Source organism: Dipodomys merriami, unplaced genomic scaffold (assembly GCF_024711535.1).
Source record: "Dipodomys merriami isolate MVZ:Mamm:240054 unplaced genomic scaffold, mDipMer1.0.p SCAF_3, whole genome shotgun sequence".
Lineage (NCBI taxonomy): Eukaryota > Metazoa > Chordata > Mammalia > Rodentia > Heteromyidae > Dipodomys > Dipodomys merriami.
In genome coordinates, this window is record NW_027204492.1 from 18,214,401 (window position 1) to 18,286,489 (window position 72,089).

Genomic DNA, 72,089 nt, shown 5'->3' on the forward strand with positions numbered 1-72,089 from the left:
GTTGCTCAAGGCTAATAGTCTGTCGCTTGAGCCACAGCTACACTTCCAGCTTTTTGGAGATAAGAGGTTCACAGACTTTTCTGCCCAGGCTGGATTTGAACCATGATCCTCAGATCTCAGCCTCCTGAGTAGCTACGATTATAGGCTTGAATCACTAGTGTCCACCTATTCCTTTTACTTTTAAAGTCATATGTGTCCAGATGTTTCTTGCTTTTCATTACCATTCCAATGGTAATCCTCAGTAGAGTGTCTGGCGTTTCCCCCCATTTATTCTGCCCTCTTTTCATTTATTTTATAGGCTTTCCAATTAAGCTGCATTCCTTTCCTTACCTCTGCTGCTCCTTCATTCCTCCTTCATCATTTATCATACTTTAACATTTCTACTTTCTTTGTTCAGTGATAGACCTTCTCATTTGATTCTATTTTGTTCCACATTACTGTTCTACCCTTTCCGATTATTCTACATCACCAACTCCCCTTAATCCCATATAGTTTAGACTCCTCATTTCTCCACTGCTCCAGGCTCCATATCTATATTTCACCTCAACTGTCTTGCTCACATTTCTATACACCCTGTCCTCCCTAATTCATTTTCCATTCTGCTTTCCCCACCTTATCCCTCTTTATCTCACTACATCCTCATCACTTTTATCTTGATTCTTTCTTCCTCCTTATCCAAATCATGCCTCCACTTTATCCTATATCACCCTCTCTTTCTTCCATCCCACTCCTCCCCTTTTATGCTATACTATCCCTAGCTTCTTTTTGAGGACCACTTTGATGTTTGATCTCCTGTCACCCCTGCCTGTTTTTTTGTTGTTGGTGGTGGTGGTGGTGGTGGTGGTCATCAGGCTTGAACTTAGGGCCTGGGCTCTGTCCCTGAGTTCTTTTGTTCAGGGGTAGTGCTCTACGACTTTGATCCACAGCAGTGCTTTTGGTTTTCTGGTGGTTAATTAGAGATAAGATTGTCAGGGACTTCCCTTCCAGGGATGGCTTTGAACCATGATCCTTAGATCTCAGGCTCCTGAGTAGCTAGGATTACAGGTGTGAGCCAACAGCTCACAGTCATCTCCTAATCTTTATTCCACCTTACTCTTCCACTTTGTTCTGTGCTAACCTCTCCTTTTCATCACCCCCATCCCCTTCATGCCACATCATCTCCTCTTTATTATGTATCATTTTATTGGTGCTCACCCCATCCCCTTTATTCCATCTCATTCCTCTCCTTCTTCCAGGCCATCCCCTCATCTTTATCTCATGTCCTTTCTCGCCTTTAGCTCCTGTACCTCCCTCTTCTTTGTCCTTTGTCTATACCTCTTTATTACTTAGTATCCCTTTCCTATATGACCCCTCCTCTTTATCTCTTTTCTGTATTCCACATGACCCACCTCTTATCCCCTGTCACCTTCTCCTTTATGCCATGTCACCCTTTCCTCTTTGTGTCATGTCTTCCTTCTTCTTTATTCCACGTGACCCTCTCTTTAAACTCATGTCACCTTTCCCTTTATCCCATATCACCCATTTCTCTTTATTCCGTCATCCCTCTTGTTTATCCCATATCACCCCTCCCCCATATGCCATGGAACGCCTTCTCTTCATTCCATATGACCCTCCTTTTTCCCATGTCACCTCCCCCTCTTATGCTATGTCACCCTTTCCTCTTTCTGCCATGTCATCCCTCTTCTTTATCTCATGTCACCCCCTCCTTATTCCAAGTGACCCTTGCTTTAATCTCATGTTACCTCCCTTATCCCATGTCACTTCTCCCCTTTATGTCATATCACCCCCTTTATTCCACATGACCTTCTCTTCAATCCCATGTCACCTGTCTTGTTTATTCTGCATCACCTCTCCCCCATATGCCAGGTTATCCCTCCTCTTGATTCCCCACAGCCCTTCTTTTATCCCATGTCACCCCTCCCCTTTATCCCATGTTAATGTTACCCTTCCTCTTTATTCCCCTTCTTTATTCCACCTGATCCTCCTTTTATATCTTTTCACTCCCTCCTTTATATGTCACCTTTTCCTCTTTATCTCCTGTTATCCCTCTTCCTTATCCCATCCCATATCATGTGTGTTATGCCATGTCATCCCTCCTCTTTATTTCACATGACCCTCCCCTAGTCTCATGTCACCTCCCTCCTTTATGCCATGTCACTCTTTCCTCTCTATCTCATATGATCCCTCTTCTTTATTCCATCTCCCCCTTCCTCATTTCTCCTCTCCACATCATCAGTCCCTTCTTCATCTCAAGTCAACCCTCTTCTTTATCCGTTGTCACTCCTCTTTATTCCACATGACCCTCCCTTTATCCCATGTCTCCCCCTCTTCTTTATACCACCCTTTCCTCTTCATCCCATGCCATCATTCTTCTTTATTCCATGGCATCCTCCTTCTTTATCCCATATCACCCCTCTTCTTTATCCCATGGTATCCCCCTCTTTATTCCACATAACCCTTTCTTTATGTCACCCCTCCCTTTTATCCATGTTACTCTCTCCCCCTTTATCCCATGTCACCAATCCCTTTATACTATGTCACCCTCTCCCCTTTATTCCATCTCTCCCCTCCCTCTTATTTAATTCCCTTCTCCTATTTCCCTTTAGATCTCCAGTCAGAGCTTCCCAGCTCACCTCCAAAGTATAAAAGGGGAACATAATACACAGTAAGCCATGAGTATGCTGCTATCACGATACAGATGTTTATTAATGATTAAATGCCAGAGAAGTTTTAACTATCACAAATCTTCGAGCTCTTCGGTTGTTACCCATTGTATGATCAATTTCTATCCCTCAATACAGTACATTCTTCATTTTATGTACCTTAGCAGTTGTTACCCATCAATATCAGCTATAATTTGGATGTCATACATAACCCATATCTGTGTGTTACCAGAGCATGTCAAGCAAATTTGTACCGCCCTGCATAGAGGAACTACAGAGACGATAGATAAGAACATTTGTAATCAGATGATTTATCTACTTGGAACTATGTGTTTGTACCTAACTAGCTGTTTTGCTGACAACCAGGTGTGAACTCCAGCTGTCTTTAAAACAGATCCAGGTACTAAAGTCTAATTTGTCCTCTAACTTTTGATTCCAGAAAGGATAGTCAGGCTTACACTTGAGGTTTCCCAGTTGGCGTGACCTGAGCAAAACTGCGCAGAATTTTGGGAGTGGCTGTTGGACGAGCCCTCGGTCTAAATAATTTGGAAAAGGGGGAAAAAAAATCCTGAGGTGGCAGAGTTGCTGCGGGGACACGGCTATGAGTTGGTGTGACATGGTTTAGCATTAATTGTCAGCAGTCAGTAGGCTGACCTAACGTTCTAGCATGCCTCTTGAGGGCCTTTCCAGTTGAGCTCTTGAAGGAGGGTAGGAAAGTGAGGAAAAACATGCAATCCCCTTTGGGGGAGGGAAAGCACCTCGAGATTTGTGAGCTTCTCTGGGACGGGTGTTTACCACAAATGGAACATCAATTAAAGGAAGGGCTGTTGTTAGGGAAAGCCAGGATCAGGGGTAAAAGAGAAGGCAAGGTAGCACCAGGGAGCCTGGGCATGACACAGAAACATCTCTGCTTTTACCAGCTGAAGAGACCAAGCATTCCCAGTGAAGGGGCTGGCAGTGTATTTGGAATTCTCATCCTGACCCGAGCCATCAGGTGGAACTCCTTCTTTCCCACAGATCTTTATCCTCAGGGTTCTCCTTAATGTTTCCTGTGACATCCCAGGTCTACCCCCACCCTTTTCCCCTGTCCGGCACCTTATAGAGGAAAAACATCTAAGGAAAGAAGTAGCCGATGCCAGTTTTGGCCTCCTTCTCCCGGGGCACACGGAGCAATGGGCGGTCTTGCTCCGGAATGGGAGGGTTACCCGCTCCTTCCTCATCGTCATGGGAACGGGCAGTGCCGGGAGGCACAGCGGGCTCCTCAGAGGAACCTGGAAAATAGTAATAATGTTAACTTCTTATGTTTCTACATGTCACACTTCGCATAGCACCAAGGCACTAAGACTTAGATTTGAGTTTCAAATACAGTATGAGACAAAAAAAAAAGTAAGAAAAGAATGATTATCTCCATTTGCTATATAAGAAAATAGCAGCCCGACAATAAGGACACAGATCTTTAAATCTAGGACCACTGTAGCAGGTAGAGAAAGAACTGGGTTAGGGAACAGAAAGAGTGAGGTAGCACCCCATGCTCAAAGAAAATGGACAACACCACCCAGAATATTGGGAATATGATGACCTCCTAACAACCACCACCACCCCACAAGTACCCTAACTAGTTTTACCAAGAAAATGAGTAACAAAGTTGGAGCAGGAAGCTTACAACACTTCATGGAGGGGAGAAAACAGATATCACCCTTCAATGACTTTGAGGAGGACTTGTACTTTATAATGTGGTCAGCCTGAGATTTGTTCTTAAGGAGAGTGATGTCTTCAGGATGTGCAATATCTACATCTTCTTTCTGGGGCCTGGATGCCTTTTGATTCTGAACTTGCTTAGGATCAAGATCATCAGGCACTGGAACTTCTGCCACATTCAGGACTTCTTCAAGATGGACAGCCAGCTCTTGCACAGGGTCTGGAATTGTACTGAGAATGGAGACCTCTTCAGTCTCTGGAGCCACCGTGCCGACTTCATCTTCTTCGTAAGCATCAGCTTGGTATTTGTGAGATTCTGCAAGTTCATTGTGAATTGGAGAATTCTCAGTATCAGGCACCACACTGAGAACTGCATCTTTCTCAGGATTTAAACTTTCTTCAGAGGCTTCGTTGTCAGTGACATCAGAAGCAGAATCTTCTTCATGTTCTGGTATTTCTTCCTCATCAAAGGATTCTTCATTGTTTTGGGATTCACCCACCTCTGATGGCTCTTCCTGACCTGTAACTTCATCAAAATCAGACAGTGCTTCGGGACTTGTGATCACATGAAGAGCTGGGACCTCTTCAGGGTTGGGGTCTTCTTCAGAGGCCACACTTCCAAAGACTTCTGGAGATTCTTCATGATTTGGGATTTCTTCAGCATCTGAAGTTTCTTCACCATTTGGAATGCCAGCAAAAACTGGCAACTCATCAAGACTGGGATCATCCTCAGAGTGTGCGAGTCCATTTATCTCTGGGGATTCTTCATGATTTGGGATTGCATGTCCTGGTGGGGCTTCTTCAGGACTTGGGACCACATGAAGAGCTGGGACTGCTTCAAAATCAAGGTCATCTTCAGAGTCTAAAACTCCATTGACTTCTGGAGATGGTTCAGGCACTGGAATCTCTTCATGATTTGGGACCTCACCAGCAGCTAGGATCTCATCAATACTGGGATTTTCTTCAGAATCCTGGGGTTCATCATTATCAGAGGCATCTATATTGTCTGGAATTTCATTAATACTGGGGGCTTCTTCATTACCTGGTATTTCATCAGCATCCGAAGCATCTTCGTTGTTAGGGACAACATCAAGATAGGGAACTTCTGCCAGGTCAAAATTTTGGTAATCTTCAAAATCTGGTTCATCCTCGAAGTCAGGGTTCAGGTTTTCTCCAGCATTCACAGCTTCCGGTGAATCTGGTGCTTCTTCAGGGCCTGAAACCATATAAAAATAAGACATTGAGTCAAATTTTGGGCTGTCAAATGAGATCTGCAATTACATAATCAGGTTCTGGAATATTCTCAAGGGAAGGAAGATTGTCAAAATTCAGGGGGTTATCATTAGCATCATAGTCATCAAGCTCTGATATGCCCTCAGAATGTGGACCTTGAATATCAAAGTTATTTAAGGAACTCATAACCTTGAAGTTTCCCACACGACTTCCTTTACTGAGATGTTCAAATACCAGTTCTTCATTGGCTATCTCTCTCTCTCTCTCAGAGGACTTATCTTCTTCAAGGGGCTCATCTTCAGCAAAGACCTGATCCTCTGGAAAGATATGACTTTCAGCAAGGGCCTGATTCTCAGTAGGGAACTTACCTTCATCAAAAGGCATGCTTTGGGCAAGAATAGCAGCCTCAGCTTCAGCAGAGTTTTCCACTGGATCAGAAACCAAAGCATCCTCTTCCATCTTTATGCGTGCACTCCTGAATAGGAAAGTGTTTGAAAAGGTACATCAGTTCATACCTGGAATTATTAACATCAACCCTCATAAGAGAATGTACTTTGGACTATGCATAAATAAATAGAAAAATACGCACTGGATCTTCCTCAAATTCCTGCGTCTGATAAAGTCCAGGGCTTCGGGACTGGACTTCCCCATGCGCTTCTCAACCTGCTTTTGAATATGAGGTGGCACCTGAGGGTAAAATTAACATTTTTTTTATTTCACAGAGCCCTTTCATTTATACTCATCTGTGTTAAGTGACCGCTAATCAAAGAAGAATTTCTGGAGTGGGGAAATTAGAAGCTACTTGTTCGGGTTACCTTTGTGCAACTCTCCCTTACCTTATGAACAAAAGAAGAGTGTAAAACAAATGTACCCAAAAGTCCCACTTGCCTGGAACAAGACATCCCAGTTATCAATCATGGCACGGACCACATTGACAGAAGCAACATAGTGGTCAATTCCCAGCTTTGTTTTCCTCGCTTCTCTCTTGCCAAACTTGCCCTTCTTCAGAAGAGCAGATCCAAACACCAAGGCCAAGTTGTTAGAAGTCATGCGGTTGCCTGGAACCTAGATAAAAGAAGACAGAAAGTAATCAACCTTGAGATAATATTGAAAGTTGTACAATAGATGTGTGTCTTTTACTTCTGCATTTTTCTTTATCCTACCCATCCCATATACTGGCTTATATTCTCCCTCACAGGTCCCCTACTGAAGTTTTCACTATTATTTCCCATGTATTTTTTTTTTTTTACCAAGCTTCCATCAAGGCCAATGGAATCCTCGCAATTTTCAGTGATTTTATGCAAGGCCTTCAGCAGACACTCCAGAGTGTCACTGTTGCAAGGTGGCATCAAGTAAACCAACAGCTGCAAGGCAGAAAGCTGATCCTCTGGTTTCAGAGCTAGAGAAGGAAAATAAGAATGGCTCAGAGGGGTAGTGGCTTCACGTTAAGGAAACAAGTTCCTGCTTCAAAACTCTTATTAGCTATGGAAAAGGTACCTAAGCAATTTATCTTTGCTTGCTTCTAGAACATTTGACTTTAGGAGACTTGGAAGCAAGAAGAACCCCCACCCCCACCACTATCCGAAGTGTACATAACTGAAGCTGGAATTTCTAATCCATAAAATTAAAGGAACATCAATATAAAAAGTAATCCAGAGAATGTTTTTATTAAAACTTTTATGGTAATTATGAAATGATAAAAATGATTATTTTCAACTGGAGAGATGTTTTATCTTTACCATTTTTCTTTTGGGGGGGTTGGACTGTCTGTGTTTTTACCGGGGGTATCTTAGATCTTGCAACCTGAGCTGTCAATAGACCCTCTAGATATCTATGCCATTTCCTCTCAATGTGCAAGAAGATTGTGCAGAAGACTCACTTGCTGTCAGAAGAAAAGACATGTGCAGATCATCTGGCAGCAAGGAGTCCTTCATGTCACATAAAAAACCCTTCAACAGGGCAGCCACATCATGTACATTTTGATTGTCGTCCAGTACTATGTCCATACCTTGTTCAAATTCCTCACGGAGCTAAAAGAAAGAAGAGAAGATGTGAGCTGTTTGCCCTTCCCACCATGAAATCTCCATTTTGGTCATTCCTTCAATAAGGCCTAGGCTTGAGAAGAGGTAGCTGGCAAGATGGTTTGCCTGGGGAGCTTAAAAGAAGACCTTGCTTCCCCTATACACACCGCTCATAACATTACCTTGAGGTTTACAGGGAAGGACCCACCTCTGTCTGTTTTTTGGTTACTCAAGGAACATGTACAGATAGTCAGTTTACCTCCAGCACTCGCTGCAAGGAATGTTCAGCAGTGAAAATCCCTAATGTCTTTGAACCTGAAAGAAAAGACCAGAGGATCCTATGCATTTCTGAGGCATTTTCCTAGGGCATTTCCCCTGTACCCTAAGGAGATGCATCCGTAACTCCATTGGTATCCGAGGACTGTTAACCAAACCTTTCATCCCTACCACCTTTCTCTTATCTTGCAACATCCTCTCCTTTCCTTTAATTTAACCAGTTGTGGCTCCCTTACCATGTTCCTCAATGAATTTGCAGCAAGCCTCAACCACCTGTGGGATTTGCTTCGCAATAGGATTGAGGCCCATCTTCTCTTTGCATGCCAGAAGTCGCTGGCCAATGGGAAATGAAGCCTTGGAGAGCTGTAGGGTCTGCAGCAGCAAGGCCCCATCCTCCAGCTCAGCCAGGCTCTCCAAACATACCGCACCCTGTGGAGAAGTCCAAAGGGTTTTACACAGAGGAGAGGAAGGTCCCTTGGAATCTAATGAGCATAAGACGACACTAAGAAGCCCATCATTCCAACATGTCTTGGTCCCCTCCCCTCCCCCGCCCCATGAGGACACATGCCGACACCATCCCTGTCGCCTGACATTATTGCACATCTTCAGAAAGACTCCCTCACTGACCCCTAGAAGGTTTTAACTCACTCGGCGCCCACGGCGGGTGAACTCCGGGGGCAAGGTGGGCGTATTCCGTCTGCGACGGAAGAAGCGCCTGATGCGTCCAAATAATCTTTGCATCACGTTTCCCCGACGACGACGACGAGGGCCTGCAGGCGCGCTGGTGGTCTCTTCATTCTGCGCCATGGCTGTCAATTCCAGCAGCTTGCGGCGGGTAAGCTCATTCACCAGCACCTCTTCCAGGCGAATGCCAAAGGTTTTCAGAGCTACCGATGAGAAGCCAAAGAAAAGAGAACCGTCAAAACCCCGCGGCGCTAGAATCAGAAAGAAATTGGAGGGGCTATCGCACTCCCTCTAAACAGCCACCCGCAGTCACGTCACCCCTCCAGACCCACAGCGCCCCTCCTATGGGGAGCAAGTCCCAAAGACCCTCTGCAGTGATTAGGCAAAGGATTCAGCTCTACTCCACTACCCCGACGGGGCTCAAGATCCCCTGCCTTAAGTTCTGCCAGAAGCGATGAGAGAGGTGTCTTCACTCCTATCTGTCTGGGATGGGTCCCCCAGGAAGGCTCAGGCACGTCTGAGAGGACCGCCCCCACTGCGCTTTTAGCTAACTGCGCCACTTCCTGCTAACACCCCCTGAGGGGTTTCTGGGAGAGAGGGGAGTGACTTCAGGGGCCTTGGGCACCGCCCAATCTCCACTAACCAGGAGCATCCTACGCAATGGGGGGGGGGGGGGAGGAAGGGGGGTGTCAGCATTCTAGTCCTTTCCTTAAAAAAAAGAATCCAGCAAAACAGCCCCTTACCCCTTTCTTGTCCTCTCAAAATCAGAAGCAACTTCTCCAAGGTTTTTGGACGGTCTGTGGGCTCAGCTACAAAGCAGAAAGAAAAGACACGCACACTCGCACACCAATAACCCTTGATAAGTGATGAAAACATCGTGATGCATTAATCTGCAGCGTGGGCGAGAAGGTGGAGGGGGCCTCCGCGCTCACCCCGTGGAGCCAAGGGAGAAATGCATTTTTTCTCCCAGACTCAGTTTCCCCGTCTGACTACAGAGCCGATCCTATCTATAGAACATATGTAAGATACCAAGAATTGAACCAAACCAGTCTAAGGCGCTGGGAGCGCATCTCTCTACGCACCAGTAGTCTCAACCGAACACTTAAAACAATTTCAGGGGCTCTGAGGCGTCCGAATCATGCAACAGGCGAGGGGAGGGGCTCTGCCTGCAGCGCCACCGTGGGTAAGGGTCGCCAAGTTACTGCGGGCGCGCGCTCACGCTCTGGTTGCCGTCGGCTCCTCACGCTGCGGTGGGAACAGCGGCGACACCTGACTCTCCGCCTCCCCCCACGCCCCTCGCTCCAAATCCCGCAGCCACCGTGGCTGCCCGGCGGGGTCTCCGCACCCTTTGCTTCACTCACTTTAGGCTGCGCCAGTGGTGCGCACCTAGCAAACCTGCAGCCCCCCAGCCCCCCACTCTGCACTTTCCAGTCCTACTGGGGGCTCCCCTCAGTCCGCACGAACCCCTTCCCACCTCCCCTCGACTCTGCAGCCAAATCGACCCGCATACCCCTGAGATCCCTTGATGAGCTCGAACTCGGAGCCGCGTCCCCCCGGGTTCGCCGCAGCCAGTCGAAGTAGGTAGCGCTCACTGCGCACCTCCCGCCGCCAAACCCCGTGCCCGCACCGCCCTCCCGCTCTTCGCTGGCTTGGCGCGCATCTCTCTCACCGTCTCTATCTCTCTCTCTCTCGCTCGCTCGCTCTCTCGCTCTCGCTCTCGCTCTCTCTCTGTGTCATCAATCTCTGTCGGTCCCAGTCCTCTCTCAAGAGTGTCCCTGTGCGTCTCCGTCGCGCTCGTCCCGATTCTCACACGGCACCTGGTGCGCCTATCTCTCCACCCGTCCGCTGTCCACTTGTCTGTCCCTGACATTTGCCGGTCTTAATGCCCCCCTTAACCCTTCAGACTTCGACCGAGGGGAACTAATTTTTTTTCCTCTTTTGCAATTCAACAGCCTTCAACTCTCGCTTTCTCAGTTCCCCCCAAGCGCCTGGAGATCCGACTAGGTCTGAGTCGGGGCATGAGCCCCTTTTACCCTTTCCTGGATCCCCTAACCTGTCCCGTCCCTCCCGGGGGGTCTACTCGCCCGAAGGCGAGGACGCCACACTCCGGGGTATAGCTCACCTCTGTCCGGTTTGAATTCAGAGAGGAAATGTCTGGCCACGAGTTCGTGGTAAGCAGCCTCTTCCAGCTTCAGACGCTCCAGCTCAGAGAGGCTGTGTATTGATACCATCTTTGTCCGGCAGTCCGAGTTGTGCCTTGGGGCTCCTCCCAGCACACTCACTAAAAAAATTAAGGCAGACAACAACAGTAAAGGGGGCATGATTCTGGGACACCATGTCCTTGCTTCCTTCAGAAAAGGAATGCAGCCACCCATTCTGGAGCCGCATGATTATCAGGGCTGCATCATCCAATTGTCACTGGACCTGGTGGAGGGAACTATGGGGGGTAGAAGGGGAGGGAAAACTGGGAGGTGGCTTCACCCTCAAGCAGAGCTGCCTCTGGTAGCTTCTTTAAAAAAAAAATCAACTTAAAAAAAATCAGCTCTGAACAGATAGTCCAGAAAAGAGGAAACCTAATTATGAAAAAAGGGGGAAAAAGATAAAAGAAAAACAAACCTTCCAATTAAAAAAAAAACACTTTCAGACAAGAATAAAACACTATTTTCTACTCATTAATTAGAACACTGGTTGAGATTTGTGTCCGTTGGTATTTTTTTTTCATGATGATATTCAACATGATCTGGGTTAAGTAAAAAAGAAGGTTTCACTTGTTTGTTTGGGGGCTTTTGTTTTTGTTTTTGTTTTGGGGAGGGTTTTTTTGTAAATTTATGTAAGTCTTCCCAAACACAAACTGCACATACAGGTCTACAGACAAGTCCTCCGCAAGTCCTCTGACCCACTAATTCCCCTTCTAGGAATCTATCCTAATGAAATCTTCCTACAGACAGAAAAAAAAAATCACATGAACCATAACAGTAAAAAGTAAAGGGGGAAAAAGCTAGCCTAGCAATGAAGTTAATTACATAAATTAGGTAATGCACATAGTATGGAAAATTATACAGTCACTAATAATGTTTACAAAGCACTTTTTGACAAGACATACAAAATGGAATTGAATTGTAATTACAACTATGTGAAGAAAGCATACATATATAAATAAAAGATTGAGGGGAAATCCATGCAAATGCTAACAACCTCTGTATTAAGTGGTAGTATGTTATTTGCTTTTTGCTTTTGCTTTATCAAAAAGCATTGCAACCTCATTGAATTAGATTTCATAAAACAATCAACTTGTACCAAAACAAACAGATATCATCTCTAGACCATTTCTAGTGAGAATTAGTGAGCAAACGGAAGTCTGTTTCACTGTAATGGCAAGGCAGTTTTATCTGGTCTTTTCCATGGTCATCACAGGTTGCCCAGTGAGGGATCCCCCCCACACACACCCTATATAGCATCCTTTCCTGCACATTTTCTGTTCCCCATTTGTTCTTTCAGCCACTAATTTAAAGGGGGGTTCTGTATTGATAGATTTTTTTTACAGGGTAGTAAAGGAGATACACAAGTTAGTAACAATTTACCAAAGCCTGTGATAAGTCAGTAGGCCTAGATATAAACAAAGTACTGTAAGAGAGAAAAGAGAAACATTTAAGTCTGCCTGGAGACAGATAGGAGAGACAGTTGAGAGAGAGAGAAAGAGAAGGAGGAAGGGAGAGGAGGAGGGAAAGAGGGGGAGAGAGGGGGCAGCTTGTGCAGAGAGAAAGAAAAGGAAGAGATGTTGTCATCCTCTTGAAGCAATATAAATGAATTGGAGGAGATAAAAATATGAATGGGCAGAGATGAAATCATGAATGGTCCAATAAGCCACGTGAAAGAGTTGGACCTTCTGAAGACAACATAGAGCTAATGTAGGATTTCAGGCAGGGAGTGACAGAGTTGTGCCTTGGAAAAATCAGTCATGAAAATCTAGTTTGGACAGAAAGCCTGAAGCAGGTAGATCAGCCAAGAGGCAAGGCATACTGATACAAGTCAGGTTACTGAATAGAAATGATAGGAAGTAGGGGAAAATAATTGTAATGAAAAAGAAAGAATTTAGGATAGCTTTCAAGCTTCTGGTTTGAATAAATGTGTGTGTGCTGGTTTCTGACAGAAAAGATAATTTGGGACATAGGGAATCAAACCTTTTGTCACAAGAGGAAATAACCATGTACCACTTTTCTGAACTTTCTTTCCACATGGAATTTTGCACTTATGTTTTGTGATTTAGTTGGAGAGGGGCTTAAATTTCAAAGATCAGATAATGTGGTTTTGACAGAAAGGTGGTAGATGCTTAATTTTTCTAATATCACTGTCCCTTTCCCTTTGCTACAACCCAGACAATTTGTACCTATCTTGGAATGTCAGCTATATATTTTCTTGCTTTCCAGATCTAGTTGCCCAAAGAGAAGAGCTGAGAATCAGCCCCCCCAATAAAGTATGAACAAACAATAAAAGCTCAAAGCAACACTAGCCCATAAAGAAGAGAAAGAGAGAGATGAGTCAGCCTAGATGCTTACAATTCTGAAGGAAATCAAAGGCCTTAGAATAAACCGTTTGTCATTGCCTCTCTGCTTGCAGACACAGGGCTAAACTTAAGAGCAGTCATATGCTACAGTTTTGCCAGCAAAACTGATACTGCCTTGCTTGCCTTGGGCTCTGTCAAAGCACCAGGAGGACACAGACAGAAACAAAGCTGGAAAGATCAGTGTGCCTAGACAAGAAACAAATAGGTAACATGGAGATGGGTGAAAAAGCAGAGATTTGAGAAGTGTACTTGTCCTTGGGCCTAACTTTATAAACAATGCAAAAGAAGACTCAGCACAAGGCATGCAGGGCTATGAGATCTCTGTTGGGTCAGTGTCTTCCGATGTTCGTCAGAATTCCATGGCTCTAGGCTGAAGGTGCCCACGCATGTAAAATATCCTCCAGGAGGAATGAAAAAGCAAACCAGCACAACTTCAATCTAAAAACACATTGGCCAAAGAATTTCTTCAGGCAACTCTGCAGTGAACACTGAGTTCAAAGCCAAGTCTGATGACTTCTCAGCTGAATTCTCTGAGTCTCGGCCTACTCTGTAAAATAGAGAAATAGCATAGCACACACTTCTTCTGTTGTGTGAGGAGTGAATGAATAATGCATATGTAATAAGTAGCAGTGGTTTTAATAAATACCTTAATACCGCAGGTACTTTGCAGAAGGCCTGGGGTTATTAGAACGTTTTAGCTTTAAACGTAATTTTATCAGATGCCAGATGCATGTATTCCTAGTTACTCAGGATGCTGAGATCTGAGGATCCTGGTTCAATGCCAGCTCAAGAAAAGAAATCTGAGAGTAAGACACTCGATCTTCAATTGGCCAGCAAAAAGCTGGAAGGGGAGCAGTGGCTCAAGTGGCGGAGTGCCAACCTTGAACAAAAAGCTAATTGAAAGTGGGAGATCCTGAGTTCAAGCCCTAAGACTGGCACACACAAAAAAGTGATTACATAAATTCAGAATCTGTGTCAAAAGTATGGAACAACCTACTCTGTTCTATTTCTACAAATTGAACAAGAAGATTTAGTGACCTATTAACAATAGACAGTTGTTCACTCTTGAATTTCATTGGGGTAATTTTTAAATCATTTTATGAAATTTAGCAAAAGCTAACTTCATAATTCAATATTTCATATGTTACTATTTAGATGAGTAAATTAATTTCTCTTTCAAATCATTTTATTTAACATTGTTACTAGAAAAAGAACACATGGATATCAAGCAGGAGTATTTGAACACAGTCAGAAGGACACCTAAACCATGTTTCAAGTAATACAAAAAAGAAGAAACACCCTTGGGTGGCATCAAGTCCATTCCTTATGTCCTCCTGAATGCATGGCACAGACGGAGAAACAAATTAACATTAGAAAGGTCACCCACTTCAAATTATGAGGACAAAAATGCTCTCAGCTAGGCATAAATCCACAACATTCACAATCTGGAGGCACAATTTCCTCCACTGCCCTCATAAATAGTTAGCATTGGTGCAAGGCTCAATAGTAAGCACCTGAGAGAGAAAGGGAGACCGATGGGGGGGGAGGGGAAGCAGGGAGTACACTGATGCCTTGGTTGGAATCCTTATGAATTAGCCACTTTATGGCCTCTGCAGAATTTCGCTTCTAGATACTGAGAGTACCTAGGAGTTTAAGAAATTCATAGTAGCTTGGGGATGGGAGCCTAGAGGGTATGCATGCACGTGATTCATGTCTGTAGGCAGTGACAATGGATAAAGACATCCCCGTTAATACATCACAATGTGGGACAGAGATCCAGGGCGCTAGATGAAAACATTTGGGCGCCAATTTGGTCTGCTGACACATTACCTCATTCATCTCTGAGCATTAATGAGTTAGCCTTTAAGTTGTTATCCCATAACCTCCATTTCAGCAAAGGCTGCAGATGCCATGAACAAAATGACTCATTTCATCCTTTGCAGTGGTGATGCCCCGAGATAATTAAATTGGGGGACAGCATTCTTCAATAACTAGAGTCAGCCCGTCATGCCACACAGCAGAAGCTCATAAACTGGAGGAGGTACTGTTAAAACATTTTGAGAGAAGCCCTGGCTTCAAGGAAAATCTGCCCCAGGAATTACGAAGAACATCAGAGTGGTTCTTAACCACCACATAGTTCAAAATCTCCAAGGTATAGTATAGAAAAGCTGAAGTTCAGAAAGGTACAATGCTTTTCCCAAGGCCACACAGCAATTTGACAACAAAGCCTAGACAAAAACCTAGTTCTCAATCTCAAGGCATTTTCTACTGCCTTATCTTCCTGTGTTCATAATATCTGCAAGATTCTGCATTGCCACATAGTGAAATCAAAAGAATGCACACACAGTCAAAGCTTAATTCCATAAAGCCAGGGGAGGTCATATCCGAGGGCAGTCAGCCACCACAAATTTACATCTTTGTAAATTAAGTACAATCGTCATTCCATTGGACATGGGATAACTTTTTCAAATTTTATTGACTAAAAAAAAAAAAACTCAGTATCAGGGTGGTGAAAGGCAATCTTTGTGTGATAATCATCCCAGATCATAGTGTAAACAAGGTGACATAACATCAAATACAACAAGATGTAAATATTCAATTATCTGCAGCACATGGAAGGGTCCATAAGAGTACTGACAGCACCAGCAGTGTCACAGGTGTCACCAATTTCCCTTTGGGTGCTATTTCTATTAAATTGTGGGGGAAGAAGGAGGGAAAAACAAGATTTTCGATCACGGGGAGTTTAAAAAATAAATGTCTAATTTGCATTGTTCGTTTCATTGTCACTAAAGCTTTTTTAATGTCCTTTATCTGTGGACTAGCACACAGTAGGTGTTCAGTAAGTGTTCATTGGGTGACTCATGGGATTTTAAACTCAGGATTAGAAAGAACAGAAGGACTTATAATTAAAACAGCTATTCGTGATTCATGAATAAGTGAATCATGCCAATTTATTCCTACAACAACCCCTGGAAAGAAGGTAGGATGGGGATTACCTCCCCCTGACCCTCCCTTTTATAGATAACAACAAAATAAGCATCTTGAGAGATTCTGCTTTAGTAAAGTTGAACAAAAAAATGTTATACAGGAACATGATGTGCCATCCCCATGAGCCCAATGAGCTCCCTACCCATAGTTTAGTACACTCCTACCTCTCTCCACAGTTTAGCATGCTCCCTTCCTGAGCAACATTAGGCCCATTTAGCAAAGGCAGTAAACAATCAACCTCCAACCCCCTTTACCTTGGGATGGCTCTTCTCTGGGGCAGCTACCACCATATAAGGCAGCATGAGCCCCTTAGAGTGACCTTCAGGTTTGTGCTGCTGCAGGACCCTTATCTACTATTTGGACAGCAGCCATAAATCCTAGTCCACCATGATGAAGCCCCTGGCCCACGCGTCCACACCAGGGTCTCCACCTCTTAGCCCTTTCTAGCCCCTCCTAAACCCCCTAGGCTATATAGCTCACCTCAGACAATGGCCAGTGCTTCTTCTCACTTCTCCCTTATGAGAAGGGGTCTTGCTGGCCCCTTTCCTGGCAATAAACCTTTCTTTGTTCTCTGTACCTGGATGTCTGCATGGTTTTCTGGCAAAGTCCAAATAGTCTAACAATTTCTATCCATCCTTGGGCCAAACATAACCCTTCTCATAAAATCATGTCATTTCTTTGTAGTCATCATTAGTATCTCCTGCCTCGGAAGATTCAAGTCAACACTAGCATCTTCCTTTCTAAAGAAGTAACTGGACTGTTTTTGAGGTATTATTATATATGCTACTCTGTGGAATTCCTTGGGGAATGGGAATGAAGTGATAGAGAGAAAGAAGATAGATATGTATATAATATTCATATGTATGTATATAATATTCATATATGTGTGTATATGTATATATGTGGATATATATGTATGTGTGTATGTATGTATGTATGTATGTATGTATGTATGTATACTACTACTGTGAAAAGTGGTAGAGAGGAACTAACAGAGGGGAAAGGCACCTCCCTAGCTTAACAGCCTGGTATCCCAGAAAGCCTGAGATATAGATTAGAACTGGGATTTGAATCTCAGTGTAAATTCTCACAACCATTTTCTACATGACTTGAAAGAAGGCTTATTTCTACATGCCTCAGATCCAGGACCTTATAAATAAGAATTATAACACCTGTTAGGTATAATTGTTAGGAATATATTAAGAAGGGGTAGAATGAAAAAATTCTCGAAAATCAATAGTGCTGTGCCAAAAAGTGAAGAATTACCCCCCCCCCTAAAAACTACTTGGAAATGATACTCAGGGTTGGGGGTTTAGCTCAGTGGAAGAGTACTTGCCTGGCAAGTGCAAGACCCTGAATTCAGTCCTCAGCTCTTAAAAAAAGTAGGGATACAGTGTTTGCCTTGCATGCATGAGGCCCTGGGTTCGATTCCTCAGCACCACATAAGCAGAAAAAGTCGGAAGTGTGACTGAGGCTCAAGTGGTAGAGCGCTAGTCGATAGCTAAAGAGCTGAAAGACAGCGCCCAGGCCCAGAGTTCAGGCCCCACAACTGGAAAAAAAATAGGGATATTGTCTGAAATGAGACAGAGAGTGCCCCTGCTGAGGAGTGCCTTGGCAGTAGCTTTCAAAATGGGGAGCCACGCCTGTAATCCTAGCTACTCAAGAGGCTGAGATCTGAGGATAACAGTTCAAAGCCAGTCAAGGCAGGAAAGTCTGTGAGACTCATCTCTACTAAAGAGCTGGAAGTGGACCTGTAGCTCACATGGTAGAGTGCTAGCCTTGAGCAAAAAACATCTTAGGGACTGCACTGAGGCCCTGAGTTCAAGCCCCAGGGGGAAAAAAGTGAAAATAGGCAAAAGCAGGCTTTCAGAGGGATAAGATGAATTGTTTCTTCACTGGTGTTGGAGATGAAGACAGCTGGCTATGGGGTCCAAGGGGATTTGTCTAGTGTATAAAATGTAGGAGAAAGCTAACCAGCCTCCAAAAGGAGTTCAATGATTGCTTTGTACCTTCAGCACCATATACAAGTCACCTATACTCAGGATAGTGAAGAAAAGGGGAGAGGTATCAGTTCCTGCCCTTGGGATCTCAGAACATAGTTGAAGGTCACATAAATGTCATTCGTCTGAAGGACTGTCAAGAAACAGCAATGAGTCTAATAGAATTCTGCTGTCCTTCTCCATAGTATTTTAAATGTATTTCCTTGCTTGTGTTCTTTAAGGGATGTTAAGAGGTGATGATTTCCCCCAGGCCTACCAACAGTGGGCAGACCCTCACTGAACTGTAGGATTTTAGTATGCACACAGAAAATTTCTACTGATTTGTCCTATGGTGTCAATCTTTCTCCTGCCCCCAAAGCCATTCCCTTTCAGACACAAATATACATTCCCACTCACAATCATCATCTGCACACTTATATCTAAATATACACACAAAGACAAAAGATGGTAATGAGCGTGAATTGAAGGGAAGGCCATTCGCAAACTGTCAAATCCATCCAGGTTACATCTATGGCTTCTACAGATAAGTATGAGAAAGAATAGAGCGATGGCAACATTACCTCAAACCATGTGGACAAAGGTTGTGACAAGGAAGCTTGCAGAATAAATACATTCTCAGAATCTACTGAGCTCTTCCTCTATCTTTGACCCCCCCCACCCACTCACTTCTCTTAGTCTTTGATTATATCTTCCACAAGAAGCATCCAATTTTCTGCCAGTTTTCTTTTTCAAAATCTTGTCTCAGCAGTCGTCACAGGGACTTAGGGGCTGAGGGAGATATTTTCCCCTGTAGTTTTCATGATCCAAATGGTACTTTTTGAAGTAAATTCAAATAACTATACTTCTCAAATATCAATGTCTATCTAAATACCCTCCTTCAAAATAAGACCACTAGCTAGACTATGGGGTGGTGAAGAAAAGCCCTAGAACAGGAATCAGGCCTGCTTAGTTACTAGGCAGCTGGGTGGCCTTGGGCAATTCAGTCAGCACCTCCAAGCCCGAATCACAACTGGCATAATTTAGTATTATCTTGTTTATAGAATAGCGCTATTGAGACCACAGTGCTCACATATACAGAGTCCTTGATTATTCTAAGAGACATGGCAAACTCCAGGCCACAGCGTCTTGCCTCTGCTGCTATCAGTTCAAGGGACAGTGCCTCCCACACCTCCTCAGACCTCCTGAGAACATTTTGAGGCGATCTCCCTCTCTTGTCCCACGCAAGCCTCTGCCCATCTGCAGGCCCTTGGCCTTGAGCTGAGCCCCTGGGGGGGGGGCTTTCTGGGGCTATCCTCAGCAAATGGTGCTAGCACTGGTGTGCAGGGCTTTCAGGCTAGGTTATGCTGTGTACATCCTGCCCTTATAGAGCTAGTGGGAACATAGAATCTACAAAGTGAAACAAAGTTCCTTGGCTTGCAAAAAATAAAAATCACACAAAAAACCTTGCCTCAAAGCATTCAATCTCAGCTGTGAACTCTAGGTTTAATGCATCAATGTCAAAACCTGAGCAACATGTTCCCCCATCCCAGGCCTCCTGTCTTTCTCCCTGATATGGGGGCCTCCACTTAGAGGATCTTCCTCTCCCTCTCTTGCCCCCACAGTGGGACACACTCAGGCCTGTGGTCTCCAACCCTTGTCCTACCTTTTTGGCAACTCTCCGTATCTGCTGCTTGTCCATTTGGTGATACAGCCATGGCTAGTCCTGACACTAGCTGCTGTGAATGCTCTGCTCTGTCTTGAAGACTCCCCCAAGCTGTATACACCTTTCCCACGTTGGGGTAGGACTGATTCATAGCAATTTTCTACACAGCAGCCTTATGCATACCTGTTTGCTGAATTCTCTGGGTTACGCCTACAGTTGTTCACCATACCCCCACAATATCTCTCCTGTATATTCAAAACTAATCTTTCTTTCAAATGAGTCTCACCTCACCTTTTCTTTCTTTTTTATTTTTGTCAGATATGGGGCCTGAACTCTGGGCCTGGGCGCTGTCCCTCAGCTCTTCAGCTCAAGGCTAGCGCTCTGCCAATTGAGCCACAGTGCTTCTTCCCACTTTTTCTTTTGATGCGGTACTGAGGAATCTAACCCAGGGCCTCATGCATGCAAGGCAAGCACTCTACCACTGAACCACCTTCCCAGCCCTCACCCTTTCTTTTAAGTGTTCTGAATGACCCCTCCCTGGCCATGTTCACAAGTCATTTCACATTACAGGTGAAGGAAGAGCAGTAGTGGATATTCAGATCGTCAAGAAATGTACCTAGTGGAGCTGGGAAGGTGGCTCAGTGGTAGAGCACTTGTCTGGAATGCATGAGGTCCTGGGTTCGATTCCTCAGCACCACAGAAGCAAAAAGAAAAAGGCCAGAAGTGTGCCTGTGGCTCAAGTGGTAGAGCGCTAGCCTTGAGCTGAAGAGCTGAGGGACAGTGCCCAGGCCCAGAGTTCAGGACCCAAGACTGAACCAAAAGAAAGAGAGAGAGAGAGAGAGAGAGAGAGAGAGAGAGAGAGAGAGAGAGAGAGAGAGAGAGAGAGAGAGAGAGAGAGAGAGAGAGAGAGAGAGAGAGAGAGAGAGAGAGGAAGAAGGAAGGATGGAAGGAAGGAAGGTACCTAGTGCTCCTTACTGTCACAGCCACAATAAAGACATAGATCTCATGGATCCAAACTCAGCACACTTTTTGTTGCCCTTGTGCTCTGACTCTATGCCATTTCAGGGCAGGGAACATTTTTTATTAGCCTTATGCATGCAAAGACTGTGCAAAGAACAAGCACCTCTCCTCAGCACCACACTTTTTCTGCTCCCTTTTTCCCACTTTAGTCCAAGGCCTTTCCCCTCACAAATTCAGAGACAAAAAGTCATTTTGTTCAAAGTTCAATGACCAGCAAGAGCAAACACTAACCAACTTCACAAAGCTGACCACAACGATCTATGTGACCTCCTCCAGCCTTCACTCCTTCACACAGTACTATCATCATCATTTTGCATTTTCTGTCTTCTACACATGTCTGAATACCTGGAGAAGAAGTCAGAAGGCCATTTTTCTAAAACTTCTCCCAAAGTAGAAGTTCTACTCTGCAGCCCACCAAATCATGCACACAAATCACCATTTAACAAAGGACAAATATATTATTTTCTAAACTAAGATGTTTATCATATCCTAATTTGATGCACCAGGGATAATGTGGGGTTATAAATACAAGATCTCAAACAAGGGAGACTTCAAATGTGCAATTATTCCCCCTTGTGATTCATTATGCTATCCTCTTTGACTAAGTAAATGGACAAAGGGAAAGCCTTATTGCTTCTTGTTTGTTGTTCTCTTGTACTGGTACTGTGGCTTGAACATGAGGCCTCTAGTTCTAGATTGGCTTTTTTGCTCAAGGCTGGTGTTCTAGCACTTGAGCCACACCTGTACTTTTGGATGTTGGATGGTTAATTGGAAATGAGCCTCAGACTTTCTTGCCCAGGCTAGCTATGATCCAGGATCCTCAGATCTTAGCCTGCTGAGTAGCTAGGATTACAAGCGTGAGCCACCAGAGTAAAGATTCAGAAAAACTTATTGTTAAGAGGAACAAGAATGTTGAAGAAAGAAGTAAGAAGAATCAATAATGGGAAAGACTAGGTGAGCCCAGCAATAGAAAAGGAGAAGAAAGCCAAGTCTAGATCGAGAGAAAAGGTTAGAGGGAAGCTGCTGCCTCCAGACATACACACCTATAGTCAAGGAGGAAAAGGACATGGCCTTACTCTCCAAAGGCCTAGAGAAGTGCCTCTGAAAGGCCTACATTTTAAAAGAAATCCAAAAGCCTAATGGCAAGTGTCTCTTGTCCTCTTTAGAGAGAGCTTGTGGTTTGGGCAGCAACATTGGTGGCACTTTTTAAATTCAAGTACCACCACCTCATCTCCATCACTACTACTGGGATACTCTTTCTCTTTCTCCCCTCCCTTTCCCCACCTGGGAATTAAATCTTAACACACACACACACACACACACACACACACACACACACACACACACACACACACACACACACACACTCCCCACCTGGGAATTAAATCTTAACACACACACACACACACACACACACACACACACACACACACACACACACACACACACACACACACACCTAGGAGTGTAAATGTACAAAATGAGTTCTCCTTTTATTGAAGGAGAAAATCTCTCACCTCCTGTTGGAAATGGGCTTGGGTTCTCTGCTCCTTTATATTTTCTAGAGGACCAGAACATGAGAAGGGGAGAATAGGAGGGAACAGCTCTCCCTCTCTTCCCCACCGTCTCTGGATTTTCTTCAGCCTTTCCTTCTGGCCTTCGCAGCCAGTTCCTTCTCCCTGTGAAAATGGGCTGATACTGGGCACATCTTTCTGGTGGTATTTGCATCTCAGGGTAAAATTTTTAAGACTGATATGCTACGGAAATACTTGGTTTAAGGAGATGAGTTTGTCACAAAAGATGAAAGAAAATGGCAATGAAAGAAAAGATGGAGGCAGCTGGCCCCATGATTTGAACCTTAGTGCATCGGGAACTGATTTAGGTAGAGAACTGGCAAGTTAGTGGCTTGTATTACAGTGATTGCCTTGGTAACACAAATAGCTTGATGTATTAGAGAGCAGGTCAATCTCTGAATATCACTCAAAGTAGGGGAATAAATGGTCATCCTCCTACCACCACAGAGAAGTATGTGTGTATGAAATAACACAGGTAAAGTACTGAGCACTTACCTTGCAACTGGAGCACTGAGAGGCCAAAGGGCTTGTCAGAGATCACAAAGTAAATCGATGACAGGATTGGGGGCCTGTCTCAAATACCCCTGCCCCAGAAGAGCTGTTTTCCACTCACTTTTTTCCTCTAAAAAAGCTGCCCGGTGGCAGAGAAGTGGGGAGAGGGGCTAGGAGCTGACTAGGCATCCTCCAGGGAGTACAGCTCCTCCCTCATCCGCCTTCTCATCACTCAGGTAATCTCTGTTGCCATCTCGGACTGATTCATTGCCACTTTAGCACCACCTCTGCTGCCCAACTTTTACGTTGTGACTCACCCTCTAGCTGGCTAAGGCCTCTGCCCTCCAGGAAAAAAGGCTTTCTTCTTAATTAACTGCAGAAGCTTCAGCTGTATTGAAATAATGCCCTTTCAGTCAGGCTGAGAGATAGAAGAATGGAAGAGCCCCTTATCCTAAGCCACTGCCCTCCACCCTCACAGTGCCTGGTTCCACTACTGGAGTCCTCTCTGTAGGTACCTTATAGTTCCTTATATCCCCAAGTCTCCCTGCTGCATTAGCGTGGCTGCGCTGTGTCTGGCACTGTGTTAGGCACTGGCAGGACATTAGGTGACAAGAGATATTCCTGGGATCCAATAAGTGCTCACTACAAGTTTACAAATGTTGGCATCTAGGCAGGGGGCACTGGGTGTCAGGAAGTTTCTGTGAGGAGCAGAGGTGCTAGGCAGAAGGAGTTCATCATAATTCCAAGGACTGAAAATTGTGGCCTGGAATTTCTTGTGGCCAGTGAGTGACATGAACGACGTCACTAAATTATTAGCATGGGCATTTTCTTTAAATGCAGCCGACTTCTAAAGAAATTGGAGGTTAACTGAACTCTGCCCATCCCTTGCTTTTCTGGCTTGGCTAAACCCCATTCCTCAAACTCCCCTTTCTTTAGCATCTCGACATGAATAGGAGAAGGGAAGTAAATGGATATCTTTCGTATCTTAACTGAGATGGGATAAATACTTAGATATGTTATGTCCTTAAACCTCATAGCTGCCCTGTGAATTAAACTAGTGATTGGACAAGGTAGTCAGTTACAAAGTGGCAGTGCGGGATTCGAGCCACTAATAACGCTGAAGCCTGTGAGCGTTGCCCAGCGTTTTGTACAATTGCGGGTCAGACTAGTGAGAGCGCTAGCAAAGGAGTCGGATAGTCATCTGACCGTGCACCTTTTGGTGGGATCGCAATAGCTCGCTGATGGTGGGAACAGATCTCACAGTTTCCCGCGGGAGCTATTGCTGTCGAAAGTGTAAAGGGCCTTCAGACACTCTGTCGCCCCCTGCCGCCGGTGGCGGCTCCTGGTCCGAAGCTGCTTTCCCGTTCCGGGTTCGTGTGCTAAGAAAAATAACCTCACTGACTGTCTAACAGCCGTCGCCAGCCAGGGCTAGGCTATATAGAGCTCTGCCAGATTTAGTGACGTAAGGGGGAGGAGAAGGCATTTCCAGGGCCCTACTATGTGCCCCGCGTTTAGCCGGTGATGGCTAACAGCCATTGCTTTTGACGCAGAAACTGTGTTGCTATGTAAAATAGTGAGCTCTCCATAAGAGAAGTCTTCCTGCCAGAGCAGAACAGGTTTTGCAAGTCGCTCGTATGCGGATCTCAACTCCTTACTTCGTGAAACCAACAAAGCTTTGCACCCCTACACAGTCACCAGCTCCCTAGGGTAGAAAAGGAAGAAGCACCCTTGGGGTGAGGAGCAGAGGTCAAAGGCAGTAAAGGGGCGGATAGGAGGAGCCTCTGGGCAGGGTCCACTGTAATCTGAGTCAGGGTCTCCGCGGAGTCCTCGCGCCTGCCGACTTATTTCACAGACCTTCCCATTTTTCTGGGTTCCGACGGGATCCTACCGGGACCCAACTCCCTCCCTTTGCTTGGGAATGGGGATCCGAAGGGCAACACCCAGGTCAAAGGGAAAAGAGCATCCGTGCCCGCCCCTTCTTGCCCCCGCCCACCCTCCCTCCTTTCTTCCCCGCCTCCACTCCTCGCCCCCTTCTCTTCCGCCCTGAGAGAAGGCGGGGGCGGGCTGTGTGTGTATGTATGTATGCATGTACGCGTGTGTGCGCGCGCGCGGGTGCGGCACGTCTGTGTATGTTCAGTGTGTAGCCGGGTGTGTGTTGGGGGTGCGGTGCACGTTTTAACCCAAGTGTTTGGTGTGGTGTGTATTTGCTTTGCGCTTTGACATGAAGCATGTGTTTTTGCAGCGTCTGTGTGCATGCTTGAAGGGTGTAAAATTCTGTCCGATTATAGTGTGATTGTGAGGGTGCGGTCTGGATATGGGTGTGTGTGCAATGTGTGCTTTTCTCGAGGGTTGTGATCCTGCTGTGGTGAGTGTATATATATATATACATGCATGCAATGTATGTATGTACTTGCTATAAAGCTTGTGTGCATATGTATATTTGGTGTGAGCTTACCTTTAGATTAGGTGTGTCAATGTGTGTTTACAGGTGGTGTTTGTTGTGCAGTGTAATGGGTGTGCTCATGAACAAGGCATTTCTATGAGTCCTCTTAAGGGGTGTGTGTGTGTGTGTGTGTGTGTGTGTGTGTGTGTGTTTTCAAAGGCTTAAGAGAAGGTTTGATGTATCTTTTAACAAGTCCAGGTGTGTGGTATGGATGCATGTGGACAGCCTATGTGCTCAGATAGAGGGCTGAATATTGTGAGTGTCTTGCAGGGAGATCGCAGGAGTTTGAGTGGTGTGAAAGTACAGGGTCATCTAAAAAGAAGCCAGGTGATCCTTTGCATGGTTGAGAGGCGGGGTGGGTGGGACACTGCACCTGGATTGGGACGAGGAAGGAGGTAGGCGCCGGCGACCCCGGGAGGGGCGCTCGCGGGCCAGATCTCCTTGCTGAAGGTCCGCCAGCCCAAAGCTCTGCCAGCCAGGTCGGCTGGGGCTGGGTGTGAACTTACCTGGCTGCTTAGAGGAACGAAGAGGAGGAGGGCGCCGCAGGAGATTTGGCCAGGTAGGGCGCCTAGTGCGCGGTGCAGGGGCTGGTGGGAGAAAACTGGAAAGATTGTCACTGACCCTGCGCCATCACCACCCCTCCAGAAAAATTCTTGCCCTGCTGAGCACAGCTGTTTGTGCAAAGGCCTGATTTCTTCACACCTCTTTGACTTGGTGTGGGCACATTCGATTGCCTGGAAGCCCTTTTCTCCTTGTCCTAGAGACAAACTCTTTAACTTCACTTTTTAATGACTAAAGTCAAATCACAAAACTTTCTTTACTGTGCCCCTCCCCCTCTCCGTTGAGGGCTCCCTTTTTGGAGCCTCAATTTCACTCTTCATCTTTCTCAAAGTATGATCATACACAACTCCAATGGTTTGACTCTCCTTTTAAAGTCTGAGTTGCTCTAGAAAATGTCTGGTATATAGTGAGAATAATACTAGTAACCATTATAATCGTTTGTTTAGCAATTATGAAGCACTTGCTATGTACCAGGCACTGTGCTAAGTTCTCCTACGTGGGTTTCCTTCTTGAGTCATCACTGTGAGGTAGATAGTATTATTTCACACTTCACACATCAGGCTCAGAGTAGTCAAATCATTTCCCCATGGTCACACAGAGCATATGAGGTAGAGCTGGCATTCGAACTCAGTTCTGCTATGCTCCGTAAGCCATTCTTCTAAACCAAGCAGCCTCAATATGAGTATCCTGATTCCTGCTAGACATTGACATCTCTGTCAAACAAAGATCGTTTCGTCCCCTCCAAAAATACCTTTCAAAATTTAACTGACAGCCTTCACCACCTAATGACCTGTTTTGTGGACATCTCAACATCTTTAATTACTTTAGGTATATGAGCACCTCCCCAGCTCCAATCCTGGGAGCTCTCCTTAGGCTAGTGCTGAAAGAAAGGATTGAGAGTGAACATTTATTTTCTGGCCAGAAGATCTTGTGGAATTGGTTCTGAGCAGGAAGGGAGATTAGCGATCAGGTTGGAGTAAGAAAATGATTTCACAGCTTCCCAGACCCAGACCTGTTTTTACAGCTTCTTCCCCAGAATTTGGTATGCAATGAATTCTAAGCAGGGTGGTCGTCTCTGTGTTAAACCACACAGAGAAAACTGCACAGAGAAAAAAAACCAGAGACCCTCTCCTTAAAAATGATTACTGAGTGAGCTCTGTTTGGTATGATTCATGATGGAGGGGCACAATATAATGAGGCTCATGCTGCTGCCTTTCTAGCACAAATTCATCTGAGAAATTCAAATTAAAACAATTCATGGTGTTGGGGGGGAGCCCATTTCTTGGGGGGTGCAAAACCAGCCTAATCACAGCTAAAGGACTTCTGGTAGTACTGGCTCCCTGCCTGGCCCCCAGGGAACCATCCTAGACTGCTGCTGAGGTCAGGGGGTGGAGAGAGGGACAATTCAATGGTGGTGAGTCACTTTGCCACTTTGCAGAGAGCAAAGTGAGAAGCACGATTTAAATTGCCACTGTTATTATTGTGCCCTTTCAACTGGCACAAATGAGCCCAGTGTGTGGATGAAAAGCAGTTGGAACATCCATAAAGCTGCCACCCAGCTGGGCCTGGGTCAGCACCTCATCCTGGGTGGGCAAGAAAAGCATTGCCTAAACTATTAGGTAGCAAGAAAGTCTCCTCTGGGGAAGAAAAAAAATTGGGTAGTCTAAGATGTGCAGGGCCCAGACCACCTAAAACCTTTGGTTTCATTGCACTTGGGGATCTAAACAAGGAATGCATGCAAACGTTAGTATCTCCTAGTATCTGATCTCTTGCTTTCTTCAGCCACTGTGATGCCTCTTCATTCTCATTTCAATACACCAGCTTCACTTACACTTACACTTACACTTCCAGGCTTTCAGGTGAAGCCTCTCCTTCCAAGCTTTACTCCCTGCTTCTCATTGCGCGCGCGCACGCACGCGCGCGCACACACACACACACACACACACACACACACACACACACACACACACACCCCACTGGACAGTTTGTCTAAAACCTGGTAAGTTCCATTAGCCTTCACAAAGATATTCTGCTTTTATTCTACCTCACTGCTCCTGCTTGTGATGTGTGTGGGAACAAACTTTGAAAAAGCCAAAAGTTCTAGATGGTCACTGCTAAGGTGTTAACCTAGGCCAAAGGGTATTAGCTACCATAAAGGAAAGCAATTACTGTCCTGAAACTGCCCCAGACCCATATAAATGGTGGGACCAGAAGGGCTACCAGAACCATCATCAATATTGTCAGTCCCATGGATGGATTGTCCTCTTCTCCTCCCTCTCCCCCTTCCTCTCCTCCTCCTCCCTGTTTCCCACTCCCTCTCCCTCTCCTTCTTTTCCTCCTCCTCTCTCCCTCTCCCTTTCTCTCCTCCCTCTCCCTCTCCCTACCCCCCTCTGTCTGTGAAGATGGAAAATCCAGTACTGTCCTATAAAAGCAGAAATTTGCTTGCTTGCATCTTAAATACAAGGGTGTAAGACTTGGGGCACTAAAATGAGGATTTTATTGAGGAGAAAGGTCATCATTTACACATGAAAGTAAAAGTCCTTTAAATACCAGCTCTTTTGTCTTTCCTGTGGGGCTGATTGTATCCCAGCTCAATCACTTACTTGCTGTATGATCTTGGGAAGGCTCAACTCCCTAAGCCTCAGTTTTGTCAACTGTAAGATGGAGATATTTAGTGCCTACCTTAGAACTGCTCAGAGGGCTGAAGGAGATAAACCATAGAAAGCAGCAGCCAAATACCTAACAAGCATAGAAAAGTTCAAGAAAAGGGTTAGTTTTTTTTCCTTCCATTTTTTCATGTCTCCCAGAGTGTCTCAAGCAAGATATTCAGAGTGGAGCCCACTAAGCTTACAATTCTCTTCATTACTGGCTTGTCTGACATTCTTGAAATAGTCCCTCTTCTTCCAGGATGCTGTTTTGATCAGTCTAATACAGCCTTGGAAGGATTGGAGCATAAGTCCAATTTTCACTCTGCAGTTTCTCCTGGCTGTGTTAATGAGACCTGGGTTTCAAATGTAATAGTTCACATAGGAACGTCTTCAACTTCCCACTCAGTATCCAGACATTCACAAGCCCAGCTTCAGAGCCAGCCCCAATCCTACATCCTAAATCTATGCCATTGACTTCAAGAAAATGAGGGTGACTAATTCTTCTCAAGATTACCCTGTGACTTTTGTGGGATTCCCCCATTACTTCTAGAAATTAAGAAGAGCAAATACCAAGGGTGATAAGTAGATGGGATGGTGTGGGGAGACACAATGGTTTTCTGAAATATGCTATGCAGCACCTCAAATACATCTCCAATAAGGTCTTATTGATCTCTTTCCAGATAAAGAAAATAAAATCTACCTTTTGTTCAATTTGGTGGAGTGGGAAGTGACCCCAATCTATGTCCCTTCCTCCTCGATGCTATTGGCTCCCTCTAGAGACTAGAACAAGTCATTGCAACCTATGCTGCATTTGAGCAGGGAGTGCAGGTTTAAGTACTGGGGTAACTGAAGTAGATGTAATTTCAAGGAGTGATTTAAAAAAACTACAAAGTAAAAAAGTACTAGGATACATGGAAGAAAAAACTCTGAGATTCAAGTCTTACAATTTTCTCAGTCTCTGGAAAAGGTATGCAATTCATCCTCACTCCTTCAAGCTTCTTATTCATCCTGCATACTCCTGCTATTGGTCCTAGAATCTTCTATGCAAGATACATGTGTTCTGCTGAGGATGTAGGAATTTGGGGGGGGGAGAGATAAGGGGGGAGGGGAAGAAACAACTTTTGCAGCTCCCTTCCTTTGTTTTCATTTTGAGAAGGAAAATGGGAGGGGTAACAAGAGTAATCCATATCAGAATAGTTGGAGCAGGGGTTCGGGATAAGCCCTAGCACTGAATAGGTTTCCTTAATAAACAGAGACTAAGTGCCAATCCCGATCCCAAGGAAGCCATGTGGTTTCTCAAGAGGTATATTTGAGACGTGACAGGCGCTGCCAAGGCTCATCAAACATGCCATCTACCTACTGCTTCAGATACATGTGAGAACAAATGATACTGCCAGAAGGAAACAGAAATCGTTTCCTAGTGACTCACAGCCCCAGCTATGAGGACACAGGTGGTGTTTGCATTGCATCTTCCAGTGGAAACGTGCACTTTTTTCCACAAAAAGGAATCTGTGTATAAGCAAATAGGTCAAGGACTAGAATTTGGATACCCTGAGCAAGATATTAATCACCTCATATATACCTGCAGGTCAGCATAGTTCTAGGAATTTTGCAAATATGATCTTTTAATCTCACTCAAATTTTGAATTCAGACCAAAAAGGTTTGTAATCATTGCTCAGCCACTGTGAAAGTGAGCAAGCTATGAAACTTTTTTCTTAGCTGTTATATTTAAAATAGAACTAATCATACCTTAGGGAGTTGTTATGAAGATAAAATGAGGTAGTTTATGTAAAATGACTGGTATTTGGAAACAGTAAATATTTAGAGAATGAACAAAATATATCTTTGATATGTGAGACATAAAAGGCATCTAATGTAATGACATCTACACCAACAGTAACTATTATCATTTCTAACCTAACTATGTAGACATTATTGCGTCAATTTAAGAGAGTTTAAATAATTTACTCATAACAACACTATAAGAGGAGATCCAGGATTCAAACTAGCTGTGCCTTTCCCCACCAAGCATAAGGGAATAATTTGTGATCACTATGAAGATCATGTTTTGCTGGCTTGATCTAGTCATTGTATTTCAACTAAAATATGAAGAAAAAAATCTTATGTATTATACTGTTCTAGATCCATTTATATATTAATTGCAAATTATGGGTCTTTGATTACCCTTTTTAAATCCCTTTGTAAATTTTAATAATTACAAGAGGCTGAAGTGTACCTTGGTGATAGAGTATCTAAGATATGCAAGATCTTAGATACCCAGCACCACATTAAAAAAAGAACAATGTAAGAACAAGCTTTATACAAGTTTGAAAAAATAGAGAAAAAGACTACTTATCACAGCTTTAATCGAATATCCAACTTTCCCAGTTGCTGAATTTCTTCCCAGCCTTTCAAGAAAGCATGTTTGACATAATTGTAATTAATATATGTTACCATGTATTCTTCAGACATTATCATAGTGTATACTACCTAATGTGTGCATATGTCATAGGACTTGTTTAGCTATTGCACTATTGCTAGACATTTATGTTGCCTTAATACGTAAGTGTGAAGACAAAAGAATAATGTTGCTTTCACCATTGCCACAATCGCCCGCAGGGACCTAGTGTCCTGCTTCATCAATGCTCAGTGCACTTTCTGTCATTTGATATTTAAGCTTGATGAATGTCAGCTCTACTGCTGGAGCCTGATGTACATTTGCAAAAGGATTATTTCTGCTAGTTTGCATCACACAAATTCTGCATTTCATCCTAATGGTGGATAAACCATGGTCTAACCTTGCGATCTAAATCCTAGAGAAAATCAACACACACACACACACACACACACACACACACACACACACACACACACACACACATTTACCACTGAGAAATATCTTGAGGGTGCAAACAAATAATTAAGAATGGAATTCTGAAAATGTGGGTGCTTGACTAACCCCATGTCTTATTGGCAGTCTTATACTAGCTCTGGAAAATGATATTGTTGCAGCTCAATTAGGCCTGGCCACCGGAAATCGATTGGGTCCCATATCCAAGAAAAGATCAAATTTGTATGTAAAGTGGGCCCTGGGGTCCCTTCAGCTTTTGAGTTTTGGCTGCCTTACAGAAACCCAATTGTTGGAGGGCAAATTTGATGCCAAGAGTGAACTGGGGAGAGAATTTCAAGTGGGTCAATCATGCTGTCACCCTCAAAAGATTGTTCTGACATACAAACCATCTCCTATGCAAGGGCTACAAGAGCAATCAATGACCAGTTATTTCTCCCCACCTCTGACTCTTGAGGACTTCTGACAAATGTTTACAATGTGGTCAAAAGCAGTTATAGCCCAACAGAATACCAATGGTTACTCACATGCTGCCCTTCATGTAGCATGGCATTTCTCAGCAGAGGGGGTAGGGGAGGGGAGGGGGATGCAATGAAGCAGTGGCTCTTGCCTAGTTAGGAATTGTACCTAAAGTTTTACCATTTATTTCAAAGCAGTGCTGTGTGACTTCAATGAGACTATACATATAAAGGACTGAACCTAATGACATAGAACTTGGGCAGTTGTTGCTATACACTAGCTAGAGTTTTTGTATGAGTAACAGAGCTGGTGTTGTCAGGGGTGTGCTTTAGGGGCAGGTAGTGGAACAGATCTTTCCAGACTGGAAATGCAGTAGCACATATAAGGTCTTACAATTGGGTTTAAACACTGAATAAAGACAGAAAAGAGCTTACGTTTATTTGTTAAAGTGAATTTACTTGAAAGTAATTCCAATATAAAGGCTTATGTGATCCATGTGGTATGGGCATTGAATTTGTGTTATGTGTAAAAAGTAGAGGACACATGTAAGGTGGCTCTTTGTTTATGGCTTTGTGTATACACATGCATGAGTATAGGATATATATGTATAGAGTATTTATGGCTCTCTGTGTGTGTATGTGTGTGTGTGTGTGTATACTTTAGGTATTGTGTGGATTTCCAAAAATCAGCCACCACAGGCTATATTTATGGAGGACCAGTTGGAAATCCTCTTTTGGCCAGGTCATTTGATATTTATAAACTTGGAACACATTCAAAGAAGTGCAGCTCTGTGTGTTGAGGCCTCGCAGCATGTCACACGTGAAAGGGATGAAGTAACTGAGGAGGTCTGGATTGCATAGGAAGAAAGGCGTGTGGAGGTAGAGGAAGGGAGATGACTAGCACTGTTTCCTAGAAAGGGAGATCATGAAGGTCAACACCAGGCCAGAAGTTGGAAACTCTCAGGGTATAGATTTAGTTAAATCTTTCTAATTAATCCTAATAGACAGTGCTCTTTGTAGATGGGAGTTGGCTTTCTTATGTGGTACTGACTCCTTCCCATAAGATTGTTCATTGAAGGACCTGCATATTTTTATCTTGTTGGAGTTATAAGACCCCTGTAGGCAAGGCAGGGTAGAACAGTTCCCCTGCCTCCTTTTTATAGGCAGAGTGTTCAAGCCCCAACACCATAAAAGGAATAATAAATCTCCCCTTCTATTTTTTTTAAATAGAGAATCTTACTATGTTGCTCAGGCTGGCCTCAAAGCCTTGATCCTTCTGTGTTAGCCTCCCAAGTTTTGGAATTATAGGCACATACCTGCCTGGATTTCTTTCTTTTTCTTCTATTTTTTTGTTGATTCACCAAGATTACATAAACATTTAAAACATGGAAAGGAAAAACACTGATATGTATGCAGATGTCTTTTCTTCTCAGAGGGCTTATGGCCTGCCATAGAGTATACTTGAACTGGCTATGCAGGCTGCAGGCTGTTAGCACTAAGTCAGCCTCTGGGATGGTTCTCAGCAGGGTGCTGGGACTGGCAAGAACTAAAATCAGGTCTCTGCTGAGTTAAGTTGTTGAGGTTCCTTATCTTGCCGCCTTCCCTCCCCTGCCTGTGAGGGGGCAGAGGAAAGAGGCCACAACCCCAGGTTTGGCGTATGGCTGGTGACCAATGACGTACTCTCACCAATATAGATTTTGGAGGTGGAGACTATGGGAAAAACAGGTGGCCCTGGGGGCAAGTGGCAGCTTGGAGGGGGCGGGGCCTATGAAGGGGGAAATGAAGGACAGTGTGTGGGGGGGGAGTCATAGAGAATCTGGAAGCGAAACTAATTGTGTCCTGAAACCATAAAAGGGGAGAAAATAACCACTTTCCAAAATCTTTCAAAACGATGTTCCAGGAAAATAATGAAATGAGACCCACATATTTACATCAATATGTGAACTTTGTACACTTAGTCCTCAATTGCACAGGAATAAAGGACCCAATCACTGGCTTCAAGAACCCAAGGAAAGATCCAGGCTAAGGACCTCAGATTTGCACTATTAAGTATTTTGGAGCAGTGAACACTTACCGTAGGCCAAACTGTCCCAGATTTACTGCCAACTCCTTGAGTGACCTTCAGTAGGCCTATCCCAAGTATGGGCTTTCAATGTCATCATGTCTTAAACAGAGGAATTGAATTTCGACGACCCTGAAGGGGCCCATGTAGCTATTCTGTGGTTGAGATAGGGATAAAGGGGCAAACCTCAAGGCAAAGTAACCCACACCTCCTAATTCAAGGTTCGTGAGTCCTGGCTGTGCTGGCAGGGACGATCCTCTTTAGGCCTTTAGAGCCCTTCTGTTGCTTGATAGCTCTCTTGGTCCCAAGGTTCTGGCTGAGATCGCGACTCCGCCCCCCCCCCCCCCCCCCGCCCTTGCCCCAAGTCCCGCCGAGCCATTAGCGCAATTGCTCTGGGTTCCCGGCAAAGCTGGTTGATTTATGCGGGTGCTCGACGGGGCAGTCCCTTGGGCCAGGAACAATTAGCTAAAAGCCAGTGGGGCTAGGAGGGAAGGGAGCGGGGGAATCAAGCCTTAGGGCTCCCGGCCTGGGCTTCACCCGCCCGCAGCCCGTGGCTGAGCCCCCCAGCCCTCCGACTCGGTGGGCCCCACTCACCACGGCGGGGGCGGGGCTCGAAGGCCGACGCGAACAGGCAGTCCAGCATCCACGCCATAGCCCGCGCCGAGTGCCCGCCGAGTGCCTGGCCGCTTCGCAGCTAACCTTCGCGCTGTCCCCCCCCTCCCCGCAAGGGCTGCTCTAAGTAGCCCCCGGTGACCACGCCCTGAGCCGCACCCTGCACCCAGCTCTGAGTGACTTGGTCACCGGACACCTTAAGCATGTCACAAGGGGGCAGGGCCTCAAGGGAGCCCCCCCCTCCCGCTAGAGGGGAGGGCCTCTAGTCCCACAGCCCCTTCCCCCACGCGGAGAGAGGCCAAGACATAGCTCCTGTCCTGAGAAGATCTGATTCTGGCCCTAAACCAGGGATCCCACACCGAAGGGGTGATGACATCTCAACCCTGGTGAGCCCCAAAGCTGAAGGCAAACAAAGGTCCCCCCGTACCCCGCCCGCCTAGGTAGCCTTAATTGAGCAGGGAGGGGGAAAGCAGGGATATTCCCAGAATCTACAATTTGGGGATGAGGTGGTGCACCTGTCCCGAGATCCTCATATCTGAGGGTGACACTCTATCACAATTCTAGGGAAAAAAAAAGAAGAAAAAAATCCTGTTTTAGTGGAGGTCGCCTTTGCCCTCCAGAAACCAGTCTAAGCGGAAAGCTGCGCTTTGCCCGGACACCCTGAATCTGAACGAAAGCATTGTGTCAGTCCTTGGAAACCATCCCAGTCCTACTCCCACCTCATTCTTAGGAGAGACTTCAACTCAGGCATGGGTAACTTCGAGTCCGATTTTAACACATTGTTCTGTTATGGAGGACCAAGAATGTTAAATAGCAGAAATGAGTTTTGCCCAGCAAGGAGCCCAGGATCTAAGAGGAATTTTTCTGCCACTGCCCTGGGTAACCCTCAGGGCAGAGGGAGATGCTCTCCTGCCTGGAAGTCTTTGTTTTGAGAGGTTTGATCCAACAGAAATGGAAGAATACGGTTTTAAGGTACTTTAAAAAATGTAGGGATGTTACTGACCTACAGACACCAAGGCTTATCTACCATGCTCTTTCTCCTAGCACTGGCACACAAGGAGCCCCAATATTTATTTTTAGAAAGAATATGATATTTGATATTTCACTGGGTGGTGGTACTGTGTAGGATTTCCTTACGCTTCTTTTACAGCTTTGTAATTTTAAAGTTTAACTGTATATACGGGGGGTAGGGTACATATGCTACAACAGACTTTTCTGGGGGCCTCGGGTGTTGATAAACTAGATCTGCCCCTAAATCCTAAGCAAGAAAGAACCCATCAGAGATAGAGATTGGGCAGGAATGACTTCTAAAGGCAATTTCCTTTTTCTTTTGAAGCCCAGGGGTCCAAATTAATTTCTCCCCAATTCTCCACTGGCAGCTGTACGGATGGCGATTCTGTCCCTTGATTTTCTCGACTGGGAAAATGGGGCTCTATCAAAATGCCAGTAAAGAGGTAGAAAGGAATATGGAAATCCCCTTCCAACTGCTCGATTGCAGGCCTAAGCACTGGAAGCTGCAATCATGGGTCTTTTGGGAAGAGTGGTTATTACATTTGCTTGGCTAACCACTGATATTAGCATTAATGTGGCAAAGGGGTGTATAAAATGGAAAAATTGCCTGTACTTAGTCATGCAATTCTTAGCAAAGTAGAAATATAGTTGGAATTTAAAGGGCTTCCACTTTCCTTCCCTTCTGGAAAAGGTGGTACCTCTTTCCCTTTGTACAGATTGCTAAATCATTTCAAATTTCCCTATTGTTTTTTGTAAAGCAATCAATTATAACAAACATTTCCCAGACCTTCCTCCTCCTCTTTCTCCTCCTCCTCCTCTTCCTCCTCCTCCTCCTCCTCCTCCTCCTCCTCCTCCTCCTCCTCCTCCTCCTCCTCCTCCTCCTCCTCCTCCTCCTCCTCTTCTTCTTCTTCTTCTTCTTCTTCTTCTTCTTCTTCTTCTTCTTCTTCTTCTTCTTCTTCTTCTTCTTCTTCTTCTTCTTCTTCTTCTTCTTCTGCTTCTGCTTCTGCTTCTGCTTCTCCTCCTCCTCCTCCTCCTCCTCCTCCTCCTCCTCCTCCTCCTCCTCCTCCTCCTCCTCCTCCTCCTCTTCCTCCTCCTCCTCCTCCTCCTTCTCTTCTTCTTCTTCCTCCTCCTCCTTTTCTTCCTCCTCCTCCTCCTCCTCCTCTCCTCCTCCTCCTCCTCCTCCTCCTCCTCCTCCTCCTCCTCCTCCTCCTCCTCCTCCTCCTCCTCCTCCGCTGCTGCTGCTGCTGCTGCTGCTGCTGCTGCTGCTGCTTCTTCTTCTTCTTCTTCTTCTTCTTCTTCTTCTTCTTCTTCTTCTTCTTCTTCTTCTTCTTCTTCTTCTTCTTCTTCATCATCATCATCATCTTCTTCTTCTCTTTTTTCCAATTTCTGCTGTACAAATATTCAGTCATCCAAAGTCAAACAATTCTGACTTTGAAAAATATCCAACTTCAAGTGCTGCATTTTGAGCTTACCTCTTCTCAGCCTTGTATCTTCTCATGAGCTTACCCAGCATCTGCTTGTATAATATAGCCTTCATAGATGACCCCCACACACACACATACACCAACTGAATAAACACTTGTTTGGCTTCCTTGTAGTATAAAGGCTACCTTCTTTCTGGCTCCAATCCAAAGGTTCTTGGGTCACTGAAGTTTCTCTGTTTCCAGACTAGCTCTAACTGAGGTCAAACCCCACAGAACTTGTCTGTATTTGTTGCCTTTTTCCCAAGAGCTGTAATGTATGTTTAGGTAAAGGAATGCTCACGAATTGAGACCGAATGTCCAATTGCACTATGTACTGGCTATGTAATCCTAGGAGAGTTAGCTTCTCTAAAGCCTGATTTCCTCACCTGTAAAATACGGATGTTAATAGTTGTGAACAAGCTTTCAGCAAACCAAACAATCTATTCTTTTGTTAAAAGAGAGAAAAGGAAAGAGAGATACGAATTCTTAAAAAGACTAGTAATTGTTAACAGTTTTCCCTCTTCCCTTTGTTTTAAACTGTCTACTCTGCCAGTTACTTAACAAAAGTTCCCTTTGAAAATCTTTACCTTCAAAATTGACATACAATAGAGTAATACACTCATCCATCAAACCATTAATTTATTCAAAAAATGAAAAATTTCAAATATTGCCTAGGTGCCACATTGTTGAGCTATGCAATAATGTTGGTTGATTCGTTGAATGAAGAATTATTAAGCAATTATTTTAAAATATATAATTTGGAAGTTTATATGATAATCTGAAAGTACACTTAGGATACTGTTAAATGAAAAAAGTCAAGATACAAAATTACACACATTATAATGCAGACAGTACAAATAAATAATACGCCTATGCATAGAGGGGGGGAAAGGAGGCACACCAGAATCTTAATCATGATTCTATTTAGGCAATGCAATTATGGGCAATTTTAACTGCTTTATTATTTCATATTTTAGTATTTTCTAATTTATCTTTAATAATCATTCATTTCTGGAGTTATAAAATTGTCTCATGGAAAACAATCTATAACTTTGTTTCTGCAGAAGAAAGGACTAAGCTAGATAGGGAAACTACTTGGACCATTGGTTGGGCTTCTACTAGTAGCATAGGGCACTTGGGCCTGGCTTTGTTGCTTGCATGAGAAGAAACTGAGGCAGTTTGTCTGTGAGTAGAAGGAAGATCCTATTTCCTGTGTAAGAGCATATTAACTAATGAGGATATCTGATTTCCAAAAAAACAGAGATCCTTGGCATCCCCATCAAGCAAGCCAAGACCTGCAACCCTTTATCCCAAGCTGAGTGCTAATACAGAGAGCACTGGGCATCATTGTCCTAACTCCGATACTTCATATCTACAACGTGATAGCTAGGTGCTTCTCAAGGGTCGCATATTGCAATTCCAATTTAGAGCCAAACATCCTGCTCCAAACTTAGATTGTGGTCTACTTTAGCTGCTGTCATGAAATAATCTGGGAATTTCTTGAGCAAGAGAGCTTCAAACCTTCTTTTCCTTGACCTGAAATTCAAGAGTGCTTGGCATGCAATTGGTAATTAATGAAACTTTAAGAATGAAAGGCCCTTAAACATTATAATTGGTTGGTATTTCTCATGGTATGGCATATTGGACCACATGCATGAGAATCATTTGGGATGTGTTGTAACTGTGCATGTTCCCTGTTCTTATACCTATAAGGATCTGGACTATAACAGGCTCCCTATGGAATCTCTTAATGCCTATTCAAGTCAGAGAAAATCTAACATAGAGGAAAAAAAGTCCATTCCTGAATGTCCTACTGCTGCCTTTTTCTGCATCTTAGGGACAAGCAACATTGGGACAGCCATCTCAGAGAGTTGATAACAACTCCACTCTATTTCACTTATAACTCCACTCTACTTCCTTTATATAAGTGGAAAATTGGCCAAAACCTTAGCACTTACCTCCTGACTGGGAGAGGTACTTCAAAATGAGCATATTCTACACAGAACATCCATTTGGATTTTTAAGCACTCTTGCAAATATGTCTATACTATACCCCCCAGTCAGGTTATTTCCTTGAAACACTGATTTTTAGGTTCCTTGTCAGGCAAGCAGCAGTTGAAGCACAATAGAGAGAGCAGATCATTTCAAGTAAAGATATCAGGAGTGAGGCTGGACATGCGTAGTGAATAGCAGCATGAGTGTGAGTATGTCTGCTTCTCACACTGTGCATCTATGAAATGAGAATGCATTACAACTATAGATTATGTATGGTCTCTGCATTTTCAGGAAGGGAATAATGAAGTCTTTTTCCTCTAGAGCCCAGGCCTGAATTAGCAGATTAGCAACCTTCCCCACATCCCATGCCTTTTTTTTAGAAGCATTATCAGAAGGTCACATGGTGTACACACCGGGACCAAATATGCACATGAAAGGGGACTCTAAGGCTCAGAACTTCAAAACTCTATCTACCCAATTTTCTTTTTGAGAAGAATTTACTAGAGTTCTTGATAAACGTCTCAATGAAGTCATGAGGGAACACTGTGGAACGTTTTAGCCTGAGAAAGGTGTGGGTTGCCTCATAGCTGTGCAAGGAAAAACTAGAAGTTCCTTTCCAGCTATTTTAACAGCATTTTTGGGTGCACTTATTTCCAAAACATGTCTTTTCTTCTGTAGCCTAATTACATCCAAACATTTTTATATGATCAGTGCCTGACCGAGTCCACATGCAATCGTTTGAGAAAGAATAGGAGAACATAATTCCCAGTTTGAAATTAGAAAAGTAAAGCAAAGGACTAGTTCAAAGTCACCCAGGGGAGAAGAGATGAGCCGAGACCAGCTTCCAGATCTCTCACCCCCTGCCCGTTCTTTTCCAGTACTCTTCACTAGATCCCAGGAGCTGTCTGTCAGTGTGCTGATACCACTCAGGAAAATGCAAGCTTCATCCTGACATCAGAAAGACAGAGCTACGATTACACTTCAGTCCCCAAGGAGGCAGAGAAATTGCTTTTAGTTGACAAGTGCATCTCCCACATACATACCCCTCTGGTTGAATGAAAAGATAAAATCAAGTTAAAAATCCCAAATGCTCACTTAATTGTGTAAAGTATTTTGTTCTTTGAGCTGGGTGTGTGGGGGGCGGGGAGGGTTGACAGTATTAGAGAATGCTCCCACTCCACACGACAGGGTGGGGTGAGGAGAATAGTAGGAACTAAGGGTATGCAGAAAAATGTCACAGACAAAAAAAGTGTGCCACCATCAATAAGAGAAAATCGAGTTATGTAAAAAAGAAAAGGCACTAGGAAGAATCACACTAGGTGAGTATGTCTTTAAAAATCTGAAAAATATGCAAGTTACTGAGATTTCCATTTTGTATGAAAGTTCTGTGGCTTTCAATAGCAAATGTTTAGGGTATGAACAGAGGGACCATCCACTCCTATGTGTTACCAGAGACCTCCAGGCTTGTGGCCAGAGAATCATTGCTCCGGAACTTGCTCTAAAGGTCATCTCTGCAAATCAGTTGGCCTTATATATTTAAGTGTAGCAGCTTCCAAGGTGCTCTCATATCTATTTTCACATCGGAATCTCATACAGCTCTGGGAAGTTGGCAGAACAGAGATTAACATAAGCTCTGCTTCATAGATGAAGAAACTGAAGGTCTTGCCCAAGTTGTCCATTGCCTTAAGGGAAAAAAAAGCTTATACTTGAACCGCTGTTTGAGGCTCCTTCTCTTGGACTCTGCTCCCATTCACACTATACATATCCAGACTAAGCCTCTTGTTGAAAATTCCAAAGCTCTTAGAAAGCTTGAGACTTTTCCCAGCTAAGAACATCCTTGTTCTTAGGAGCTGTATTTTGAAGTATTTAGGGAGAAAGTGTCACATTTGCATCATAGTTCAAATGGTTAAAGAGATTTCTTGTCACAAGTATTTTTATTTAAATTTATTGTAACTGACATATAAAAATATAAAAAGTTTACACATTTATGAGGTACCATATGATGCTTCAATATATGCAAGTATTGCATAATCTTAATCACATCAGCTATATCTGTTTATCTCCTCATTTACCATTCAAAAACATTAATTTCCATCTTTTTGAACCATCAAGCACCTTCCTGTTACCTATACTCACCTTATAAGAGTACAATAGAACTTTCTAGTATCTAAGTATATTTAGCAACCATTATCAACCTTTCTCCATCCCTTCCTCCTCCACCACTCCTCTGCCTCGAGTAACCACCATTTTCAACTTTTATGAGACTAACTTTTTAATATTCTGAATAACTATTAGGTCATTCTTTCGACTTTAAAAGTTTGAAAATATAAAGTTGAGGGGAATCATCCCCTCAGGGAGCCACTCTGCCCACCTACATTAAAATAGATGTCAATGACATATCCTATGCCACAGCACTCCATCAGAGTGATGAGTCCCAAGTACACATTTGGGTTCTGAGAAGGGGAAGGCTACACCTATGAGGTCTTGGTATCGGAGATGGAACTGGGGTGCTAGTAAATGACTCCATGTACTGAGAAGAAGTTTAGGATGAAGGATTTGGTGGCAAAGTAGCTATATTGGATACTTACAGAAGGAAACCCTCAAAGAAATTCTAATGAAAACTGGATGTTTTGGAGGTCTCCAAAATAAACTTTTAAAAAAAGTCAGAATTTGGTTATCAGGGCTAGAAGTGTCATAAGAGGCAATCTAATCTAATCTGATATCATGGGGATCAAGAGGAGACAGAGATGCAGAAAGGGAAAGTGACTTACCCAACATCTCCTAGTAAGTTAGTGGCTGGAATGGGACTGGAAGCCAGGTGTCCAGCCTCCTAATCCAGGATTCGGTCCATTACATCACATTGCCATCCCACCTTGAATATGTGAGTTCTTGAAAGGTCATTTGTTCACCCCAGGGCTAACTTTCTTCAGACCAGCACAGCACTTGAGGGATTTGCAGTCAGCGACAGTCCCTGTTGCTGGGAGCAGAGCCAGGCGCCTGAAGATGGCACCTGTCACATCCCATTGGAAGGAATGACCTCCCGCTGAAACTGAGAAGGGCCAGGCGGAATCTGGGAGCGGCACCTTGAGATCAGAGTCAGTGTTGGCTCATGTGGCTGGTGAGCCATGGACATTCAAGGCAGTGGAGGTCATGGAAAATGTCCTGAGCCCTGTTTGCTGGGGAGTTTTCCACCTCTCTTGGACCCCAAAGTGATTTATTGATTACTTTAGGAGCAGCCACTCTGGTTCATTGGTTTAGCTGACATTACCCCTGAGGGGGAGGGCTGAGGGTTTGTCTGCCTTCTGCTTCCCCTGGTCTGTCTGCTCACAGGATTGGTTCAGGAGACAGCTTAGTTGGACCCTTGTGAGCTTGTCAGGATTAATGGCGTTTGACTGTAGATCATGAGAAATCACATCAGTAGCTGAGGGTGGGGGTGGATGGAGCAAGCAAGAGGAGAGCAGAGGAGAGGAGAGGGAGAAGTAAAAAAGGGGGAGGGAATAAAGGAGGAGGGAGAAGAAAATGCAATGAAGGAATTCTCTTGCACACCAGCCACTGACATTTCAAAGCCTGTAGCCACTTGCATTTTTAATCATTCCTTCTGTTAATTACCATTTGCCAAAGTAAATAAGCTTTTCTTCTGCTATACCTCAATCCTGGGATAATGGAAGTCATAAGGAGAGATGTATAGCTATCATCAGAATCCCAGTTGCAAGTAGCTAGTGAAGTGTTTGCTCTTCTCGTGTTATAATCCCATATCCCAGACCAAACAGAGGTTAGTATGTAAACTCCAGAACTGGCCCATTGACTATATATGCTGAGGACTGCCCATATCTTCTGAGCTTTTATGGTCTGGTATCTACCCAACCTGCCATCTCCCAGCCTCAGAGGTCCAGTGCTCTTTCCTCCTTTTAAGCACTCAGGGATTATAATTAACTGCTGTCCCATCTTCCATATTCTAGACTTGTCATACTAGAAGCTAAAGGATGAAGTACAGTGGTGTCATTAGAGATGAATCTGCCTAGGAACAGAAAGCAACCATGCTGGAAAAGAAAGGCTGTAGCTGGGGTCAGATCAAGTGGCCAGAAAGCCATTAGGCACCTTTACAAGGCTTTGTGTATATATGTCAAAGAACTAAAGACCAGGGTATTTTCAGAAAATCATTTTTCTTGTCCTCAATGGAAAAAGCATTTGGCCAGGTTATAGGAAACTGGTACCCTACTATCTTAAGAACAATGATCCTATTGCATACTCCCTTGTACCACCAATTGGTAGTAATAGAAATGGGGAAAAAGCTAGATTCAAAACATGATTTTTTTGTCAGTCATAGGGCTTGAACTCTGGGCCTGGATGCTGTCCCTCAGCTCTTCAGTTTAATGCTAGTGCACTACCACTTGAGCCACAGTGCTACTTCTGGTTTTCTGATGGTTTATTGGAGATAAGAGTCTCACAGTCTTTCCTGCCCAGGCTGGCTTTAAACTGCAATGCTCAGATCTCAGCTTCCTGAATAGCTAGGTTTATAAGCATGAGCCACCTGTGCCCAGCTCAAAACATGAACTATTGTACTATACACAAGAAGTAAAAACAAATATGGTATATCAGTATAAAACAAAAACCTTCACAAAAATATGAAAAAGCTACAAGTGAGCAAACCAATAAAATCTCTCAAGTCTCCAAGAGATTGTGGACCCTGACTGTGTTCAAGGGAGGTTTCCAGGATGGTAATTTCAATGAAAGCGTACAAGCGACTCTATGGCATTGGTACAGGATATAGACCATAGTTCACCCTTACTGGGCCACATTTTAGGACCAAGGCTAAGGTCTCTTCCACCTTCATAAAAAAAAGAGAGAGGGGAGGTCACTAAATTATTACCCACTTTGTTGTCCTCAGATTCTCTCAAATTTATTCTTGTGACAGTGACATACACTGTAAGGCATGGTCTAAGGAGTTGTAATATTAGTGACAAGGACCAGGTTCAAGGACCTTGAACGCTTGGCCCCTATGCATTTTTATCTCCTTCTGATAGTACCACAAAGGGAGAAAGGGAACCTTTCTGGGGTCATAAGGATTATGAATGTTTTAAACCTTAGTGCCTCTAATTGTAGCCACGTCAGCCATCAAGGAATATTTCACTCTCTGGTACCTTCAGCTTCTTCTCTCACTGTCTCTTGTCCTCCACCTATGCATGTCTCAACCCTTCCCTTAAGGCACGATCTTTACCTGGGCTCATTCTGCCTATTTCTGGGTCTAGAAAATTTCTCAAATGATTACTCTCCACTATCCACTATGTCATCTTTTCCCACTCTGAACAATCTATTGAAGGACCTCATGGCTTAACAGTAGATCAAATGTCTCTGTCAGATTCTGCATTCTCATTGGCTATTCTCATGCTGCCCCTAGTCCCTTTCTCTTTATTAACTGAAAGCCCCTCTTCTCATAGTAGAATATCTCGAGTGTCATCTCTCAGAATTTCCTTCTGCCTCATCAATAAACATCTCTCATATTTGCCTATCCATCTCATAGCATTCCATGGGTTTTTTCTTCTCCATACTCCACAAATACATTGAAATGCTACCGCATAAAAACAAACCTCCCTTACCCCTCAGTCTCCTTTTCTTTCTGTCATTCAGCCTGCCTCTCACAGCCTCAGTCCCTACTGCCTGCAAATAGTAGTGTAGATGGGTTCTCCTTACTTTCCCCCATGTATTCTTTCCTGTATCCACAGCAAAATGGTATATATTCACACACACACACACACACACACACACACACACACACACACACACACACACACACACACACACACACACACACACACACACACTAATGTTCACCGAACTGACAAACTAGTTTCTGATCCATAATACATGTTTGACAAGGACCATTATTGGGGTTTTAAGTTTACAGGCATTTCCTATCTATTTACCTGAGCTCATCATCATAACATTCCTGTGAAGTCAATATTCTTATTCCCATTTTTATAGATGAAAGCAGTAAAATGGAGTCTATTTCTAATCTGCCTATTCTGTGCCAAGAGCTTTGTGCATATTTTAATTTAATTTTCACCAAAGTGCTGTGAAGTAGGTGTTCTTAGCCACATTCTGCAGATGGGAAAACTGAAGCTCAGAGAAGACTCTAAGATCATAAGCAGTATATAATTTGCCTCCTGTGCTGTTGTATTGTTCTGTAAATTTGATCATACCAAATCTAGTGAGCAATAGTGGAGAGCACACAAAAGGCAGTATGGAGTGATATTATAATTATTGTTTATGTATAAGATTTTTGGGGGTTTGCACTCCTATGAATTTAGTGTCAAACATACAAAGAGCTGAAAAGGAAAAGAAAACTTTTCTATTTCCAAACACTCTCTGCCTTTCCTCTCACATATTACAATAATAGGAACTAATTATTGAGTGTTTTCCATGTACCAGGCATTTGCTTAGTGCTTTACATGTGTATTTTCATTTAATCTTCAGCAGAACCTTATGAGGTAGGGGCTCTTATTAGACCCCTATTGGATGCATAAAATAATTGCATCTCATAGGAGTTAATAACTTCTTCAAGGACCCCCGAGTTAGCTTGTGGACTAATTGGATTTTTTAATTCAGGTTGGTCTGACTCCTAAGTTAGAGTTCTTTCAAAGATACTAAGCTGCCTTTCCAAGACAGTGGGGAAACCAAGGCCCAGAGACACTAGATGACATCAATTCTCCTGAATTTCTATTTTCCAATTTCACTTCAGGTGCTTGCATGTGTTTGTATTGTCAATAATCTTTATTTCTCTCTGGTATTTCTCCTCAACCACATTGTCAGCTCTGCCAAGCCTCTTTAGACCCCCCACAAAGGGGTCTCAATTAATACTTGTCAATTCAGAAGCATGGGGCTCTCTGCACTTGAGAGAATTATTAACAATAAACCATCAGGCTTTCACAAGGTCTTTCTCATCTCCAGAGGAGTTGAGCCCTTGGTGCTTAGGAGAGGTATCAATTCCTTGCCTTGCTGCAGCTTGAAGTCAGGAGCCCACACTCCCCGCCTTCGCACAGCATCCATTCTCCGGGGAGCCTCAATAGCGTCAGAATCATTTCACTGAAGGCTAAATTACGTGTGTGACTCTGGGATCGTGAGGCGTGAGGTCCCAGTAAAGGGGGAGAGGATGGCGGTGGAGATTCTGCATGCAGATGGATCCTGGGGGTGTTTATCACTATGAGAGATGATGTGGCAACCTCTAGCAGCCACACTTCAATACAATGAGATGACGACAGTGATCCTTACTATTATTATTGGGGATATTAATAATCACTCTTATATTTGTACAACGAGCTTCCATGTACGCAAACGGCTCCTGCAAAAAGCCTCTGTTTTTTGTCTTTTTTTGGTTTTTATTTATTTTTTTAGTTTTTGGCTTCAGTATTCCCCAAGGAAACATCCTTCTGTCCAGCTTTGGGGGAAGGAAGCCACCCACAGTAACCACAGATAGCCAAGACCCTGAGAAGGGGAACCTTAGCCTGCTGGAATTGAAAGTCAGCAATTGGTCCTACTGGGTAATAACACACATTTGTGTCCTGAACACAGATCCCCAGTCACCATTCTTCCAGAGCCTGCAAAACCTCCCAAGCCAAATGGCATTCTTTGCACTTCCCTTAATCAGAATTCACCCTTCTACTTCCCTTCCCCCACCACAAATGGCTTCGGGGACACTTCTGTGGAAGCTGGCTCATCAATTATCTCTTCCCCTCCTCCAGACCAATTTTCTCATGCATTTGTATGAGTTCTCTTAGCATCCTGCAAAGAGACAGGCAGTTGTAATAATCATAGCTAACACTCATAGAGCTTTTACTATGAGCTAGCCACTATAATAAACATTTTACATGCATAATCTCTCTTCACCCTTATCATAGTCTTATAAGGAACATTATTAAGATCCCCATTTTATAGAGAAGGAAGTTGAGGGTTTGAGTGACTATGCAACCTGCCAAGGAGACAAAGCTAGCTTATGCAGAGGCAGCATTCAAACTCCAGGTGTGTCAAACCCCATTAGTATACTGTCTCTTGATATTGCCTTCCCTTTCCAAAATACAAACACTGCAACTGAAGGGTTGCAAGGCCATGTACCATCCAGAAGAAAAAATCACAAAGCATCAGAAAATATTTTTTGTTCCATTTCTGCCATTAGCAGCAGGTTAGATCACTGTATGGAGTCACTCAAAGTCCTCTGCTTCTAGTTCTACAAGCAGGGGGCTAGTGTGTAAGATTCAAGAGAGATCAGCCAAGGAAGGTTAACCTCCTCCAAATTTATAGAGATTAAAAGCACCATGCAAATGCAAAGTGTTTCTTATCGTAATCCTTAACATTATTATTCCAGCCTATTCATCTAGCAATGAACCTAGGATAGAGTCCTGGCTCTGTCCCTGGATTCTAGTGCCATTTAAGTGCCAAGACAAATGGTCTCAGGGAGTCAGAGGTGATCCATTATCCGGATATGGATTATTTCTCAGGAGTAAATCGTTAGCCCTGTCGGGCACTGATGAATTCTCCCACAGCACCTGGGGGCTCATCACTCTGCAAGGAACGTGCAAGGAATGCAAGCAGCGGCTGGAGTCGCAGTGTGACTCTGCAGATGGGGTCCTGGGGGAGGGGAAGAAAGATGTGGATTAGGTTCAAAGGAATAGCAGCAATCCTACCCGCCTATGTGAGAAGACAGATGAACCTACACACCTCCAGCTCGTTCAGCCCAGGGCAGCAAGGGGCAACTCTTACCCTTTCCTGATGTAAGAAGCATGTTTCAGGAAACTAAAGCTCAAAGAGGCACACAGATTCCCCAAGAGCTGCTGACAGAAAGCTACTGACAAAAATGGGCAACTGAAAGAGAAATAGGAGGAAAGAAATGGAGAAAGTAGGAATTTAAAAGGGGGTATGGGTAAGGAAAGGAATATGAATCAAATGAAGTGCCATAGAAAAGAGTTGAGAATAGAGTAAAATGAAAAATCCAAGAAGATCCAAAAAGGAAGGGAAGATAAAAAGAGGGGGGAAACAGAATGAAATTTTTTAAGACTTTAGAGAATTAAAAAAAGGAAAGGAAGTTATATGGGGAAAGCTAAATCTAGAGAGAAAACAAATAACATAGAAAGAGAAGACACACAAACTAGAAAATAAGAAAAAGTCAGGGAGGACTAGAAAAAAATAGAACCACCAAAGATAAAGAAACATAACGAAAAGAAAAGGGATGGGGATAAGGGAATGATGAAAGGAACAAATGAAGAAATTTGAAAGAGATAGAAGAAGAAACTGAAGTATAGTGTTTAAGATAGTGAGAAAAGCCCCCCACCCCTCATTTTCTGCTTTTTCTCCTTGGCTGTGAGGTACATATGATTACAATGTGATGATCAATGCTGGCATTCAGAGTCTGAGTCACCAAGTCTCCTCCCTTGTGCAGGGGCTGCGTCCTTTCCACTTTAATTAGTGCACTGAAGGCAGAAACAATCACCTGAAATAACAGATACAGATACAAAGATCTGAGCATGTAGAACACATGCACACACACCACCCATGCATACAAAATCAGTCAGATACAGAAGCTCATGAAAAGGAGCATGCCCTGATGTGTGGGTCCTGAACCATGTGAGACGTGGCTAGAAACTGACTCACAACAGATAGGTGTGAACAGAGAGAACTTGAACAGTGGATAGACACGGACTGAAACTGACAAGAAACTAGATCCATCTGCAGGACAACAGAGGAGGCTCAGGGAAAGGTAGTCATATGAAGACATAGCTATAGCAGTAAGGGAGAAAGGAGGAGTCCCTTCCTTTTGGCCTGGATGAAGTACCTGGTTTAGAGGCCTTTGCCTCTATCTCATGCCCTGAAGAATTTTCCTCCAGGCTTTGTACCAGTTGGTGGCAATGCAATTTATTTAAATAAACTGACTCCTTCTAACAGTCTGTTAGTTATTGTGTCACCCTTCTCAGGGAACAGATGTCTCTCACCAGTTTAAATGACTGTATCTAAAAGGCCCCCTTCAAGCATGAGTAGGAATGGTAGAATATTAGACTCAGTGGTTAAGACAGACTTGAAGCCTTTCTGTCTTAACTCCTACTGAAAAACCAGGACTTTCCCCCTATTTATGTCATGGGTCATGTTAACTTCCTTGGACTTTCCCCTTCCTCTCTGCAGTTTAAGGCAGATAAGAGGAGAAGGCAAGTCCCAGGACCTGTAGCCTCAATAAAATGACAGGAATACTCTAAGAGTACACTACTAACGAACTCTTTCTTTTTTTAAAGCATGCATTAACTATTATGTTGTACTATATCCATACATTCATATAAGTACTTTGATCAAAATTATCCGCTCCGTTACTCTTTCTCCATTCTCCTTTTAAAGTCTTTCTTGACAAAAATAAAGTCTGGAAGCTTCTAGGTTAAACAGGGCCAGATGAACTTTAAGGGTCTTCACTGCTCTAACATTCTGGGATCCTATGACTAAAGAGCCAATTTGTTCAAATCATAATGCAGAGTAATTGGATAGAAGTTGAATGGATTTTCTGGGCCAACATGGCATCACTGTCTGCCCCAATAAATATTTAGCTGTGGCCCCCAGTTTATTGATTTTGTGTAATATCAATATTTCTTGGCCCAGTTTCCAACACTAACTGGTAGACCTCTGATGATGTGAGCACACAGGCTCATGTGACCCTCCCAGAAAAGCCACAGATGGCTGTTGGGGTGTCCATCTGGCTTGAGCTGACACACAGACTGTGGTACCCCTTCTGGATAGTGATGAGCACATGAAGGAGTGAGATAAGTGTGTTTTACAGGGGCATACACTTTGGTGTGTGCCTCTATTTGGCTGGAAAGCTCAGGACTACCATAGGCAGCTGATCACAAAAAGAACCTAAGTGACCACAGCTTGTTCTGTGCAACTCTACTTTGTTGATGGGTAACATCCTTTAAAGTTCTGCTTCTTATCAAGGTGCTGGTGGCTCACACCTGTAATACTAGCTACTTATGAGGCTGAGATCTGAGGATCACAGTTCAAAGCCAGCCTGGGCAGGAAAAGTCTGTATGACTTCTATCGCCAGAAAACTGGAAGTGGTGCAGTGGCTCAAGTGGTAGAGTGCTCGCCTTAAGCAAAAAGAGCTCAGGAACACCACCCAGGTCCCACAACTGACAAAAAAGATTCTGCTTCTCTGCATTTTCATTCATTCATTCATTTACTTATTCACTCATTCAGTCAGTCACTATATAAAGAGTGCTTTCCTGTGGCAAGCTGGATGCTGAATCTAGGAATCCAGACACAAACAAGATTCAGGCAAATATCTCAAAATATCCATCTAGGAATAAAAATTGGGATACATTTGGGAGAAGCAATATAGAAGGTAAAGCCAAATTGTATTGGTACTGTTCAGCATCAACACAGCTAGGCTACGGATAAATATTTATGAGAAGAAATAATTTTCTAAGAGTATTACTACAGATGCACACTTTAATTATTCCCACTGGCAAAACTGATGTATCTGAGACCTTTTTTGTATGCAATATTCAAGATGCATAGAAGTCTTGTAATTAGTTCAGGTAAAAAAACGCGATTGTTTCCTAAGTACAACTTGAAAAATACTAGTTAATTTAGTACTTTTTGTTTCCCTTTTAGACATATATTTTCGGTGACAAGTTTCATTTTTGGTAATGACTTGAAAGCATTGATTTGGAAGTGGGAGAATGAATGTATTTATAAGAGAAGGGGAGATTAAATCCTCTCTTTTATGGGGCCATCGCCCCATCCTGCCATTCCCAATCAGAGATACATTTGTGTAACTTGGTAATTTCATCCTTTGCTTATTTAGTCTCTAACACATCCATCAACTATAGCACCTTTTCTGACTCATGCACTGAGCCAGGCATGGGAACATTGGAAATATTCAGATATAACCCCTCTACTTCAAAGCTGTTGCTCTACAAGGCAGATCAACAAATAATTTGAAGACCTAGAATAAATGTTATAATGTAGGAATGAACAAAGGTAACTGGGAAGAACTGGTGCTGAGAAGTAAAGGACTTGGAGAAATTTGAAGACAAAGTGACCCATCATAGGCCATAGTGAGGAAGGTCTGAAGGTTTCCCCTTTTCATCATTTCAGATATGCAGTGACACTTCTAGTTTCCCAAGCTCCTTCATAAAATCAATAGAATATGTTTATCAGAGCCACAGAGCCACACAATAAGCCGATCACTTTGTGTCTGGGATTAACTCAGTAGTATGCTGCAATTTAGGATGAAATATATCAACTACTTTTGAAAAATACAATGGAAGAGGAGGATGGTCACAGATAGATCCCTGTCTCCTAATTCTACTTTTCTTGAATTTTGACTTCTCTTACCCATCTGACTCCCCTATCTCGCAGAATTCTTTCATGGGGCCAAAAGGGTTTGAACAGTACTGGGTACTGTGGTGGCTTTCAAATTATTCACATTCCAAAGGAGTTAATGATTTCCAAGATAATTGGTTGTAGAAATAAGTCCTTCTAAAAACCCAGCAATAGAATGTTCGCAATGCCACAGGATGATTCAGAGCATTTGGCCTTAATTACTTTGATTGTCCGCCAGGATTTAATATATGAATATTACATTGCGATCTTCAATTTAATTTCTTGTGTAAATGGATTGTGGCAGAATCCTGTAGTCCTGGAACCAGCACATAATTCAGCGTGGGAGACACTATCTTAACTCATCTCATTATTCAAGCCATTTGTTGTCCTTCAGGCTTTGACAGCCAAGAGATGGGAAAGTAGCAGAGGTGATGTGATCTCTCAACCTGGGTCCAGACAGACATGAGCCATCGTCTACCGATTACATTGTTACACAGATGCAGACAGCATTTATTTTCAGAAGGGAAAATAAAAACCCCAGTCAAGGTGCAGCTGTGTGTTCTGGTCATTTTAGCCTATTGGAATGAAAAAAAAAGCTGTGATGTAGGTGCAACATACTCCTAGCTTTGACACCAACTTGTTGTAGGATCTTAAGTCCTTAATATCACTAGGCTGTCAATTTCTCATCATTAATGAGTGAACTACATGGTTGCCCAAGATCATTCCAGAATGAAGGTGTTCTGATCTATTTCTAGCACATAGCAAACTAAAGTCTTGGCACCATAGCTGGGTGAATGTTGTTTCTACCCATCCTGTCAATAGTAAATAGCTCCTTAGAAATGACAGGACTTGGGCTGGGATGTAGCTCAGTAGCAAAGTGCTTGCCTAGCAGGTGCAACATCCTGGGCTTGATACCCAGTAAGAAAAGGAAAAGGAAAAGGAAAAGGAAAAGGAAAAGGAAAAGGGAAAGGGAAAAGGAAAAAGGAAAGGAAAGGAAAGGAAAGGAAAGGAAAGGAAAGGAAAGGAAAGGAAAGGAAAGGAAAGGAAAGGAAAGGAAAGGAAAGGAAAGGAAAGGAAAGGAAAGGAAAGGAAAGGAAAGGAAAGGAAAGGAAAGGAAAGGAAAGGAAAGGAAAGGCAGGGCTTGAAGGAAGCAATGGGGTGGGGAAGAACATGTCACGGAAGAACAGTGAAACAGAGTGGGAAGAAAGGGAAAGGAAGCTGGTACTCCTCAGGGTGTGGATATGTTTAGAAAACTGGGTATCCTTTGGACCTGGGAAGCCTGATAGAATTTAGGGGAAGCAAATGAGACTAAAAAATAATATATGGAAGCTACTGTACTGTAAAACTTATTTGTAGCCCTCTATAAGAAGCAGATTGTACCTTGCATCTATGAAGAACCTCCTACAAATAAGTGGCAAGATAGTAGGAAAACAGACAAAAAGCCTAAATACAAAATGTACAAAAGAGTATATACAAAAGGCCAATAAATATATGAAAAGATATTCAACCTCATTAGTCACCAAAGAACTGCACAGTGAGATCCCACTGCACACCCACCAGAATGATGAAAATTTTAGAATCTGACTATCTTACTGTTGATAAAGATTTGGCACAATGGAAGTGTAAATTGGTACACCCATTGGAAAACTGGCAGCATCTACCAAAATGGAACATATGCAGACTCTATAATACAGTGATTCTACTTCTAACAGAGATGCAGGTATACATGTACACCAAAACCAAACAAAAATATCCGTAGTAATGTTAGTCTTTAATAATAGCCCCAACTAGAAATGCTCTAGCTGCCCCTAAATTGTGGCCTAGTTACAAAAGAGGGAATATTATACAATAATGAGAGGGAACAATGCAAGTACATGACTATAATTTAAATGAAAGAGGTCACACACCAAACAATATATGCTAAATGATTATATGAAGGTCAGTAAATGCGACATTTGTTCACCCTTTGTAAATGCAGCAGTGATACTCACTAGACACTATGTTGAAAATGAACTATATGACTTGTGAAGGAGGAGGATCAGGAGAGGAAAAAAACTGAGGGAAAACAAGGGAAGATGTGACATTGTTCAAAAAGAAATGTACTCATTACTTGACTTCTGTAAGTGTAACCTGTCAGTAAACCACCTTTACAATAAAAATAAATAAAAAATAAACAACCTCAAAAAATCAGTCACTGGCAAAACCTATGATGCTTAGGGATGCATGCTAAATGTACAGGTATAAGCAATTTATGAAAAACTCAAAATAATTGCTGCCATCTAGGAGGGAAGGAAAGAGCTATTCTTTGGAAAGGGAATAGACACTGGGCTTCAAGATGCTAATACAGTTTTTTTGAGACAGTCTTGCTATGTAGGACAGGGTAGCCTTTAAACACACTATGTAACCTAGGCTGGCTACAACGTAAGATTCTCCTGCCTCTACCTTTTGAAGGTTGTGATTGTAGGCTTGTGCCACCATACCTGACAAAAATAATCTGCTTTTAAATTTGATAACACATAACAGGCATATCATGGAATAAGCTGGATATTTATGATTATATACTTTTCATTATATGTGGTATATAAAAGTACAGAGCTTGGAAAAAAGCTAAAGAAATGTTTGTCTTAAATTATCCATCCTGTCAGGACTCTGCTCTGACTAATAGGACTCTAGACTTCAGGCAAACAGAGGGTAGAGATGGTCTCAGTGATCTTTGTATCTATCTGCCACAATATTCCATCTTTAAAACTAGACTGATCCAAACGTCTGCCTAACACTCAGCAGCCAACTGAATGCAGTCAGAGACATCATGTCCCTAAGCCCCTTCTCATTTCCCTTATGCCCAAACTTTTCTCTCTTTTTTTTGGGGGGGTGTATTGGGGTTTTAACTCAAACCTTCATGTTTTGCCAAGAAGGTGTTCTATGAGTTGACCCACACTGCTAACTCTTTCCACTTTGGTAATGTTTGCAATATGGTATTGCTTTTTGCTCAATCTAAATAGAACCATGATCCTCCTAATTCTGCTTTCCATTATAGCTGGGATAAGAGGCATGCACCACACCCAGCTTCTTTTTTAAATAAAGTTTTTTTTTAATTATGAACATACTGAACAGAGGGGTTACAATTACATGGGCAAGATAATGAGTACATTTCTTATCAAGCATTGTAGCCTCCTCCTTTGTTTCCCCTTCCCATCCCTTCCCATCCTCCCCCTGCCCCCCACCCAATCCTCCCTGTTCCTTCCCCCCCGCCCCCCCCCCCGCACCAAAGTTGTAAAGTTCGTTTTCAACGTAACGACTTGTACATCTCATTGTTGCAATGGGTCCACCTGTATCCCTATTTAAATGATGTGTTTTTCCCCTTCCCCTCCACAAACTATACCGGCATCAAATACAGTGAAAGCAGGGGTTATACTGTGGGGGAGGGACATACAAAGCAACAAAGAAATAATCTTATAAATCACACCCAGCTTTTTTATTGAGAGGGAATCTCACAAACTTTTGCAGTGGTTGGTCTCAAGTGGTGAATCTCCCAACCTCAGCCTCCTAAGATTATAGATGAGAGCCACTGTAACCAGTTCTAAATACTCATTTCAGTATAATTCTGTCTTTCTACTGAGTCTATTTTGTCTTTCATTTGCAGGGTATTCATGCTTTCTGGGCCAATACCTGAGCATTCCAACTTGGTTTTTTGGCTGGATGGTCAGCATGCCTTCCTTCTCTGCTCCATTTTTTTCTGAGGTTCCTCTGCTCCTGGCTTCTTTAGGTAGTGCATACACTGCCATCTTACCCAATATAATCAGTGCTAAAGTGCCGAATGTAAAATATGGAGGGGGGAGCAAGGTATGTTTCAAAATTCTGAATTTGGGGATTTTTTTCAAAATAATCATATGTACTTGCTTATATTATGTAATAGATTTAGTACATTGTAGCATAGTTCCCTATAGTCAAATACATTATTTACATTAAGTAAGATGAACACTATCAATATTTCATATCACTTGTTTATCTTATGGTAGTGAGTATTGAATCCAAGGCTTTGAACTTACTAGTACTATACCCCTGGAAGCACACTCTTGGTGTTTTTGGGTTTTTCAATTTTGCTTTTGATATAGGACTTGGTAACTCTCCCAGCTAGTGTTGAGCTCAAGATTCTCCTGTCTCTCTGCCTCTTGTATATCTGGGATTGTAGGCATATGCCACCACTCCTAGAGAAATTATCCATATTTTAAATATAAGTGCAAAAGAGTTTTATTATTAAGCTTGGTTTTCTGAGCTTTGTGTTTGGGGAAGGGGAAATAAGAAATTGATTATTGGTAGTAGGAATTAAATACTTATTTCATGGATTGATATAAGAATGGAAATATGGATGGATGAAATGTGTTGCATGTATTGCTTTCCAAGTAAATAACAAATATGCAAGATATATAACAAGAATCTTCATATTTCTAGCCCTAACAGAGAGTGCCCACATATGTATAATTACATTACATTACTATTAGAAAAATGTGCTATTAGAAAATTAGTAAGAATATTTGCCATATAGATATCATACCAGATCATGGATGGCATGCCTTGAATCAAATGGCCACCTCTGTTCTAAACAGTAGACACATTTTTGCAGAATGTGGCCAGTATTTTTTCTGACTGTGAAGTGTCCTTAACTACAAGAAAAAAATGTGCAGAGCTGGTACCTTGGGCTATTCTGTTCCATCCAGTGTGAAAGGTACAGGGAGCTATCTGCATCCTTTTGGGGTGGCCTGCCTTTAATAGTATTGCTCACAACCAGGGTTTACAAAGGCATTGAGTGGCAGTCAGCTTGAGATTCCCTTCCCAGAAAGTACTCAGATTTCAGTGAGTTTATATTTCTAGTTATGTATAGAAGTAGGCATTATTTACTTCCAGCCACCTGGGGCTAGAAGTACTGTGTCCTATTGTGCTGGGATGTTCCAGAGGCAAAGCAATGAGTTCCAGGAGAGGTTTACAAGGAGCTAGAGTATGCATCAAAGTCAATTTTTTTTTTACTTTTCCAACACAGAAGATGCCAAGTAATTATGTGAAAACTCAGCAGGAGAAAATCATACAGCCACTTCTAGGACCAATACTTGGAAGAGAAGCTCCTCAGAGCAGGTAGATTTCAGAAGAGGTAAGCCCGCCTCAGAGCTCTAGAACACTGGGCCATTTGCTCCTACTGATTATATATCACTAGCTTGTATCTCTTATCTCTCACAGCACTGTCCCAAACGTTTCAACCTTAGAAGAAGGAAGGACTTACATGAGCTCTATTATCTCTTCTTGTGCTGTGCTCAAGCACATATGAATCTACGATTATGTTTTAAGCAATGCTTGTTTCTCATAAGAGCAATGCATCATCCTTGTTGAAAATTGGCAAAATCAGGTGAACATATGAAGGCTTAAGCTCATCCATCATCCCACCTCTTGCACATCTGAGTGTATTTGTTTCCATCTCTGGAAAACATTTTGTATCTTGTATTACACTCAAATATATTGGGAACATTTCTCATGCTATTACAGAAGCTATGATTCTAGTTTATTGAATGCCCACAAGATATTGTGGGGCATGCTAGACAAGTATAGAGGTGTATCATACCTTTATAGGACTTACAATCTAGATGAGACTGGTATACGTAAAATATTGAGAAATACAAAATGGAATAGAATTAATTGTCATTTGGAGATATAGGCAGAAAGGACAGTGAGTGTCCAAAGGAGGGAAAAATAGATGTGGGCTAGCATTAGTAAGCACAGGCTCCTAGAAAAGGGAGGATTTTCATGGGCCTTTAAGGTACAAGAAAAGGAGAGTGAAGAAAGCTGAAGCATCAAGGAAAGATCAGTGATAAGGGGAATCTGCAGGCAGCAATCAGAAACCCTTTATCCTCCTTGTTGATGATGAAAAACAACTACTCATGGCCAGGATTTCAGGATGTTTCAAAACTCATCCTACATATGAACAAATAAACACAAGTCTCTAACCTAAAGGAGATGTAGAGGATAGATGCATGAAAAATAAAGCATTCACATTAATACAACAATAGCTTAGGCTCAGACCTTTGGCCATGTAGTAATTAACTTGTTTTTTGGGGGGAGGGTGTTTTTTGGCTGCACATGGAATAGTGATGGTTGGAACATCACAAAGCTGGTGGCTACAGACCCCAGTTGCACGACTTCCTAGAGAGATAACTGATTACTACTGTTTCTACTGTGGGAATTACAAGAGAGTAAGTAATAAGACAAAATATATGGCAAAGCCTCTTTAATCATCTAGTAATCACAATTAAAGTTCATTAGGAAAGATAATCAAGCCATATTTGTGTTCTAAAGACCTCCATGGTGGGACCAGAAGTTTCCCAGGAGCCGAAAGCCTATTGTTTATAAAGGAAAACAGAAAAGTACATGAAATACCACAGTCACAATTCATTTGTGATACCTTAGACACACTCTTGCCTATGATCAGGAGAACTGACACTAACTAGCTCTATGACTGACCAAATTCCATTACCTCTCAGAGTTCATCTCAGTTTCCATCCTCATCTGCAGCATGGCAACTATACCAAAGTTTCCTTTGGCATCCAAATTCTATGAACTTATAATTTGTTTGGATCATCACAGTCTTTCAGATTTCGGGAATCCCCTATGAAATGAAAATAGCTCTGAGAAAAGGCTACATCTTACCCTGTGTTGCCAGTCACCACCATACCTGGAAATCGAAGGTCCTTTGGGGAACAGAAACAGGAGAACAAGAAAGCCGACACCGAGGGGAGAGGCACAGAAAGGAATATTGTGTGGGCCCCCAAGATGTCTCCAGTTAAGCAGAGGGAGGATCTTGATACCTGCTCCTCTCTCTGCCTCTCCCCTGAGTATCCAGCAGCAGGCTGTGCCCAACTGTATGCCTACGTAGCTGCCTGCTCAGCACAGGGTGACCTGGCTGTCAGCATGTTGTTCCAAGCCAATAGAGAACCCTGAGGTGAACTGCCCTGGGGCCAATCATAGGTGGAAGTATCTCTTTAATGGGTAGAGAGACTGTATCTTTGGCTCTTTTTCATTGGCTCAGGCCAACCAAAGGCTTTCTAGATTCCCAGCCAATACTGAGCCATCAGCCAACAGGAGTGGATTTGGTTACTGGATTTTATTTTCATCAGGAGCTGATGGGTCGCTGTGCCTCAAAGTCTGCCCTGTCTCCCTGACTGAAAAGTTCTGCTGTGAATATAGAAGGCATAAACAGTGTCCCAATTGAGGAAGCCCAATGAGAGGTAGGCATGCAGGGACTGTGGTGGTGGTATGGGTTATACCTTTCCCTAGGCTATGGAGGAGACTACAAGGAGCCAACAAATGGGAAAAAAACTAGGTACTAGTGGTAGGAGAACGCAGATTCTATTTCCTACCAATAAGTCATAAGTATAACAGGGGCTTTCTACACCCCTGTAGTGCCATCTCTACTCTTGTTCTCAGGCCCAACCACAACCAGAGAAGTATTTCTTCCAACATAGGGAGAGAAATTTATCAGAGAAAGTGTGCTAGCTCCAATTGGAATCTGAATTTCCTGATCGGGTGCCCACAATACCCAAAGATAGAATTGGTGACTCTGAACTCCCAAGAAACATTGGTCTCGGAATTTTTGCTTCTAATATCATGACTCCCCCACATGGTTCAAGGAAGCTAGGATTATAGGGTTGAACACAAGTCTACTGTATAGCGTTCACTTTGGTCTCTACCTACTGACAGAATTGAGTCCCACTCAAGGACAAAGTTCCTAACCTGAGCAGTTATCAACACAATGTATGTCCAGGAAGCAGAGTGTAGAAGGGTCAGTGGCAAGACTTCTCTTTTTTCTGAATGTCATTTATGAAGCACTTGCTGAGTGTTTTCCATGACAGAAGTACTATGCTAGATACTAGTGGACAAATAATAAATAAGGACTTCTGCTAAATACCACCAAGCCAGAGCTAAGGGAAAGGTGTGTTTTGAACATTGGAAACAGATCACTTAATTTCTTCAGTAATTGGCCTGCTGTAATAGTTAGCTCTGTAATATGACATAACTGGTCATAGATGAATGAGGTCATAAATGTCTCTCTTCAGTGTTCTTAAAGTGTTCCTTACTACAACACCCTTAAGAAAACAGTGTACTAACAAAATTGCTTTAAGAACTTGGAAGAGTCAATTCTCAGTTCCCTCTTCCTTAAAAAATAAGGGGGTTTTAGATTCAAGCCTTTTCCTAGTTTAGTAGGCCATCTAGGAGTCTGTAGCAGCACTCACTTACTCCTTAGTATAACTCTAAATATCTGTGTTCCTTCTCCCTGAGCTTAGCTACATTTTGAGCTCCATGCTCACCAGTGGAAAGGAAGGCTTTGTGACATAGTAAAGATACTGTAGGAATCTGCCTACAAAAGGGAAAGGTATTTGGGAAAGGGGAATGGGGAAGAAAGGGAATGTCATAAACTCCTCCAATAACCTTAGCTTCCTCCTCCCTCAGGCTGTATGAGCTTGCATGCAGTTGAGGCTAATTCCAACAGATTCTTTACTTAATGATAAAAAGATTCATTAAAAATAAGCCTACTAGCCTGTAATCCTAACTACTGAGGAAGCTGAGATCTGAGGATCCTGGTTTGAAGCCAGCCTGAGCAGGAAAGTCTGTGAGACTCATCTGCAATTAACCACCAGAAAACCTGAAGTGATGCTGTGGCTCAAGTGGTAAAGCACTCGCTGTGAGCACAAAAGCTCAGGGACAGTGCCCAGGCCCTGAGTTTGAGTCCCAGAATGGCACCAACAAAAAGTGTGTTTTGAAACCAACAAATACCTTTAGCATCAAGAAATGTTGCAACAATGAGCATGAAAAGCCTAATTAAAAAGCTCTGAGGAACTATTTCACAAGCTCAAGACACAGGGATTATCATGGCATTTTTGCATTGCTCCTCCCACTTGCCTGTTTGAGATTCCTTAGGAGCCCAGATTTCAGTCATATTGGCCAGGCATAGTTTGAATGATGCAAGGTCAGGAAAAGGGAAAGTAATTCAGACATGCATATCATTCTTTAAATACATTGAACTGTAAAAGACATCTAATCAAGCTGCACATGGTAGTTAGCAGAGGTAAAGCAAAGCCTTTGCATTTCATGTCAAACCAAAATAAGAAGCCAAAAAGGGGAGGCGAATAGGTGGGATCAATTATTTCAATCAATGGTCTATATTAATGTTTTGTATATGATAGTGCTGATTTGCAGCTCTCCAGGTGCCAAATGGCATCTGGGAAACATTACTCCATCCCCCAATTGACGTAATAATTAGATTGCATAAATGGCTTCTCTGTGCTCACTGCCAGCCCAAGAGACAAATGTTATTGGTGAGCCAATCAATCACTCTCCCCCACACCCCGTTTCATCCTGCATCAGCAATTATGCTGTGGAGGTCGAATGCCACCCAAATAAATGAAAACTGGCCAAGATGAATTTCAGGAGTGGATTATACTGCATTATTTCCCTGCACAACATGTGTATTATCAGGATGTGGCAAGGTACATGGACAGCTCTACAACAGATATTCAGAATATTCCTGGCCAATATATTGACTGAAGTCTGGGCTCCTGAGGAATCTCAAACAAGCAAGTGGGAGGAACAATGCAAAGATGCCATGGTGATCCCTGTGTCTTGAGCCTGTAAAATAGGTGATAAGACCTTCTTACTAGGGTCTTCATGCTCGTGGTTGCAAAAGGAACAGATGAGGAAAGAAAGACTAGAGGCATCTTCTATAAGACCTTGCATTTGCCTATCCCAGTTCACACTTAGGCAAACCATGTTTCTCAGAGAAGTTTGGCAGAAGAATAAATTAGTCATATAGAATTAGTACTTACCATAGGATAAATAATGCCCTCTCTTCCAAAATCTCTTCCAAAATTTTGTGAGTATTACCTTCTAGGGAACTTTGCAGATTAAATTAAATTAAAGTTCTTGAGATGGGGGTGGTTATCTTGTTTTCCAACTGGACCCTAAATGCAATTGCAAGTGTTCTCATATGAATGAATCAGAGAGATCGCAGATAGAAGAGAAGGTAGTATGATTGTAGAGACAAAGATTGGAGCAATGCAGTTACAAGCCAAAAGGTGCTGCCATCACCAGAAACTAGAAGAAGCAGAGTGTTCTCCTCTAGAGCCTCTAGAGGGAGGTTGGACTTACCAGCACTTGATTTTGACCCTGAGAACAATATGGGATATCCAGATTTCAAACTGTCATGGTGTTTCTATGGTGTTAAACCACAAACTTGTTTAACAGCCTTAACAAACTTGTGTAGATCTGATAAACAACCTTCCTGTTGTAATGCAAGCCGTGTGAAAAATCTTCCTTTATCTTGACTATGCCCTTCATCTATCACAATGCAATGTCAATCACTATGGATTCCATCTGACACACACACATCATTATTTTCACATTCTCAACATTTCTTTCTTGCTGCTACATTGCAAAGAGTACATATAGCTAGGCACTGGTGGCTCACACCTATAATCCTAGCTACTCAGGAGATCTGAGGACTGTGGTTCAAAGCCTGCCAGGGCAGGAAAGTCTATGAGAATCTTATCTCTAATTATCCACCCATAAAGCCAGAAGTGGTACTGTGGCAAAAGTGGTAGAGTGCTAGCTTTGAGCAAAAAAAGCTCAGAGACAGTTCACAGGCCCTGAGTTCAAACCCAAAGGCTGGCACAAAATAGATAGTACATGTAACTATTTTCTATTAGTCCTGTTGCATGAATTTATACATCTAACTACCTCCTGCCACCAGGCAAGCCTTGAGGGGACAGGGAAGGATACTGAGCAGGTAGGGGAATACAGTAAATATGTCTAAATTGAAACCACAATTGGGCTCAAATCAAATCTCTTTTAGTAATAACACTAAGTAGGGCCTTTAGGAAAGAAGTCATGGCAGAACTAACTTAATTTACTCTTCTGATGAGGTTACAAGTCCTGTAGATCAGTAGAATGTTGTAGACAGGATGTATCTGGATTTTAACAAGGCTTTTTACTTAGGCACTCATAAGCCCTTTGTAGATCAAGGGAAGAAATACAGAGTACAGGTGAGACTACAGAGCTAGCAAGTGGATGCTGATAATGTGGATCAGAGTCTCTAGTGACAGGTCACAGATCCTACATCGGTCTCAGTCAAGTCACAATCATTATCAACAGCTTATGTGAAAATTAACACAGATGGCACACTCTCTAAGGGTGAGGATGTTGAGAAGCTTAAGGATCCAGCTTATAAATTTGATGTGAGAGGTAGCATCCAAAATAATCTCAGTGTGCTGAAGCATGGGTTGACCTGTACAAAATGCAATAACCTACACTTGGAATCCAGAATTCACATGTACAAGCACAGGTCTATATACAGAGCAGCTGTCAGGGTATAGAAGGCAAAGAGGTCAACAGGCAGACAGCTTGATGAGTCAGAGGAATTCTAAGAGTAGTGGAAGAAAAGCAAAATAGAACCAGAAACCTGAGAGAGAAAACCATGCTACCACTTGATTATTCTGCAATGTCCATGTCATACTGGGGTTCGATTCCAGATAAGATTTTTTTTAATCTCTCAGATGTATGCTTTCTTTGAAAAACAGGAGGGAAGAGAATGGAGAGATCTTGGTCAAAGGACAAAAACTTTTAGTTAGACAAGAGGATTAAGTTTTACAGCTTTATTGCATGCCATGGTAACTACTGGTAATAATAATGTAAATGTGACAGTTGCTAAGAGACATTTGAAATGTTCTTCATACATACAGAGATTTAACTATGCAAGGTGATAGATGTATTATCTTGATATAATTATTTTATAATGTATTCATATACCAGGTCACATTGTGCACTATAAGTACATACAATTTTTACTCAATTATACTTCAATAAAACTGGAAGAGAAAAAACAAACCTCACTAAAATATATAATGAGAAAATCTACCCTCTTCCTACCAACCTCTAACCCTAAATTATTCCCTATTAGAGTGGTACACTTCCACATTTGTTTTTTGTTTTCTTTTCTTTTCTTTTCTTTTTGCTGTTGCTGTTGGTCCTAGGCATTGTCCCTGAGCTCTTTCGCTCAAGGCTAGCACTCTACCACTTGACCCATAGCTCCACCTCTGGCTTTTTTGGTGGTTAATTGGAGGTAAGAGTCTCACAGACTTTCTTTCCTGCCTGGGCTGGCTTTGGACCGCAATCCTCAGATCTCAGCTTCCTGAGTAGCTAGGCTCATAGGCATGAGCAACTAGTACCTGGTTCTACACTTGATTTCAAATGAAAGCATGACTTTGCTTTGTATTTGATAATACATCATGGGCATTTTCCCATGTTGATGATAGTAAGTGCTAAGTATTGAGTATATTTCATATGCCCAAAGAAATTTCATGCTTTCATATATTTACAACTTTGACTCTGTGAAATGGGTACTTATCATTCCCTTTGTAGAGAAAACAGATTGAGAGAGCTTTTCCAAGATCACACCATTAATATAATGATACAAGAGAGATGTAAGTTCAGGATTAGTATAGAGCCTATGGCTCTTCACATCTACAACAAGCTGCCTTAGAATATTTTGAGGGTTAATTCATAGTTAAAATATAACAAGGGGTTTTTGTTATTATTTATTTTAAATTTTTTCTTTATGTAATTGTACAAAGGAGTTTCTATTTAACAAAAGTTTATGAATACAATACATCTTGATCAATGCCACCCCTTTCAACATTCTCCCTCACCCTTCCCCTATCCATCTTTTCCCTCGCTCTTCTTAAATTTGTAGGATATATATTGGATTCTTGTCTGCATTTCCCACCTCTTCTCTTCACTCATCTATCCCTTTCCCTTTGACTCCCTGCCACCTCTTACAAGTACCCTTTACCTAGTGCTTATTTTGTGGGGCTATAACTTTGCTTTTCTAAGGAATTACACTATTTGAATTCTTCCCTGATTCTACCATATTTCAGAGTTGATACATTTGTATACACTTGGATACCACCCAACATTTTTACTTATAAGTTTATAAGCTAAATCTAACTTCCACATATAATGGAAAACACGTATCCTTTGTCTCTTTGGATTTATTGTACCTGCATCATAACTTATTTAGTTAGTCCTGCATCAGTGAATATAACATTATTTCCTCATTGAGGGATCTCTTAGACTTTTAATATGCTAATAAGAATTTCAAATCTCCAAAGAGTAGAACACAGTAGGCAGGGTGTCTAACAGTTCCTTAATCAAGGTATTGGGTTTTTTCATGTAATAGTTGAGAAGTTCTAATATTGAGGGTTAAATGTTGGTATGAATTTATATAATCTGGAATGTATTTCAAATGCAGATTTCCAGGCCCCAAAACAGTGCTTCTGAGGTAGGTAGTTTAAATACTACACATTGAGAAATGTCATTGTGTGATAAGTAATTTTAAAAAAATGTAAAAAAATGTAAAAAAAAAAAAAGAATGTGAGGGAAAACTGGGATAAAATGAGGGAAGAGGTGACCCTGCTCAAAAAGAAATGTACCGATTACCTGAAATAGGTAACTGTAACCACTCTGTATATCACCTTCACAATAACAGTAAAATAAAGGAATGTTAGTAGCTATATAACCACAGTTGTAGCTAGACCAAAAGCATGAGTAAATGGAGTGGAGGAGCATTATTCTGCCTTCTCTCTTCCAACTACATAATTATCACTAATTTGCATTACGAGGATTCTTAGAAAGCAAGGTTTTCAGATGACTAAACCACCATCAGCGATCATGCCATTCCATCTACCTCAACAAAGAACCATAAAACCGAGCCTGAAAGTTCATGCCTATAATCCCCAAACTCAGATTACTAAGAACAAGAGGTTCACACTGTTGAGTCCAACTTGTTCTAAGTAGTTGATACATTGTCTCAAAAACAAACAAAAAGAACTATGCTACTATTGAAAGTGTAATCTTATAAAATGTGAAAATTCTTAGGAAGTTCCCTCCAGATATATTCGTCTCTTACTACTAGACTTAGAAGAATGTGATAAGCTTTGAATACTGTGGGCCCAGCCTCATTCCTATGCTCAAGGCCAGTAACAGTGACAGCCCAAGGATGAGTTGGAGAAAGCACAAAATATGGTTGCTGTTCCCTGGGATCCAGAGACCAAGAAAAAGAAAGTATTGTCTATATAGAATCCACACTGACTTTTCTTGCAAGTGTGGACAGTAACGGGAAACTGTCTTTAAAGAAAAGAACATTTCTTTAAAGGGGGAGGGGGGAGGGAGTAGTTGGGGAGGTGGGAGGAAAGGGATGGTAGAGGAAAAACAGAGGAGGGGGTAACAATGCTCAATAGGAAATGGACTCATTACCTTGCTCATGTAACTGTAACCCCTCTGTACAGTATCTTTACAATAAAAACATATATTAAAAAAAGAAAAAACAATTTCATCCACTAAAATATTTGCATAGCACCTCCCCCCTCCCTTCACCTGTACTTTAACCCTGCACTGTCTTCCTCAGGCCCTCTCTCACTGGCTATATTTATTAAGAAGGTTCATTCATCTTTGTGAGGTATTTTTTCTGTCTTTTCCTTCAATGGTGCTCCATTCCCCAGAGTTAAAGCTCCTGTTTCTGCTCATTATCTTTTCTGGATCCTCCTCAGCTCACTCATTTAACACTACAGCTCCATGGAATTATGCCCTTTAATCCTCTTCTCCTAATTCATCTTAAACATGCAAATCCTGGACAACATGGTGCATATATAACGTTTCAGTTGCCCTACTGATTACCTCTAAGACTCCATCTCCTCCCTACTTAGTCACAGACTTACATAGTTACCTATTGGGCATTTTCCATTAATATTTTACAGATCGCTAAAATTAAAATCTCTCTCATCATTCCAGAAGAAATAATTATTTCATGCAAAGAGTATTCCCACCTAATGTACCATCATACACCTTATCTCTTAAATTAGGCAACCAGAAGTTTCCCTAACTCTCCCTTACACATTGCCTCCTTTAATTTCCAAACCATCCTGCATGTCTTAAAGTTTGTACTTCTTTAATATTGGCTGATTATGTCTGCTGCTCTCCTTCCTACTGATGTCTCATCTGGATTCCTTAAATGACCAAACTGATTACCCCGGCCACAGTGTCACAGTTCTCATACCAACCCTGTGTCAATAATCAGGAAGCATTTCCTGATTCCTTCTGATCAGTCCTCTCTTCACATAGCTCTTGCACAGGAGATGCTGGCATTGAATAGCATCCCATGAGCAAAGAACCTCAGAAATGCTGTTATTATTCCCTACTTCTGTAAATAGAAGTGAGGGCAAAGGGTCAGTGCTTCCAGAAATGTCTTCCAGGTGGAAAATGTTGTCCAGGCTCCAAAGATACATATGTGCCTAAGGAAACAGGGGCTCAGGGCTTGCGAGTGGGCTTCAAGGGGTACGGTGACCTTTGGAGAGTCTATACTAATCCACCTTCAAACACCTATATTTTCTAATTTTATCCTTTTCTTTTGTTTTCTCATCAGGGATGTGACCCACTGCTGCAGGGATTTGGAAAATAAAATGCATCATTAATCAAAAATTACTCTTCCCTAAAATAAAATATTAGCTCTGTTGGGTAGTTAATTACATTATCAGAATGAACAACTCATCCTCTTTTACAAGGGCTTTAAACCCTGATCGCCTAATAAGTGCAGGAATTATAGTTAATCTAGCTCAAAATTTAATTATGATGAGTCATACTTCACAAAGCAAAGCATACAAAAGCAGAACTCTGATGAAGTCATGTCCAACTGACCTTGAACCCAGGCCTTCTGTCTCTTTCTAAGTGGGGAATTGGAAATCTTTCCTGTTTGTGAGATAGCAGGGTCATCCAAACAGGACCCACCACCATCTACCTCAGAGGTCTGACGGGAAAGCCTATCTTAATCAAATATCACCATGAGAAAGTCCAGAAGCAATTATCCCTCTCTACTCTGCCTTTCCAGAGCTTGTCAGAATATTTTGCAATTCAGTTTGAAGAGCACCACTACAATGGATCCAGGCTGGGACAGGGTATTAAGGAAACATATGAGTCGTTCTGAACTTTAAGAATGCATCTAAATATAGTTTCAGAGACTCTCCAAGTTGACAAGAACCTAAAAGGTCAACAGTTCTTCCTTGTAATATGCCTTGTGTCCTCAAATTTCTCTGATTGCTCACAGAACTGAGGACAATCTTCTAGATGAGTAAAATAAAAGGGTAATCAGCCTCCTTCATTTGGAATTTTCCACTTCCAATAATGTAGTTTAAGAGGATATTATCTCTCTAAGCAGTTATAGGCATCCAAATTACCTCCTCACTGGTCATTCTAATTATTTATTTTTATACATATGCAGGTTGGACTTAATTGCTCCACTTTTCATTAATGCCTGCTAAATTCTTTTTTATATTTAACCTATTATCCCAGTCTGTTCTCCCTTTAGGGAAAATTCTTCCTTCTTTCCAAAATAGTAGCCCTTTCTTTTCACATTGTCATCTGTACTGTACCATTGAAAGTCAATCTCTTCTCTTCTTTCTCCTTAGAAGTGGTTTATATGCCATTGCTACTGTTTTGAAGGATATCAAGCTCTGGATACTTATGTGCTGATAATAGTATAAAGAGAGCCTCGTATTTGCCTTTGTTTTTCTTTTCAACCTCTAGGTTGATATCTTTGTCAGAGTATTTGAGGCTTAGAGAAGAAGGTTTTACTCTAAACCTTCCATAACAATAGACATAATAGTTATGTTCCACTTGCTTCCATTTTGCTTACCTATTGCTATACCAAACCATTCTAAATGTGTGCTCATCAAATAGATGTGGGCTTGGAGGATAGTGAAGGTCTCAAATGAAAACTATGTTTCATGCCTTGGTAACCATTTGCTTGGTTTTGCTACAAACAGGAGAAAAATTCTAATGTACTTTTGAGTTAATCAGGCAGAGATGTCTATTAGATAATCAGAAATTTAGAAAAGATATTAACAGTGAGATCAGCAAGGATAATGAAAGCCTTGGAAGTGGGTGAGTATCATAGTGAAAAGAAAAGATATCTGGTGGAGCATCAGTATATAAGGAGCAAATAGGAAAATGGGAGCTTGTAGTAAAACATCACTGGATTTAAAAACAGCATGAAAAACTTTAGAAGGAAAGAAAATGTGAAAAGTATAAATATTCATTGTGTTACTGAATTGTGACACAATTTTACTCAGCCTAATGGTCATATATTTAAAGTACTCAAAGAAAAATAGAAAATATTGATAATAATGACAGAACATTTTCCAAGTTAGATAAAAATTATAAACTTGGGGTTGGGAAGGTGGCTCAGTGATAGAGGGCTCGCCTTGCATGCCTGAGGCCCTGGGTTTGATTCCTCAGCACCACATAAGCAGAAAAAAGCTGGAAGTGGTTCTGTGTCTCAAGTGGTAGAGCACTAGCCTTGAGCTGAAGAGCTGAGGAACAGCACCCAGGCCCAGAGTTCAGGCCCCACAACTGACATAAAAAAGAATTATGAACTTACAGTTCTGTGAATTTCAACAAATTCTAAGCATTTTAGCAGTTAAAAAAGGACACAAAAGCATATCAAAATCCAATCTCGTAAAATCTTTGATAAAGATAAAATCTTAAAAGAAGCTAGTTCAGGGGGTCAGTAGGCTGGAAGATAAATTATAGACAAAGAAATAAATATAAAATGACAGTAGATTCCTTCTCAGAAATGAAGCAAATCAGGAAAAAAATCATTCAAAAAGTTCTCAAGAGCTACTGGACACTGGTGGCTCATGCTTGTAAGCTTAGCTAGTCAGAAGGCTGAGATCTAAAGATCGCATTTCAAAGCCAGACTGGGCAGAAAAGCCTGTGAAACTCTTATCTCCAATAAAGTTCCAAAAAGCCAGAAGTGGAGCTGTGGTTCAAATGATAGAACGCTAGCCTTAAGCTAGCGTTAAGCTAGCGTTAAGCTAGCCTTAAGCTAACTCAGGGACAGCCCTGAGTTCAAGCCGTAGGACCTTTATACAAAAAAAGTTAACAAGACCTCCAACATAGTCAATAAGCTGGACATGTTAGTGTGTGCCTGTGATCTGATCTGAGGAACAACTAAAGCACAAAAAGGTTAGAGGCATGTCTCAAGTGGTAGAGCATCTGCCTAGCAAGCATGAGGCCCTAAGTTCAAAACCCCAATACCACCAAAAGAATCTCTTAAAAGCACTGAAAAAGATTGTTAACAATGCTAAGAATAGATATACAAAAGAGAATATGACTACATCAATACAGAAAAAATAAATTTTAGACCCATAAGGGTCATTTGATCATATTAACGGGTTCAATTTATCAAATGACAGTTTCTAAAATACATGATATAAGCACTGATACAGCTTGTACAATTCCACCAGTATAGTTGGTGATTTCACTACTCTTCTCTCAACACTTCGAAGAACAAGTAAAGATAAAATCAATGTAATTAGAGAAAGCCAGAAAATTATCATCAAAGAAATGTATGTAAATAACATTTACAAAATATACACAAAAATTGTCAAACTAAATATTTTTTCAAGTGCCTATGGAACATTTACCATGATAGTCCATGTTCCAGCCTATACAACAACCTTGCAGCCAGGTGCCAGTGGCTCAGGCCTGTAATTGTAGCTATTCAGGAGGCTGAGATCTGAGGTGCACAGCTCCAAGTCAACCCAGGCAGGAAAGTCCAAGAGACTCCCATCTTCAATTAACTAACAGAAAGCCAGAAGGGGAGCTGTGGCTCAAGCGGTAGTGCTAGCCTTGAGCATAAAAGTTCAAAGGCAGGGCTGGGAAGGTGGCTCAGTGGTAGAATGCTTTTTTGCGTGCATGAGGCCCTGGGTTCAATTCCTCAGCTCCACATAAGCAGAAAAAGCTGGAAGTGGCGCTGTGGCTCAAGTGGTAGAGTGCTAGCCTTGAGCTGAAGAGCTGAGGGACAGCACCCAGGCCCAGAGTTCAGCCTCCATGGCAGGCAAAAAAAAAAAAAAAAGGCAAAGTCCAGTCCCAAGCTCAAACAGAAAGTACCTGAAAAGTGGGCAAATATTAAAAATAAACTGAACACCAGAACAATGCATTCATATAAATCATAGGTCAAATAGGAAGTCAAAAGAAAATTTGAGCTATTATCCCAGCTTCTTAGGAAGTGAAGATCAGGATGATAGCATTTCAAGACAAACCTAAGCAAAATGTTCATGAGACATCATCTCAACGAAAGGAAGTTGGGTACAGTATCACACAGAATCCCAGATCCAAGGAGACATAGATATAAGGGTCGTGGTCCAGGCTGGCCAAAGCAAGTGTGAGGCCCTGAGTGCAAACCTCAGAGAAAAGAAAAGAAAAATTGAACGTATTTTTATCTGAATGAAAACGACAATGTAAACTATCAAAGTTTATAAACTGCAACCACAGTAGTGTTTACAGTATAATTTATACTATGAAACATATTAAAAGGGAGAAAATTATCACATCAGTGTTCTAAATTACCATGCCTAGAAATGATACTGTAAGAGCAAATTAAGCCCAAAGGAAGTTTCAGGTAAGGAAGGAAATAATAAAGTTAGAGGCAAAAATCAATGAAATGTAAAACAGAAAAACAATAGAGAAAATTAATGAAACTAAAAGTTAGTTATTTGAGTAAATCAATAAAATCGATATACTTCAAGCTAGACTAATCAGGAAGATAATTTACTACTACCAATGAAAGAAATAACACCAGGACAGATGTTAGACATAAAGGGCAATAGAATTTTATTTACACTTTTATAACAATAATTTCAGCAACTTGGATAAAATGAGCAAATTCCTTATAAGACACAAAATACTATAGCTTACTTAAGAAGAGAACATGAAAGTTATTAAGGCATAGGAATTGTAGTTAAAAACGTTCTTCCAAAAAAAGGCCTAAATGTCTTTTCTGGTAAATTTTACCAAACACAGATAAAATAATTACAGTTCTACATGTTTCCAGAGAAAAGTGAAGGACTACTTTACAACTCAGTCTACCAGCCCTCATAATTAAAACCAATCAAAATTGTTACAAGTGATGTAAACTGTAGATCAAAATCCCTCATGAATGTAGACACAGAAATTCCTAGAAAATTTTACCCAATCAACCCATTAATACAAGATATTACATCATAATTAAGTGTAATTTATTAAAGGATTGGAAAATTATATTGCCATTTAAAAATATTATCCACTATATTAACAAAGTAAAATTCAAGCTAGTATGATTATTTGAGAACAGGCAAAATTCATTTTACAAAATTCAAAATCAATTTCATACTTTTAAAAATGAACTGTACACATACCTGCCATAGAAAGGACACCCTGAAATTGGAAAAAAAAAGAGAAAGAAAAAAGCGTCTATAAAAAGCTGACAAATAACATTACACTAAATATTAAAAGATCACATGCTTTTCTCTTCAGATCAGGAATAAGTCTCACCCCTTTTTTTCAACATGTTGCTGGAGACCACAATTATTGTGCAAATATGTGGAAAGTAAATTAAAAGACATACAGATTAGAGACAATGATATTTTATTCTCAGACTACTGGATCTGAAAATCATAATGGACCTGAAAAAATTTTGAGCAGCAATAGTGAGTATAGCAAGGTTAGATGATACAAGGTCAACATTAAAAAATTAATCATTGGTTCCTAGCAACAAACAAAAGGAACTGAAGTTTAAAAAATATTATTCTGAATAGCATCAAATCATATAAAAATAGGACTAAATTTGACAAATGGTATAGTACACATGTA

General features: G+C 42.3%; 1 protein-coding gene across 4 annotated transcripts; it reads right to left on the reverse strand.

Moving 5' to 3' along the window:
* Nucleotides 1-2,686: 2,686 nt before the first annotated feature.
* Nucleotides 2,687-34,528, reverse strand: Arhgap36 (Rho GTPase activating protein 36). Of its 4 annotated transcripts, XM_070039728.1 has the most exons (13): nt 34,471-34,528; nt 10,698-10,856; nt 9,319-9,384; nt 8,540-8,778; nt 8,128-8,320; nt 7,875-7,930; nt 7,474-7,624; nt 6,845-6,993; nt 6,483-6,659; nt 6,184-6,281; nt 5,963-6,069; nt 5,404-5,577; nt 2,687-3,934 (listed from the first exon to the last, which is right to left on the reverse strand). In XM_070039728.1, the coding sequence occupies exons 1-13, from the start codon at nt 34,526-34,528 to the stop codon at nt 3,777-3,779; spliced, it is 1,785 nt and encodes a 594-aa protein (XP_069895829.1). In that variant the 3' UTR covers nt 2,687-3,776. The 4 variants fall into 4 exon arrangements, with proteins under 4 accessions (XP_069895829.1, XP_069895828.1, XP_069895827.1 ...); XM_070039727.1 differs by lacking the exon at nt 34,471-34,528 and having other exon boundaries at nt 10,698-10,987; XM_070039726.1 differs by lacking the exon at nt 2,687-3,934 and having other exon boundaries at nt 3,941-5,577.
* Between the last annotated feature and the right edge of the window lie 37,561 nt (nt 34,529-72,089).

Coding starts and splice junctions, on each gene's coding strand:
- Arhgap36 (XM_070039725.1), bottom strand. CDS start 10,950: ATGGGTGGCTGCATTCCTTTTCTGAAGGAAGCAAGGACATGGTGTCCC. Junction 7,625..7,874: donor CCTTGCAGCGAGTGCTGGAG/GTAAACTGACTA, acceptor TCTTTCTTTTAG/CTCCGTGAGGAATTTGAACA. Junction 6,282..6,482: donor ACTGGGATGTCTTGTTCCAG/GCAAGTGGGACT, acceptor TTTTACCCTCAG/GTGCCACCTCATATTCAAAA.